Source organism: Lissotriton helveticus, chromosome 3_2 (genome assembly GCF_964261635.1).
Source record: "Lissotriton helveticus chromosome 3_2, aLisHel1.1, whole genome shotgun sequence".
Lineage (NCBI taxonomy): Eukaryota > Metazoa > Chordata > Amphibia > Caudata > Salamandridae > Lissotriton > Lissotriton helveticus.
In genome coordinates this window covers 357,588,214-357,660,302 of record NC_136062.1, presented here as the reverse complement: position 1 = coordinate 357,660,302, position 72,089 = coordinate 357,588,214, and the positions used below count along the sequence as shown (strand labels likewise).

General features: G+C 46.8%; 1 protein-coding gene across 1 annotated transcript; it reads right to left on the bottom strand.

Moving 5' to 3' along the window:
* Nucleotides 1–37,479: 37,479 nt before the first annotated feature.
* Nucleotides 37,480–46,797, bottom strand: DBX1 (developing brain homeobox 1). Its single transcript, XM_078684664.1, has 4 exons — nt 46,473–46,797; nt 44,256–44,357; nt 40,936–41,138; nt 37,480–38,971 (listed from the first exon to the last, which is right to left on the bottom strand). The coding sequence occupies exons 1-4, from the start codon at nt 46,795–46,797 to the stop codon at nt 38,603–38,605; spliced, it is 999 nt and encodes a 332-aa protein (XP_078540790.1). The 3' UTR covers nt 37,480–38,602.
* Between the last annotated feature and the right edge of the window lie 25,292 nt (nt 46,798–72,089).

Sequence of the window (72,089 nt, the reverse complement as noted above, 5' to 3'; positions counted from 1 at the left end):
GACGAGCATCTGATGAAGCAGATCTGAAGGACGCTGACTGCCTTTCGATCGAAGGGGGCGTTATAATGAAGTCTCAGCAACCTCGGAGAATAAACACACGGAGAGTACGCAAAGAGAGCGAAAGTGCTACAAAGATCCCACTCCAAGGCCTAGATAAACAGCTCACGCTGTGCGTCAATGCTGCAGGGAGGAGCCCTGGAAAATAATCAACTGGCTCCCGGGCACTTGGACTTTTTGCTGAATCAGCAAATCAATGATTTACAGCGATGGAGACCTGACCAAAGAGTGTTCTATTCACACCACAGAGGCTACTTTTCGTAAAGGCTGTTGCTGTAAAAAAAAGTTTGCCATTCAAGCACTAGAACACGATTCGCCTCTTTTTGCTTGGGCCACTTGTAGGCAGCAAGGGACAGTTGTCCTTCTGAGCACACGCCTCCTTTAAAATATCCCTGGGACTTTTATATGACGTATTAATTATACACAGGGCCATTTGAATTATGCGACAGGGAGGACTAAATTATGCGGCAAGAAGGACCAAATTATGAATCAAGAAAAAGCAAATTGTGCAGCGTAACGCGGCATATTTTTATGACAGTATTACATCATTATGTTGTAATTTTTTACATATGTCTGGAAAAATACTTCACATCATTAGTAACAGTTAAATAGACCATAAGCAAGGGAAAGAACTGTCATCATGTTTTCAGTAACTTTTAACCCGTTTGAGATAGAAACAGAATATTTTTGTTAAAGTCAGTAGATTATGCAGCAAATGATGATTAATTGGCAAATTCAGCAAATCCAAAATTATGCGGAAACACTACTGTCCAGAATGACATAATCCCAGTTGCCTTTGCTGTAGCTCAAAATGTTGCACTTTGCTCCCATTATATGATTAGTGGATATTATATTCACTTCTGAGTTTTCCACCGGCAATTACCTCCAAATCCTATCTAGTGTAGTAGAGACAACAATGTGTGCAAAAAATGGTTGGGTCACTCCCAGGAGGTAAACATCACTTACAACGAAACTTTTACAATGCACTACCATTACAACGCGGTCATTACAACGCAAACTATTACAACGCATTGCTCTGGGGGGCGCTCTAGGATAGGGAATAGGTTAATTTATTATCCAATAACCTTCCCTAGTGTCCACGGGGACTGGAGTTGGAATAGTAAATTAAACTATTCACTATCCAGCACCCAAAGCGCTATGCGTTGTAATGGTATGCGATGTAAAAACCGCGTTGTAAAGGCAGGCGTTGTAATAGCCTGCGTTGTAACGTCATACATCCCTCCCAGGAGTGTATCCTGGAGCCTAAAGAACAGTTGTGTAGACCTGACTGCGACCTATTGGAATAACAACTTTTCAGTTTCATTAGGAATTCAAGTCCTGAGCTGGCGGCTCTGGTGTGCATTGGGGGGACGTTCCAGGCTTTGGGAGCCAGATACAAGAAAGCACACCTGCTGGCTGTGGTTCTTCGGAAGTGGGGGATGTGGGAGAGTAGGAAAGCCGATGGAGTGAAGTTTTCTTTTTGGAGTGAGGAGTTTGATGCAGCTGTTCGTGTAAGTGGGGCCTAGATTGTGTAGGGTTAAGTATGTGTGCATACTGAGGTAACGGGTTTTTAGGAACCCATTTGGTGCCAGGGGATAACACCCGAAGACCTCTGAGTTCTCCCTTGTTCCGGACCACAGAAACACTGAGTCTTCTAGTCGAGTCAGAGATCAAGTTTTATTGGCAGCTACCAAGTAACAGGTGTCCTAGAAGCACGACAAACACGGGTCATGTGTTCTCAGGAGACTGTTCGTTTTTACAGAACCAGCCTTCTCCTTATATACACAAATAATAGCTGCAAGCAAGAATTCTTGAGTTTACGATATGGCTATACACATATTTCTACGACAATACAAAAGAGCAAAGTCATGTAGGCAAGCCCGTATTTTAGATGTCCAATTCGTGATAGATTACCCAGCCAAGCCCGGAACTCCCATCAGATATCGGTGAAGCCCCAATAAAAGAAGGCACCTCCTAGTCATAAATCTGGCCATAAACAGGGAACGCGGACAGGCGTGTGTGTAGAAAACATGATCTGGATGTAGTGAATGGTTTGGGGCATGTTATGCATTGATGCTATCGTATTAGGCCACTGGGGGAGAAGCTGCCCAAACAGGTTTGGCTGGAGGCAAGGGAGTCAGTTGGGACAGGTCAGGGGGGAGTCAGGGAAGGTGGACGTGTCCTTTTAGATCAATCTCGACCTTTAATTGACTTATCATGAGGGCAAGACACAAGATGGATACCGTTTACAAAATGGAGTCTGAGGGGTCGGGACGGAAACTACGATTCAGGGGTGTTAGCATGCCTCGATCATGACGCAAATGCATGGGAATGATGTCCTAGTCATTATCGGTTCGTCGACACCAAATTCGTCATGGTACGTTGATGTTTCGGGACACGGGTATCGGACCTCGATACCGGGACAACAGTAGGGTCCAGAATTTCAGAACCACAGACCCTCCTTTTGCCCTCATATAAGGCAATAATTCATGTTAATCCGAGTCTAAATCTGTATGAAGGAATTCGTGGAGATGCTGCTGTAGCATCATTCTGTTGCTCAGTTCGCCCCTTGACACAGGCTTCCGTACACATGAGGTAGCACAAAGGCCACATAGTGCAGGAGCGCACTGTACACACAGGCAGAACATAAACAGAAGTGCTAAGATCATCCCAATGAAGATCAGTGTTTTCCATCCCCAGGTAGCGATCAGTTCCCAGAACCACCCTAGTAAGGACCAGTCCCCTTTTTCTACGTGAAGGGAACCAGATATCTCGTGTAGCTTAGAGATGGCCTGGTACACTGTCGGTGCGCTATCAGGGATGAAAATGCAACAACTGGATTGGATCACTCTACACACACCACCACGATCGGCGAGTATGATATCTAGGGCAACTCGGTTCTGAAGGGTCATAAGTCGATCCGACTGAAGTTCGGTCGTCAAATTGCCAAGGGCTCCGGCCGTTGTAATCACGGCGGATTCAACTATCCTCGATAACTGGCGAATATTCCTGCTGTTCACCATAGGCCCCCAAAATGGCAGAAACCCCTTTGCGAAGTCAGCGAATTCCTGACCCGCACCTCTAGCTGTCCTTGTCCGATGGTAATCTGCTCTGGCCGTGTAGGTGGGAGGCAGCAGGAATGAGATAAAATGTGTACCTGAGAAGTCAGGGGGCAACCAGGTGTAGGCTTGGTCATGGCAGACGAAATACGTGCCTTTGGCTGCTAATAGTATAGGGGAAGTTCGGGAAGCGAACACATATGTTTCCGTGCATATACTCTTTCCTAATTGTGCTTTGGGATCCCTACCGATACCTTGTAAACATAAGTGACCTCGGTTGGGTACTATCCAAACTGGGCGGGATTTCTTTGCTGTCTGGCTCTTACTCAGGTAAACCCCATATTTAGTTACGTTCCAACGAGTGTACGGAGTGAGTTCATCTTTGGGAATCGTTAGATAGGTGTCGAACTCTCTACTCATATTTCTTATCCCTGCTACTAGTGCCTTGTTACTGGAATCACTCTCAGTAGAACGGGTCGGGTATGGTTCTAGGGCGAATAGGAACATGGTCTGGAAAGCCCACAGAGAACCATAATAACTGAAAGGCAGGATGAAGTATGGGATACCCTTATCAGTCGTGTGCGGCATGAGTCCGCATACCCAACAGTTCGATGTGTTCATTATGGACTGGTGTTGGTGTAGAAGTTGAATGAATGAGTTATTTACAAATTCGAGTCTTCTGGCAGACTCGTGTTCAGGTAGAGGGTGAAAGGAGTGTGTGGAGAGAGTGAGAGGAGGAGTTGGCCGAGTGTCATTTGAGAACAAGGAAACTTGAAAGACGAATAGAGTATAACCAGTCTAGAACATTGCTATGCTACACAACATAAAAATACATATTATCAAAAAACTTCTTTTGGCCAGTATCGGGCATAATTGTCTTTCAAAGTCCGTGAGTCTGGCAGGTCTCTTTACCCTAGGAAACTCCATCCTCTAGTTGCTGCCCGCGGTGGTAGGTTGGTTCTGCCAGGGAGTGCGCTCTGTTCAGTCCGGGGTAACTCCCTTGGACCAACCAGAACCGTTGACCTAAACGTCCCCAGTTGCACTCCCCAGACTTCAACCGCGACCCTAGCAGCAGAACCGGATGGCGGTTCGAAAATCAAAAATGAGCAAGTTTCCTGAGAGTGAGAGAGCTGAAAAAATCAAAAATAGTTCTTAGGGGAAAAGAAAATCACATTAGTTTGCTTTTATTAGTCTCTTTGTTTAGACCTTAAATTGTACCGTAGTTTTCCTGGTACGGTGTGGTCTTCAAACAATGTCTTAGGTTCTGAAGTGTCCAACTGCATTGACGGTGGCACAAGTCCTTGTAAAATATGATCACTCTCCTTTTCGGTACCAGTTTCTTTTAAACGTGCATCGCTGAAAGGGATGAAGCGAGGTATGGATTCTGTCTCGGAGTCGGCAATTCCTATGTTGACCCACCGGTCGTATGGAAGGGGCAGAGGGACCCGTTTACAATGGGTCCCGTGCACCCAGTTCTTTTTGCCTTCCACCCGAACAGCTGATCTCGTGGAAAGAAGTACCAGGTACGGTCCGGTCTACCTCGGCTGTCCGTTGTTTGTGCGCTGGAAATTCCGCACCAAGACCCACGTGCCGGGTTCGATGGAGTGACCTGGATCGTCAGAGGCTGGCGGAGAGGAGCTGTGAACCTGTTGGTGTAAAACACGCAATTTAGTTGTTAATTCGCACAAATAGTCAAGCAGTACGGGGCGCTCTATTTCGCTGAGTTTCTTTGGCCTTGGCACGCCCCAGACGTTGGCTGGGCGGCCAAACACTATCTCATGAGGGCTAAGTCCTAACCTGGAATGGACTGTCATTCTGGTTGACAAGAGTGCTAGGGGCAAGGCGTCAGGCCATTTAATACCTGTACTGGCTTGGATCTTGGCTAGTTTGAGCTTTAAAGTGCCATTGTAGCACTCTACTAATCCAGCTGATTGGGGGTGATTCGCAGAGTGAAACTTTTGTTGTATGCCTAAACACTCACACACTCTCTTCATCACGCGTCCTACGAATTCACTTCCATTATCACTCCAGACGATTCTAGGCATACCGAATCTCGGGAAGAACTCTTTGACAAGGGCTTTGGCAGTTGACAAGGCAGTATTGTCCTTAAGGGGGTACGCTTCCACCCACCTGGAGAAAGCGCAAACAACAACGAGCACATACTTCAGATTGTTGCATCTCTCCATGTGAATGAAATCGAGCTGCAAAACCTCGAACGGATACGTTGGAGGCGCAAAATGACCAGCTGGAGTTGGGGTTCCCCTACCGGGATTGTACTTCAAACACACCATACAGTTTCTGACCACATTCTCTGCATATTTCGGGATATTACCATTTTGCCATACTGGGGCCAATACTTTACAGATTCCTCTCGAACTAATGTGCGCAACTCCATGAGCCATGGTTACTACTGCAAGTACATATGCGTTAGGTAATAGCCATCGCTGGTGTTCTGACAGTTCGACCCAACAACCATTCGCGTCTAATCTACCTTTACTTTCTCTCCATTCATTCACCTCTTTCTCAGTTGCCTCGGCTTGTATAGATTTCACGCTTTCAATGGTGTCCTCACACATTCCTACATCCGTAATCCATCTTGCGGGACCTACAACATACATCCGACTCATCGTGTTCCTTGCAGTCTCTTTCGCAACCTCGTCTGCAAATGCATTCCCGCGGCCAACATCATCCTGAATCTTTTTGTGTGCACTGCATTTCACAATGGCAACTTGTAGTGGCAAGGTCAGTGACTCGAGGAGCTCATTAACTAACTGACCATGTTGTATCTTTGCACCATGTGACGTAAGAAACCCACGTTCACGCCACAATCTCCCAAAACTGTGAGCCACACCAAAGGCGTATTGGCTGTCAGTGTACACATTCACTCGCTTTCCTTTCGCTAACACACATGCTCTGGTAAGCGCAATTAGCTCTGCAGCTTGTGCAGAATTATGGGAAATGCGCGCGTTCTCTATAATGGTGTGTAATGTCGTTACGGCATATGCTGCAGTCGTATCACCATTCGGCAGCTTGAAACATGAACCATCAACCCATAAAGTATCGTTGCATTCAGGAAGGGGAGTGTCCTGTAAGTCTACTCTCCCTTTTGTCTCTTCTTCTGTCCTAAAACAGCAGTCATGGTTATCAATCTTGTCTGTTTCTGTCGGAATGGGTAATAACGTTGCGGGGTTCAGTGTATCACACCTCTTTATGTGGATGTGACTTGCTAGCAGTGTAAGTTTGTAACTGGATAGTCGAGCGCTAGTAAGATGTTGTGTCTTCGTCCTGTTTAGTAAAATGTCTACTGCATGCGGGACCATAACGATCAGGGTATTATTCATGACTAATCCAGCGGATTGTCGAATGCAGACAGCTGCTGCGGCGGTAGCCCTCAGACAACTTGGTAGGGCTTTAGCCACAGGGTCTAGAGTTGCCGAAAAATACGCGCATGGGCACTGTCTGTCCCCAAAATGTTGTGTTAAAACTGATAATGCACAACCTTCCTTCTCATGGACATATAATGTAAAAGGCTTACTGTAGTTGGGGTTTCCCAACACAGGAGCCGAACATAATGCATCACGCAACTCGTGGAAACTCGTCTGACAATCTTCAGACCAGGGCATAGGATTTGGCGTGTCTTTACAGAGTAGTGCCAGCAAGGGTTTAGCTAGTAGTGAGAAATTCGGTATCCATTGTCTACAGTACGATGTAATGCCCAAGAAGGCCCGAACATCTCTCTGTGTCCTTGGGGCACTCAGTTCTGCAATTGCCTGTATTCTTTCTGGTGTCAGTCTCCTTCCCTCCTTCGACAAGATGTGACCTAGGTAGGTAACTTCTTGTCGACAAAATTGTAGTTTGGAGAGAGAGACTTTGTGCTTCATGTTACATAAGTGATGCAATAATGACAGCGTAGCTCGTTTGCAAATTTGTTCAGTGTCTGCAGCGATCAGCAGATCGTCTACGTACTGAATCAGAGTTGAACCATTCGGTAGAATAATCGTGTCTAGTTGTGTTTTCAGGGCCTGACTGAATATTGATGGGCTTTCGCAGTAGCCTTGAGCAGCGCACTTGAAGCGGAAGCTTCGTCCTCCTAAATTGAATCCAAAAATATCTCTACTCTCCTCAGCAATCGGGATGCTGAAGAAAGCGTTCTTCAGGTCAATCACCGAGAACCAAGCTGCTGAAGCTGGAACCATCGTCAATAAAGCAGTAATGTCGGGGACAACTGGAAACTGTGGGATAACTATCTTGTTCACTTCTCTGAGGTCGATGACGAACCTATACACAGGCGGTTGTAAAGGATCAGTACGCTTTAAGACGGGCAGAACTGGACTGTTACAAACATTTCCTGTTGTTTCTTCGATGACGTCTTTATCAATCAGGTCATAAACAATCGTCAATAACGCCTTTTCACATTCGCTAGATATTTTGTATTGGGGAATACGTGGCAACCTAACGTTGGCTTTCAATGTTATGACATACGGTGCTATCTCCAAACGACCTACATCATTGGAGCCTTTAGCCCAAAGTATATCAGGAAGTGATGACAATTCAGTCGGAATATTGTCCTTTGACAAATACATTGGAGAAATGACTTTCTTACCTAAAGTAAGTTGTACTCCCAAGGGGGAACAGTACAAAGTCGCATATAACCTTTTTAGCAAATCCAAACCTAACAAATTTTCACCGCAACCTGTTGTAAGAATGAGGGATGCTTCTAATTCGCATGGGCCAATAGAAAGAGATATAGGACTATAGATCGGGTTTCTAACAGGGGCGCCAGAGAAACCTACTGAGACATTCATTTCGCCAGACAAAGGTGCGCCAGGAAGTTTTGAGTGCATGATAGAACTTTTTGTAGCACCAGTATCCAGCAGAAATGGCTCTGACACTCCTGAGGTAATTACCTTGACATAAGGTCCATTCTGATCTACTGGAACTGAAACAACTCCCTCTCTTTGTCCATGGCTGTCCTAGCAATCGTTACCCTCATTTTCGTGTTCGGTGTAATAGTCGTCAGCATAGTACTGAGCTGACCTAGACGATTCATTATTCTGTTGGTCAAAGCTGTTCATCGAATTCTGAGGCGGAAAAGAAGTTGTATTCTGGGTGAAATTTCCACGGCCCCTACCTCTAGGGGCATGTTGAACACCTCTTCCCCTTACACCTGAAGCACCGCTCAAACGTCGCGCAAGAGCCGGACAATTACCTTTAAAGTGACCCTCTTCTTTGCAATACGCACATTGATTCGGGCCATAAGCAATACGCTGATGGGAAAACTCGTTTCCTTGCGCGTTTCTCGAATACTGCTGTTGTGGTTGATAATTGGGCTGACTAGCCGTATGAGGCGAATAGGCTTGCTGGAGAAGAACTTTAGTTTTTAAATCTTTTGTCTTTTTGTCGACTTTATCTAGCTCGTCTTTGCGCCTATTTTCATAGTACTGGGCTGTAGCTAAAATTTGCGCTGACGTAGAGACAGCCCAAGCAATCTCTGAATCTTTCAGTTTATTACACAGTTCAGGGATTAAATTATGTACGAATTTGTCTACAAACAATCTTTGACCACCCTCGGTAGCCATATCCTGACCACTATGATCGGTGAAAGTCTCCTCAAATCTTGTGAAAAAGTCAGACACATTCTCATCTTTCTTCTGCTTGCATGCAGATAGCTTGTCCCAGTTTACGCGTACTTCAGGCATTATGGTTTTCATGTACGCGATAATTCTACCGGAAAGTTCAGCTATTAACGGCTCAGGTTTAGAACCACCTATTTGTCTAGCATCTATAGCGGCAATGTTCGCCCATGAGTCACCTAGTTCTTGGTCATGGTTCGTATGACGTATTTTGCTCCATAAAGGATGTGTAACAACGTTCCCAAACAACATGTCTATATCCGCTAAATCCATTATACATGAGCTTGCAGTTTGCGATAACTCCTTATAATACCCAGTCGGGTTTTTACGAGGATCAGGCAGTGTCTGCTTGAGTGCTAAGACTTCGGATCTTTTCCAGGGGACATGTACCCATACACGCTGGAAATGAGGCAGAATTGGTGGATTCGCATTCGCATCACCTACCCTCCAAACCGGAGGAACCTCTCTCATGGGGTACTGTCTCGCTCTTTTCCCACCTGGTGCATCGTCTTCGTGACATGATCTAGGGACGTTTCCCTTACTCCTATAAGAGAACAATAACTCTATCGCTTTCTCAACATCTGCGCCTGTAATCATACCTTCATGGAACTTAAAGCGTGTACGCCATAGTTCGTTCATTGTGTATTTGGGATCATTCGTCTCCAAATCTTCGCCCAGATATACACACATCTCTTCGAATACGTATCTCTGAGTGGGTGCATTCCATTGACGGAAAACTTCCATAACAGACTGAACATCATATCTAACAGTATCCATAATCCATTGGCGTGCTAGTTCATTCAGCACTTTTCTTTCCTCGTAATCAGGCAGTTGACTACGGGACTGTCTATGTTCTGTTTTAGGCGTTGTTTTAGGCGACCCAGAGAAAGGTGAAAATAGACTAGTGACGGTACCTGTCACTCTTTGTCTAATAGAAGGAGAACCTTGCGGAGGAGTAAGTGCCTCGGAAAAAACAGGCTGAGGCAAAGAAGAAGTAGAGGCAATAGCAGAGGAAGTCGAAGTAGTAGCAGACGTAGTATCATAGACAATAGCTGGAGCTGTAGGCAAAGTTGTAGAAGTAGATGGAGTATGTAGCAAAGATGGCGGCCCTTGAGAAGGCTGCGCCGGAGAAGTAGAAACCAGCTGAAGAGGAGCTGGCGTTCGTGCAAGAGCTGGGTTACGTGCGCCGGGGCGCGGTATAGTAAAATGCTTTGGCGTTGTAGTAGCGTCTAACGCATACGGTGGAGGTGAGCTTAATAAGTGGGACATAAATGGATCTTTCTCGGATCTCTCCTCTTGACCTTGTCCCTTATTTGGTAACATCGGGTAGCATTTATCTACTGCTAGTTTCTTGCTCCTAAGTATTTGTTCGTTTTCCTGCTCTTCCTCGTTATCCCTGTATGCAACGGCAGCTTGCACCATTGACATACCTCTTTTATTCCTTTTTGCTAATTTTATTTCTTTCTGTTTGGCTTCTTTGCGCCATAAGCGGAAAGAGTCAAACATCGCCGGCCGGGCTTTTCTCTTGAATAATTTGACCTCTAGGTTATCTAATATTTCTGAGTCGAAACTACCATATTGGGGCCATTTGAAAACACCATCCTTGCGGGTGTATTTTATCCACACTTCATTATATGTGATAGGACCTACGCCGTGTTTTACATAGAGCTCATATGTTGGAGTTCCAATCGGAGGAACCGGACAGGAATCCTCTAATCGGGAGTCCTTACTATAACCAAGACAAAACAAGTTTCCAAGTCTGCTAAAACCAGGCATCTTTGCTCACTAGTCTAGCTTCAAACTTCAAAGGATTATCTGTTACGATATTTCTCGTGAATACACAAGTCCTTCGGCTTTGGGGCTTGCAAGTACCAAATCAAAGCGTATCTCAAGGATACCAAAAACTAAGGACAAACTAAGGACTGGGAGACGCTCCACTTATACTTAACTGAAGTATTTGAAGATCGGTGACGTCGCTAGAAGACTCGTCTATCGTTTCGCTCTACCAAGGATCACTGGGTCCAAAACAAGGCGATAGTCAGGGCAGCAGTCCTTCGTAGCCGTCGGGACGCGGGGAACCTTGAGCAAAGACCTTCGGAACCACGTCGACATACAGGGGTCGCTGAAGTGGCTGGCCGTCCTCTAGAATTTTCACACGAAGCTCCTCATGAACATCTGGCTTGGACCGTCGCCGCTTGATACCGCCCCATGTTGGGCGCCAACTGAGGTAACGGGTTTTTAGGAACCCGTTTGGTGCCAGGGGATAACACCCGAAGACCTCTGAGTTCTCCCTTGTTCCGGACCACAGAAACACTGAGTCTTCTAGTTGAGTCAGAGATCAAGTTTTATTGGCAGCTACCAAGTAACAGGTGTCCTAGAAGCACGACAAACACGGGTCATGTGTTCTCAGGAGACTGTTCGTTTTTACAGAACCAGCCTTCTCCTTATATACACAAATAATAGCTGCAAGCAAGAATTCTTGAGTTTACGATATGGCTATACACATATTTCTACGACAATACAAAAGAGCGAAGTCATGTAGGCAAGCCCGTATTTTAGATGTCCAATTTGTGATAGATTACCCAACCAAGCCCGGAACTCCCATCAGATATCGGTGAAGCCCCAATAAAAGAAGGCACCTCCTAGTCATAAAACTGGCCATAAACAGGGAACGCGGACAGGCGTGTGTGTAGAAAACATGATCTGGATGTAGTGAATGGTTTGGGGCATGTTATGCATTGATGCTATCGTATTAGGCCACTGGGCGAGGAGCTGCCCAAACAGGTTTGGCTGGAGGCAAGGGAGTCAGTTGGGACAGGTCAGGGGGGAGTCAGGGAAGGTGGACGTGTCCTTTTAGATCAAGCTCGACCTTTAATTGACTTATCATGAGGGCAAGACACAAGATGGATACCGTTTACAAAATGGAGTCTGAGGGGTCGGGACGGAAACTACGATTCAGGGGTGTTAGCATGCCTCGATCATGACGCAAATGCATAGGAATGATGTCCTAGTCATTATCGGTTCGTCGACACCAAATTCGTCATGGTACGTTGATGTTTCGGGACACGGGTATCGGACCTCGATACCGGGACAACAGTAGGGTCCAGAATTTCAGAACCACAATACAGAGCTTGAAGTGTGTGGTTTGTGAACTGAGAACCAGTGGAAATCTTTTAGGTATGAAGTGATATGAGTGCTGGATGGTAGTTTGAGCGCGAGTCTGCCTGCAACGTTCTGAATGACTTGAAATCTCTTGGTGAGGTGAGTGTTGATGCCAACATTAAGTGAGTTTCCGTAGTCCGGCTTGATGGTGACCAGAACCTGTGTTGCTGTTTTGTGGGTGTTGAGCAGGAACTATGCTAAGATTTTTCTCAGGAGCTACAGAGTGAAGAAGCTGGAGGAGGCCACAGGAGAGTTGGTTGTACACTATTATCCTGAGATTCCTGGCTTGGTCAGAGGGGTTGGGTGTTGGTCCTAGTTTAGCAGGTCACCAGGCAAGGGTCCAAAGTGAGATGTCCTTTCCGAAGATTACCCGGAGGGTCTTGTCGGAGTTGAGTTTTAGGCTGTTGGTGTTCATCCAGTTGGCGACTTCTGACATGAAGGTGGTGAATGTCATCTGGGTGTTAGAGTGGGGAGGGAGAGGATGAGCTGGGTTTTCTTGGTGTATGAAATGATGCTCATTTTGTTTGGACAATATTGACGAGCTGTGCGCTATAGACGTTGAACAGTGTGAGGCTCAGTAAAGATCCTTAGGTACTCCCCACAATAAGGTTGGTCAGGGCTTTAAGTGGGATGAAAAAACTTGGGGGTCTCTCAAGGGGGCGTGGCCAAAGTAATTAAGGGCGTGGCTGCAAAACATGCAAGTTAAAAATCTGTATTTAGCATAGTGTGCCGCCGGACTGATATTTTGCTGTTTCTGTTATTGCATCCAGATATATGATACAACAAGTAACATCATACCGACAACAAGTCAGGACTATTGGCTTTGTCAATGGTCGTTAGTTGCATAAGATAAATAGGCAGCTACTATGGCTTGTATATAATATTGAAAAACCTTCCACATAAAGCCCTGGTGACACCACGACAATATTGCTGCTCCTTAGTTCCGAAAAGAGAAGAGAAATACAGAGAGAAAATGACTCTCTTTAAAGGATTTCCCTTCCCCTATAGTGTTCCAAACAAAACGGACCGCCTGTGCCAGGGCTCAAAACAGAACCCGATAAAGACCCGTTTCAAGGCCTCCTTAAAAAAACTGCCAGTGCTCAGACCCGTAGAGACCCGGCCCACTTAAAGCCCTGAGGTTGGTGGCAGTGGAGGTTCCTGTTGTCAGGCTGAAAGACTAGGGGGCACATGCATCAAGGTCGGCTTTTGCGATTCCTTGATTGCGATTATTAAGGAATCGCACTTATGGAATCACAAAAGCCTATGCATGTAGGAATCGCTAAAAAAATAGCGAGTCCTACACATACCTTAATGACGACTCGCAAATTGCGAGTCACAATTAAAGAATGGCTTCCCATTCATTCCTATGGGCCTAAAGGCCCATAGGAATGAATGGGAATCACATGCACAATTTGCGAGTACCCAATAGGTACTCGCAAACTGCGCATGCAATTTCAAGGGTGCAAGGGTAACAAAAGGACACCCTGTTGCACCCCTGAAATATGCATGTGTACAGATGTTGTGCACACACATGCCCCAAGGGCATGTGTGTGTGCCACATGGAACTCTGAAAAATGCACTTTAGTGCATTTTTCAAAGTTTTTTCAAATTACCATCAAGTTCAAATTGATGATAATTTGCAACCCCTAATAGCGAAATCGTTATTTGCGATTGCATCATGCATTGCATTTAGGGAATCGCAATTTGCGATTCCCTAAATGCATTTGCAATTCGGTAATTGCAACATTTTAGATTACCTAAATTGCGAAATTTCATTTGGGTTGATGCATCCCAAATGCAAAAATACCGGTCGCAAAGGGGCAATGATGCAGTAACTCGAATCCTGGAGTGGAATCCAGATGGAACAACACAGGCATTCCACGCCACGCTCTGCTCACGCATCATAACATATTAAGGCAATACGATACACATGCAATACATATTACATAAGATACACAACACATATATATCTTCAAGGTAGGCAGAGGTGGATTTAAGTGTGGGACATTAACGTTCAAAAACATAAAGTCTGACATTTATTTTCAAGACATATATCTTCCAGGTATACAGATGCGGAAATAGGTGTAGTACATCTATCTTCGGGATAAATGTACCTTCAACTGTACGAAGATGTGAAGTATAGTACATTTATCTTCAAAACATATATATCTTCAAGATGTGCAGATGGATCTATCTTCAAGAAATAAATCTTCCAGGTGTGCAAATGTGGAGTTAAGTATAGTACATCTATCTTCAGGATGTATGTATCTTCAAGGTACGAAGATGTGCAGTTAAGTATAGTACAACTATCTTCAAGACATATATATCTTCAAGGTATGCAGATTTGGATTAAAGTGTAGAACATTTATGTACAATTCATATATATTCAAAGTATGCAGATGTAGAGCTTAGTATAGTAAATCTATTTTTAAGACCTGTTTCTTCAATGCACGTAGATGTTAACTTAAGTATGGTAAATCTATCTTCAAGAGATATATCTTCAAGGTACATAGACTTAGATTAAAGTAGAGTAAATCTATCCTATCTTCAAGATTTTTATATCTTCAAGGTATGTAAATGTGGTTGAGTATTTTAAATATATACTTACTTTCATTACCTTCATAATATTTTAGTCATTATTCTGATCACTGTATTATTGCAGTGGGATATTTAAAATGTATTGCTGTGCTTTAATACTTAAAAACTCTCAAAATAGCTAAGCTGGATACCTTATGTACAAAAGAAAGCACAGAGGTTAAGGTTGTCAGTCAAAGGCAGTTCATATTTCTGCCAGTGTGTGTAATCCAACTGCTGGACTGCAAATATGTTATTGGCTTTCAGTAACCTTTCGCACTATTGGACCTTCCACTCCCTACCTCTGCTAAGTCGATAACCCTGAAAAGAGATCAGAGTAAGAATTAATCTTTCCATGCATTACATTAGAATTTTTGGAAAACCTCAATTTGGGCTCATGACTTGCATGGGAACAGGCTCTCCGGGCAGTTCTCTGGTCGCCAGATGTAATATCTTGTGCTAGACTTACCAGTCGCTTAAAGCCTACACTGTTGCTTGGTATTCGCGGTTAAGCCGACAGCTCTTGAACCTCTTATCCTTTCATGGCAAGAAATTGAAGCCATTGGGCATGACTTAAGCAGCAGAGAAACATTGTGATTAGTTTTCTGTTTCATTTTGGGAAGCGTGTTTGAATGGGGGTGCTGAACGTAGGTGAGAGTGGGTAGTTGACGGCATGTGCAGAACTGAGAGGAGGGATTTCGATGGAAACCTTTCATCCTTTGGAGAATGATGTCTTTCCTGTGATGTTTGCTCCTTCTGTTTTTTATGAGCTGGGATTAGCAGCTGCATTATGGCGGATCTTTGATCGCCTGTGATTGCCTGCACTTCAGACACAACAGCTCGACATGGGAATGATGTGTAACCCCATGCTCGCCTGTGATTTGAAAAGTCAGACAAAGAAAGTATTAAACCTGAAGTTTTTACCACACCGTATTTCTCAGAATGTGTTCATCTCTTAATAATTTGTTTCATTTGGCCTGAAGGTGGCCTGATAAGGCTCGAAAATGAGATTTGTAACTTCATGCCAAAGAACCTTAATTCAGTTTTACTATAAAATTCAAAGCCTGGGGATTAAAAGCAAAAAAGATCTCCCTTTGCTCGCTTTGAGTAATTTTAGATACTTGGGATTATTGTGCTAGTTAAAACCAGAATATCTATGGGACCGAGAGAATCCTAGCCAGCCAGGTTAACTAAGGCTTCAGACATCTATTTAAATAAAGTTTGGCGCCTCCGCAGTCAGGGTGTGGGCACATTTCTATGGTGTCCGTGAACTGTTACAGTAAATTGTAGCCTAATAGCAGCGCCTAGAGCAAAGTGCCTTGACGCAAATCTTGGTGCTGCCTGTTCTTGCTCCACCCCCTGCAGCTGAAGAACGTGGGTGGAACCAGCACACCTATCAGCCCCCGCCTCAAATTACTTTCAGATCTACTTTGTAGCTAGAGGATCAGGGCCCTCACGACAGTAGTGACATCTTCTGTCAAAATCATAGGCGTAGTAAGTGACATCACAGTAGTTGTGACCTCCGGGTTGCGTCACATGATCACATGATCTTTTACCCAATGCCTTGTCATTGTACTTCACTCAATGTGTGCTGAAAGCTCCAGGCAGCAGCAAAGGATCCGGATTGACAATAGGCAACAACACATTTATTAAAATGTATAGTCACATGAACTGCACAGTTGTTCACAAGTGGAGGTGAATTGGGGTAGCCAGGTGTAGCAGTTGCTAGACGTTGCTTGCCCTTTCCATCCCCAGCATGGCCCTGACAACTCTTGGTTCCAGTGACCTTGAAGTCAGGGACGGGAAGGGAAAGGAAACTGCTTTAAATGCTCTGTTTGCTTTTGTAAGTCTCTTTTCTGGCCCTCCCCTTACCCCTGAGGGGCAAATAAGAGGATTGTGAGGGCCCATGCCTCAGATTGTGTGAGCGCCTGTGTGTCGCAAAGTGACATGGACAATACTGTCAATCAACTTTTTTGTACTGTAAGTTTCTACAAGTGTGGTGATAAATGGTATTGTGTTGCATTGCAGGGTGAAAACTGTCGAAACACCGATTGGCATCAATGCAAACCCGCACCTACCACAGTCAAAATGCATAATGGGTCTTATTTACAAGAAAGTGCCGCAGCACGGTACTAAAAGCCCTTTGGCTGCGCTGTGCTGCGGCACTTTGAAAGCAAAGGGATGCATCATATTTATAACAATATGACACATCCCTGTGCATTCCCCTGCACTGGCGCACAATCAGCTGCCATGCGTCAGGGCAGGCACCGTTGTACAATCGTGTAAGGGTGACTGCGTTGCAAGGAGATTGTTTTTGTTCATGAAGGGACACCTTCCTGCACAAAGACGATCACAAGAGGTGTTTACCTCTTCTTATGTGAGCTGCAGAATGCAGCACGCATAGAAAGAGGAAAAAACAAGGAGAAATGTACGCATTTGTCCTCGTTGCGCCTCGCTACGCCTCCCCAGGGGTGGCGTAGTAGTCGGACGCTTTTCCAGGTTTATGATTTCTCATAAATCTGGAAAAGCAGCAGAATACATGGGCGCTGCGAGGGAACACCCACAGCAACATCCATGTCACACCCCTTTCATGCAAAGTTTTTAGTGAGAAGGGGCCATATTGACAAGGACAGAAAAGCCACGCAGGGTGGCTTTACCTGTCCTTGCAAATATGGGGCAGCAGGGTGCGCCACCGTGAGTCACAAAAATTGACGCACCAGAGGCACAAGGGGCTTGTAAATATGCCTGAATGTGCATAAAAATTGCAAAACGTGCACTTCATAAAGGGGATTGCTCTTGAGCAGTGGTTCACCTGAAGACAAAGTATGGATCAAATTTACTCAGGACCATTCTAAAGCATTTTCATCTTGGAACAATGCTACATAACGTTTAGTGTCATTTGAGGAAGGTGTTATTTCCATTTGCATGACCAATGACAACATTAAAACGTGGTGTATTGTAAATACGTGGCTGCATAATGTGTCTCTGTTTATGCAATGCAACACAGCTTCTTTTTGTGAAGTGTTGTACGTGAATCTTAGTAAATCTGTAGTATGATAGAGACACTAACCATCTGCACTGAATGCTAGGGATTAACCTGTAACACTGCAGTGCATGATAGGATCATTAACCCCTTCGATGCGGATGACAAAGCCAGCTCGTCATGGGCGTTACCTGCGCTACGCGGATGACGAGCTGGCTTTGTCACAAACAGCGCGTTTTTCAAATTTCAGCGCACAGCGGGAAAACCCGCTAGCGCGGTAGCGGTTAACCTACTGCACTGCATCCCAGAAACACTAACCCACTGCAAAGAATTGCATCATAGGCACACCCACCAACCACAAGGCAATCCCTCCAGGGATACTTACCCACATGCAGAGTGCTTCCTAGTGATGCTAATCTATAACACCCTATGCATACTAAGGACACTAACCTGGCGCATAGCATGCCATCCTACAGGCACTAACATCCCACACCATACTGCAATACACTTTATGCACTCTAATTTATAGTCAAAACATCAACTCCATCAGTCGGGCGTGGGAGCACATGGGTGCTAGACAGCGCTGTGGTGTTGGAACACTTTTGACTTTAAGACAGAGCCAGAGTGGAACTCTTGAGACTCAGGCTACTAGTGGTCTTACCCTAGCTGCTGCCTATAGTGAATGGGGAATAACCACTATCACTAGAACGAGGAGGGAGTAGGACACAGGGAACTAGCTAATAAAGAGCCCTTCTCAACATCCAACTGATACTAAGACATGCTGCACTGTGTAATATGTACACAAATCGACCACACTGCACTTTAAAAAACCCATTACATTCCAATGCATTCTATGTACACTAGGTCACTAAATGCACTGCACTGTACAGACAAAAAAAACCCTCTATTGTGCATTCTAGGAGCCACGCTGGCTTCCTGTCAATATTACTCACTATCATTGCAGTACATTCTATGGGCGATAACCCACCCGCATGCACTGCATCCTAGAGTCACTAACCAACCCATTGCGCTGCATAGTCTACCGCCTGTATCACAGGATCATTACTGAGCTTGATCCCAAGGGTGCTAAGCCACCACACTTTGGTGCATCCCAAGAACATGAATCCATCATAAAACACTAGCATGTCACTCTGCACTGCAGTACAAAGACTGACCCACATACAGCAAGTATTCATAACCATGTACATGGCATCCTAGGGCCAACTTATGAAAAACGCGCTGCAGCATGGGGACAGTACAGCACCACACTGCCATGTTCTAGCCCCTTATCTCCAGTACACTTCACTGCATCTTTGTGAACAAGAACCCACCGAAATGACTGCATACATCCGCTCCCCCACTGTCCTGCATCTCATAGACAATAAGCGTACTGAAGCCCATAAAACACTAGAAAGCACTATATCCTAGTGAAAGTAATCTGCCAAAATATACTGCATCTTTGGGGCACTAACGTCTTACCCTACAATGAGTGAGTGATTAAGTGAGTGAATGAGTGAGTGAGTGATAATATTAGCTAGCACATTCACGCCCATAGATAACACAGTCCAGATTGAATCTAATTCTGTCCTTGATCGGCAACCAGGAAGGTAGTTTACGGGCTTGAGACAAATGCTGGCTGCAACCCTTGTGCTCTCTGCAAATGCACTACTTGATGTGGAAGTAGATTGCATATAAGCTATTAGCCGAGGCTTGGGTTTATCAGTCCTCAAACTACTTTAACCTTATGGAAGTGAAACAGTAGTAGAAGGTTGGGCTAAGTTTATGTAGCTTCTGGAAGCATCTGGCATTGACGAAGACTTACTGGGTACTGGGAGTCATTTTGGCATCAAACTGAATGCCTAGATTTTTATTTTTTACTTCAATGAGAAAAGACTGCTAAAGAAATGTTGGCTTAAGGAAAGAAAGCAGTTTGGGGGACAACCTATCTTCAAACACTATGAGCTCTGTTTTGGAGTAAATTAAATGCAGGGAGCCAGAATTCCACAGCTGTAAGCCATTTTGGGAGATCTAGCATAAAACAATCCTCTGATCAATTAATGTAAATGCTGTAGTGGGAGGGCAGTGTCTTCACACAAGAGTCAGTAGCCACTCAAGTAGGTTGAACTTTGTTTATATCATGTTAGGTTGCATTCACAGCATGTAGCTTCTGCTAGGGCTCCCCTTTCTAACCACGTAAGATTCCACACCCTGTGTTGCCAGTAGGATTTTTTAGCTTCATTAATGGCCAGTAATTGGCCATGTTTGCTAGTGTCACGAAGCAAGGTTAGTAGCTCGTGTCCTCTTGGGTATATGGTTTTTCCTTTATCGGGCTGTATTCCCCATCGTGCTTGTTTCTGTTTTTTGATGGAAGTTAAACTACCTGACTCCTGTGTTTGTACACCTGATCTACGGTGGATCAGAGATAAAGTCATGATTAAGCTTACTGACCTAATAAATATTTCAAGAGCGGCCTCTCTTGACCCTTTACATTAGATAGCTCCTCATGAGGTAATTTCTTCTTCAGAAACCAAACTGGAGCAATCTGAAGACCCAGGGGCAGATTTACAAGGAAGTGCCGCAGCGCGGCAACGCAAGCTCTTTGGCTGTGCCATGCTGCGGCACTTCCAAAGCACATGAATGTGACATATTTACAATATTATGTTGCATTCCTGTAATCTCCCCTGCGCTGGTGCACAAACTGCTGTCATGCGCCGGCGCAGGCACCATTGCACCATAGTGCAAGGATGCCTGCGTCGTGGAGCTATTGTTTTTGTGCAGGAAGGGACACCTTCCTGCACAAAAACAATCACTACAGGCAGTTTTCTCTTTCAATGCATGCTGTAGAATGCAGCACGCATTGAAAGAGGAAAAACTAGGAGAAATTAAAATATTTCTCCTCGTTGCGCCTCGCTACGGCACCCCTAGGGTGGCGCAGCATTCAGATGCATTTCCAGATTTATGATTCCTCCCGTGTCTTGTTCCATGGGTTTTGCATGGGAACACCCACAGCAACTCCCATGGAATGCCCCTTTCACGCAAAGTGCTGCGTGTAAAGGGGCCGTATTTACAAAAACAGGAAAAGTCACGCAAGGTGGCTTTTCCTGTCCTTTTAAATATGGAGCACTAACATGTGCCACCAGTACGGCACAAAAAATGACGTACTGGTGGCGCAGTGGCCTTGTAAATCTGCCCCCCAGTTTTTGGAGATGTTAAGAAATATTGCGGAGATGTAGGGGCAGATTTACAAGATTGTCACGTAGTACAACAGAGCAAATCACCTTGCTGCACTGCACTGCGTGACAGGGAAAGGGCAGGAATGTTCCATACACAATGGTGCAACGGTGCCTGTTTGTGAGTGTTTGATTGGTTCTGATGCTCCGTCCATCACCACCCCCTTTTGTACCGCTTTTGCCGCCATAAGTGTTGCAGGGTATGCTCAGACGTGAGTCCCTTGCTCACTTTGCCACTGGATTCAAGCAAGCCGGGCTGAAGACGGCTGGAATGCCAGAAACCGGTCCTCGGAAGCTTGTTTCCGGTCCAGGGAAGGCATGGCTTGGCAGTTCGGGCTGGACTGTTCCCATGAGGCACAGGGTCAGACTGATTTGCATATGGCCATGTCTGAACTGGGGTGGCAGAGTGGGCTAAAGAACGGTGATGGATCAAACCCAGATCTTTTAACTGGGTGTGAGTGTTTGATTGGTTCTGATGCTCCGTCCATCACCACTCCCTTTTGTACTGCGTTGCAGAAAGGAGCACACATAGAAGTGGAAGTAAGGAGGAGTACAAATATATTTCTACTCGTTACCCCTCTCCTGGGAAGGCGTATATTTTTGGTGCAGCCCCAGGTTTATCAGTTCTGGTAAATCTGGAAATACGTCTGAAACCATGGGAGTTGTGTGGGAACACATATGCCTCACCCGTGGAAAGATTCCCTAGCGCGGAGTAAGGCAGCACAGCTATTTTTGCTGTGCTGCTTTACTCCAGATTTATGGAGCCACTCAAGGCCACGCAAAGTGGCCTTGCATGGCTTCATAACTCACATGTAAGGTTTGTGTCGTGCATGTACCAATCTCCATGATCAAATTATACTCGTTGTGCCTTTGAAGTGGGGGAGAAGCTTCTGGAGGTTTCCCTTTGGGGTCCTCAGACATACTGTCTTCCCTCTCCAAGCTCCAGACTAACTATGGGGGGTATGCAAATCTTTGTGTAGCTGCATGACACAGCCTATTCAGGAGTAAGTGGGCTGTCCCTAACTCCACCCCTCCCCTATCCTACCAGTGATGGCCAATCCAGGCACACCTAAGCTCTCTATTGTGTCTGGCTGCCTAGGAGGAATACTCAGTGCCCAACTGTTAGCTACACCCAGTTATATAATCTGGAACAGGCTACAGCCACTAAATGTCTAAGGCAGGAAAATACCAACTTTCTAAAAGTGGCTTTTTCAAAATTGTAACTTACAATTGTTACATTTTCAAAACTGTAAGTTCATAAAAAGTTAGAATTTTCCATTACAATTCAAAAGACACCAGATATGAAAGGGTTGCCGGTTCCCACTTGGAAATTACAGTTTATTAAAGGTAATAAGGTAACTCCAATGTAATTCTATAGGTGAGTTAAGGCTTGCAGCGGTGAAAAACAAATTTAAGAGTTTTTCACTAACAAGACATGCAACCTTAAAAGTACACGTCCAGGGACTTTTTTACAAGCCCCTTGCGTACATCACTTTTTCCTATATTACAAGTGACGCACCAGCGACTCAAGGGGCTTGTAAATAAGACCCCCATTTTTGTGCAATACAATGCACCCTTTCCTCTTTACTGTCCAGGGCCAGCCATAGGGGTGACTTATATGTATGTATATTTAAAAGGAAGATTTGGGCCTGGCAAGAGGTTTGTCTTTCCAGACAGAAATGGCAGTAGAAACTGCACATACGGACTGCAATGGCAGGTCTGAGTCATGTATAAAGGGCTACTTAAATGGGTGGCACAATCAGTGCTGCAGGCCCACTAGTAGCATTTAATTTACAGGTCCTGGGTACATGTAGTACCACTTTACTAGGGACCTATGAGTAAATTAAGTATGCCAGTTTGGCATAAGCCAATGTTAACATGTTATAAGGAGCGAGCACAAGGACTTTAGCACTGGTTAGTAATAGCAAAATGCATAGATCTTAATGCCAGCAACAAAAAACTTGTTTTCCGGAGGTGGGGTGCGATGGTTGTGCTGGCTTTGTTGAAGACGTGGTGAGGGCAGGGGTCGGATGGGGATCCGGAGTGGATGGAGTTCATGGTTTTGATGGTGTCTTCATCGCTGACGTTGGTCCAGGCGGTCAGGCGAAAGGTGCGGGTGGTGGTCGTGGGGGTGGTGGAATCGGTGGTGGGTGTGGGGGTGTCGGAGTTGAAGCTGTCGTGGATGTCGGCAATCTTGCGATGGAAGAAGGTGGCCAGGGAGTCGCACAGGTCCTGCGATGGTGGGATGTCGTTGGTGTTGCAGCTGGGGTTGGAGAGTTCTTTCACGATGCTGAAGAGCTCTTTGGTGTTGTGTGCGTTGTTGTCTAACCGGTCCTTGAAGGCGGTCCTCTTGGCGGTCCTGATGAGTTGGTGGTGTCTGCGGGTGGCGCTTTTGTGGGCTGTGTGGCTGTCTGGTGTACGGTCATGGAGCCATTTCTTCTCCAGCTTCCGACAGGTGCGCTTGGAGGTCCAGAGGTCTTCGGTGAACCAGGCGGCTTTCATGTTGGTGTGGTTAGTAGTGGAGGTCTTGAGAGGGGCGAGGGTGTTGGTGCAGTCGTTGATCCATTGTTTGAGGTTGGTCGCGGCAGTGTCTGGGTCGGTGGGGTCGGCGGGTGGTCTCAGGGCGAGGGTGATAGTCAGTTGGTCCTTGGTGACCTTGTCCCAGCAGCAGCGTGGTAGCTGTTGGGTGCGGTGGTGTGTGGTGGGTTTTCTGAAGGTGAAGTGGACGCATCTGTGGTCAGTCCAGTGAGGTTCGGTGGTGTGGTTGAAGGAGATGTGGGGGCTTGTGGAGAAGATGGGATCCAGTGTGTGTCCAGCGGCGTGGGTGGGTGTCGTTACGAGTTGTTTAAGTCCGAGGTTGGCGAGGTTGTCGAGCAGGGCGGTAGAGTTGGCGTTGTTGTTGTTCTCGAGGTGGAAGTTCAGGTCCCCGAGGAGGATGTAGTCTGAGGAGGCGAGTGCGTAGCTGCTGGCGAGATCGGCGTTGGAGTCGCTGAACTGTGCCCGTGGTCCGGGGGGGTCTGTAGATGAGTGTTCCTCTGAGGGTGGTGTTGGGATCGGTGTGGATCCGGAAGTGCAGGTGTACGGTGGTGTTGAGGGTGTCGTCTGTGTGGGTGGCGATCTTGAGGGTGTCCTTGTGCATGATGGCGATCCACCCTCCGACTCCGTTGGTGCGGTCCCTGCGGGAGATCTTGTAGCCCTGTGGGATGGCTATGGCGATGTCTGGTGCTGAGGTGGCGTTCAGCCAGGTTTCCATCAGGAAGGCGATGTCGGGAGCAGTGGAGTCTAGGAGGTCCCAGGGTTCGATGGCGTGTTTGCGAACGGAGCAGGTGTTGAGGAGGATGTAGCGGAGGTGGTTGGGTTCGCTGGCTGGTGGTCTGTAGGGCTGGATGCTGGTGTATCTGCAGTTCCAGCAGGCGAAGGGCCCTTGGGTGCGCTTCGGGGTGGCCTGGTAGCAGGGGTGGTCTCGTCCGGTGTTGAGTGCGTGGAGGGTGCTGGAGTCGTAGTGCAGTCTGGTGTTGCGGGGGCGCGGGGTCCAGGGGTTCTGGCGCTGGGCATGGTCCAGGCGCGGACGGGCGTAGACGGGCTTGCCTTTGGCGCGCCCGCTGCTCGCTTCCGTGCGGCGCTCTCCATAAGAGGCGAAGTGGGATGGAGGAGCAGCTGGGAGGCGGGAGCGGGGCGGCCAATGGACGAGGGCACGGGGCACAGAAGGAAAAAGGGGGCGGGCCGCAGGGGAGCAGCGGCGGGAAGCGGGGAGCAGGAGGGGGCACAGAGGGCAAGGGCGCAGAGGAATGGCAGTCAGGGGAACAATAAACAAAATAACAGTCAGGTATGGGGGAAAACAGAGCAACAAAACAATGACAATGAAATAGGTACCAGGGGCACACCAGCGGCGAGCCAGCGGCAGACCTTGGCAGCAGCAGTGGGGCAGTCACGGGCAACCAGGAGGAGCCGTGCGGCGTGGGGAGTGGGGAGTGACCAGATGTCAGGTCAGGTCAGGTGTTGACAATTAAGTGCCGGTGCTGAGCACAAGAAACCACCTGCTCCTCAAATTAAGCACTGCAGTGCACCAAAGGAACACTCAGCAATCTAGTCCAGTGATAATCAGGGTGAATACTGCTGGATCAAGCCATCAATACTTGCTGTTGCTAGATTACATCTCACATGATGACTTTAGACCATGCCTCCATTAAGAGAAACACATAACTAGGTGGCAAATGAACTAAAGAGTCTCTCCTTTTCCTTATCAGTTGTGACACAAAGGTCCGTATCTTTCCCTTCCCTTACTGAGTTTTAGGGTACTTTTTGGGTCTTTTCTCAACCTACCACTCTTGCAGAAGGTAGCTACCAGTTGATTAACCAGAATCCTTGGTGTGTAATAAAACCTTCGAGATAGCATAATTAGAAATGTGAATGCTTTTCTCCAATTATGTTTATAATCTTGGTTAAAAGATGCGCTCTTAGAGGGATTTATGTTCATATATTAAAAAAACATCAATTTTTGAATCACTGAACGAATCGACTTACATTTAACTGCATGTTGGGATAATCATATTTGTGGGACTTTGGGTTTGCCAAAGGGTAAATCCAGGGTACCGCTGAGATGATGTATTATAAACCAGTGTTTGCCGCAGACTGCCTGCCAGCTGCACCTCTGTAGGACCCCATACTTTGCACAGCAGGTCGCACTGCACTGTACTAGCAGAGAAATTCAGAAAATTAAACATTTGCTAAATGTATAGCAATCCAACCGAATATACTTTAAAGATCCTTTAATAAGCAGCTTAGCACTTACACCGGGGATACTAAACTCAATCTCAACTGTTAATAGAGGATTTCACATTCTAAACAGCAGAATCCACGTGACCATATAATGTTCAAGAGTATACAACCTGACTTAAAGAAATATATACATATAAAAGAATAAAGCATTTGATTTGATTGATTACACCTTTTTTTTTCTTTTGTATGCCCTGCTTCCAATGATTTTGGTGCTTTCACTTTGCCAGTAACTTTGCATCTGTTAGTGATTATGCAATTTCATTCCTGCACAAAGGTAGTACCAAGCATTCACCTAACTTTTGGAGGGAAGAACTGCCTTATGTGACTAAATAAAAGGGAATCTTTGTGTCTATTACATAAGAGCCTGGTTGACTCCTGTTGGAAATGGCCTTTTCTAGGGTGCTTTCCCTCAACTTTTTGTTATTTTCCCTCCTGGTTTTCCGTTGATCTCGGTGATAGCCTTGAGACTTTGAGCATGTTTGACACTGCCATTTAGTGCCAAAGCACTGTTCGTGTCATATACATACTGATGGTTGGTGTATACATAATTGGCTGATTCCAGTTAGCTATAAGTCCTTTGTCAAGGGGTAAGACATATACCCAGGGCATGTAACTCAAATGCTCCTCCGTGGGCCTGCAGCACTGGTTGTGCCATCCACTGAGTTAGACCAGTCAACAAGTCAACCAAAGGATCATCCAGCATCGATCACGCATAAAGAAAAAAACAATGACCGCTCCGCTGGTTGAGCACTTCTGTGATAAAGGCCATAATGAACATGAATTTAAATGGTCGGTGTTATTCACTGCGAATTCAATGAAAATATGCCACGATATTGAGCGTGCCTTACTGCAGAAAGAGGCTTATCTCATTTTGAAATACAACAGCACTCAAACAGGCCTCAACAGCTTGTCCGAGATAGCCCATATATAATTGGCAGAGACACATAGTATAGCGGACTGGCATCTGTTAGACATCCCTGGCCTTAATCTGTAGCCTTACGTCCTCTCTTCATAAATACATCTTGTGTATAAAAAACAAGCGTGGCCACTGCCTGGCAGGTAGATATATGGAATCTTAATAATGGGTGTAGCGTCACCTACAGACTCCCCACATGCTCTGTTACTAAAGTTTTTTAAGAGTGCATTCAACACACGATGACAATAATGACCCTTATTGTGCTCGCCGTACTTGTAACATAAATCCTATCTAAATCAGCGTTTAAATGAAATGGCCCGTTTTAACATTAGTGTTCAGATACGAGTTGCCAATAAAGTTTTGAGGTTTCATTACCTCAAACCCAGCGTGTAACTAAAATAGTTACAAAATAGGTTTTTTGCATTTATTCAATGAAAATGACACTACGCAACAGGCGTGTTGTGATTTTATATGCGCTTCCCATAATAAACATAATTTCTTGTAGTGCAAGTTTGAGGACACTACAAGTTCCATCATGCCCTTTTTTGAAGGTGGGCTTTAAATACAGGAAGTGCTTGCGCGGCCATTTCTTGTGAGAAAACTTTGATCACACCAGCGGCGTGCTGTTATTCTCGAGCAGTGAAAGGCCAGGATATGTTTTTGGTCTGTTTGAATGGTCATATTTTTAGCTACAAGCGCTTACACTCGTTTTTTCGCACGGCAAATTGAGAGCACATTTCTAAAAATTAAAAAGGAAATAGAAGCACCTCATTAAGGTAGGCGAAATTACTCCTGCCTTCTCTGGTATATTTTAATAATGCATGCACTATGCGAACATTGTAATCAACAGCCCCACCACTAAAACATTCTTCACTATTGTTTTAGGAGTCTATCTGCATGGTGGTTGACTACATATAAGCACGCCGGTTGGTGGCAGTCGACAATAGTAAGGTATGCTTCATGTAGTACCGGGTTACGCTTTAGTAATGAAACCACGAGCTAGTTAGATTCACCAATGTACAAAAACTTCTTAAATTCTCTTGTAGGTTGTCCTGCCTGGCCACGTTTAGAAATATTTGGTTTGAAACCCTTTATGCCTTAATGCCCTGCTTTACTCACAACCGAGTTTGGTATGTAGCAATTTTCTTTCTCAGCCCATTGCCTTAAAAGAAGTTTGGTTTTGAGAAGTGATGAGCAAAATATTTTCTTTGCATCTTGCAGATACAAAGAATAAAACAGCCCTGATGAGAGATCAGCGACATTGTGCCTGATCTCAAAACGCGTCGGCACTTTCATAGGGTGGAATAAAATGTCATCTCTACGATACTAGGACCGGCTGGTCCAGTATTGATTTGTTTAAGAGCCATTCATTTGCTTATAATTCCCCCTAGGACTAGTTTTTTCTACATTTTTCTCATTTTGTGATTGTAATGTTTGCTTTAATGTTGTTTGTGATGTATTCTTAGTTTTTTGTAATGTTTGATGCAAGAAATTTCTTTTTTGTACTGTGTAAAGAATTTGTTTTTTATGTATGTACAAAGTATATATAGGTGTGTAAATATTTAATGTATTGTTGTTTTCTGTCATATAGCTTGTCATAACTTGAAAAAGATAAAAAAATATTGACACTAAGTAAGATGTTGAGGGTGATCACAGGTTTGCCCTGGTGGGGCTTGCATGCACGGGTTACTGTTACTCGGCTTCATATTTAAAAAGCTACATGCCAATGTTCCGCATATCTCTTGCTATATCAGAGTTCTCCCCGGAGACAAGGTGTGGTGTCGGGAAAAGTTAGGGTATGTGTCTTACATGCAAGGGTCATGAATAGCCCCAGATATTGTGTTTGGTACAATGGGATTTGCTTCTCTCATTACATTAGCTTGGGGGGCCATAGGTAAAGGCTATTGAGCAGTATTTCCTACATGCAGAATAGTAGCAATTTACTGTTTGATATCAATGAGTACGTAATGAAGAATTCTCTCCATAGTGTGAGTGGATTCAACATTACGTGGAAATGCCACTTTGGGAAAGTGGGCAATTCGATGCTTGCGGCTCTGTGGGCCTATCAGCCTTTTTCTAATTCACGTCTGGGTGCAGGGGGAACAGCTACATCTGTGCATTCCTGATAGAAGGCCATAAACTAGGGGCTTAAGTGAAACTGCAGACCTCTGACACTTAGATGGTTACGTGGGGGTGGAACTGGCATCTGCCTTCCAAGATAGAAGGCCATAAACAAGGGGCTCAAGTGAAACTGCAGACCTCTGACTCTTAGACGGTTACGTGGGGGTGGAACTGGCATCTGCCTTCCAAGAGGCAGGGTCTTGGCCCCACTAAAGATAGTGAACAAACCTCCCGGGGTAGGATGGCAGACAGATCCGAAGTTATTGGGGCTTTTGTCCTTTTCAAAGGTGGCGTTTGGAACTGATCTCATCTTCAAAGGTCATTTTGGGGATATCTACTAGGACTCTGGCCTCAGGGGTTAGAGACACTTTTGGATTTGCAATCATACTATGCTGCTTCGATGCTTCGATATCGACCAGTGGATCCATTAGGGCAGGAGGGATTGCAACTGGATTATCCGCAGACTTGTAGTGGCCTTGAGCTTGCTATGTTCCAGGAAGGGGCAATCACTTGGTTAATTTTGCCTGGATGTTGCTGGCCTGCAGCTAGTGTCAACTGTTGTGGCTCAGGTTCCTAATTACTCTCTAAGGGCTGGTTGGCTGGCCTCCAGTCCACGAGATCCCAGGGACAGAAAAAATCCCCCTATTTCCACAAAATCATATGAACCGCGCAGGGTGCAGCGGAAATGTGTGGAAGTGATCGTCGGTTGGGACACAGACCACCCTGACATACACTGTCATTACACTGTGCAGAGGAGTGAGCTCGTAAAGATGAGCAGCCTAACTGAGGTGACGGGATGGGAGGAATTAGAGGAGCATGGGCAAAGCTTGCAGAGTCACAGGGACCCATGCTTGCAACCGGAAACCTGTGCTAGCTTGCCCTCCGGAACGTGTTGTGTCCGACAGGTGTTGGGGGACCTGAGCAGGGAACTAAGGCTGTCTTCAACCTCCAGATCGGGAGGACGACCATGCCTGACATCTCCGCCTGTGTCTGAGGGCGCTGGCTGAAAATACGGAAATAGCTTTTAGTTGCGACACCTTCCAAAGCTATTTTTTAGAGAAAGTAGAGACCATTCTACAGGACATCGGGAATGGTCAGACGACTGAAGTCATCAAGTCGCAGGTCGCTCAGACGCCGGTAGAAACTGGTATTTCAAACTTTCCTCTGATGGATGCAATGACCCTTGAGTCACTTATGAGTAAAGTTAAATCCGGCTCCCCGGCGGACCCTTGCCCACCTAATGTATTTCGTTTAGCACGACATACTTTAGAAGACCCTATCCTTTCTTTCCTGAATAATTCATTAGTTACTGGTCGGATACCAGCGAGCTTCAAAGAAGCTCGAGTGAAGCCGCTAATGAAGAAACCGGGAGCAAACCCTAAGATTCTGAAAAACTATAGGCCAATTTCTCAACTCCCGTTTCTGTCAAAAATCCTTGAGCAACATGTATTGAAGGCCCTAGCCTCGTTTCTGGAGTTACACCACTCTCTCCATGATTTACAGGCGGGTTTTCGTGCACATCACAGCACCGAGTTAGTAATGCTCTCGGTGCTGGACGAACTTAGAGGGATGGCTGACAGTAAGAAACCGAGCGCCCTGATACTTTTAGATCTATCGGCGGCGTTCGATACTGTCAGCCATACCCTGCTCCTGGATAGACTGGTGAACTGCGGGATTCGAGACACGGCCTATAGATGGTTGGAATCCTTTCTAGTAGGGAGAACGCAGAGGATTCAGTTGGGGGATAAGGTATCGGAGGTGGGGAACTTGAAGTGCGGGGTCCCTCAAGGTTCCGCTTTGTCCCCACTTCTCTTTAACCTATACCTGCAGCCATTGATAAGCTCCCTGGCAAAGATGGGATGTCGCGTATTTAACTACGCTGACGACACCCAACTCTTATTGAGCATAGAGAACACAGTGCCAGCACAGAACTATGCGCAAGATGTTCTAAGATTTACTGTGAGTTGGATGACCAGGAACCTTTTGAAGATCAATCCTGAAAAAACAGAGGTTCTAGTTATATCATCCACTTGCTCTCCATGGAGTGACCTGTATTGGCCCCAGGAATTAGGCCCAACCCCAACACCAGCGGATAAGGTGAAAAGTCTGGGTATAAAGATTGATAGCGAACTTTCAATGTGCAGTCAGATTTCTACTGTAGTGGGTACTTGCAATGGTCTAATTAGACAATTGCGTAAGTTAGTCCCCCTTTTATCCCAGTCTATGCTCCGTACCGTAGTCTCTGCCACAATAATTTCAAGGCTGGACTACGGCAATGCCCTTTATCTGGGCCTTCCAAAAATCCTGATCAGTAGATTGCAGGTGGTTTTAAACGATGCTGCACGCCTTATTTTTAAACTCCCAAGACGATCCCATGCCTCTCCACTGCTGCAGAGCCTCCATTGGCTGCCCATTGGACAAAGGTCTGTCTTTAAGAGCCTGTGTATTGCCCATAAAGCAATTTATGGGCAAGCACCTGTGTACATAAAGGAACGGTTGGAGCTATATAATCCGGAACGGAGATTAAGGTCCTCAGATGCCCAGCTGCTGGTATGCCCCCGGTTTAAGCTGGCCACAAAAGGCGGGAGATCTTTCTCTGCTCTGATTCCAAAAATCTGGAATAAACTACCTGAATCCCTCCGTAAAGAGGGTAATCTCCTCCGTTTCAGAAAAACTTTAAAAACCTTTTTGTTCAGGGATATGTTGTGCTCGGTCTAAACAGGATGTTGCTCTTTTTGTCTTTGACAATCATGTAACTGTTACCTTTTTCGGTCATAAGCGCCTTGAGACCTGCCGGTGAGCTGGCGCTATAGAAGCCGGAATTAACAATAACAATAACAATAACAATAACAAGGTACTTTGTTATGGAGACCACTGAGACCGGACCGGAGGGGTTTCGTTGTGCCTTATGGGCACCTACAGCTGGTTACAGAGACCTACAGCAGTTCACACCTCCTCTTGAGAGGAAAACTTTCTTTAGACTTGGAAATATGTCAGCTTCCTGGGTCACAACCTATTGTCTACAACGGATAGAGCAATTCCACACTATTGCAGGTGCCACCGGGCACCTGGAGGTCTGATCCGGATGTAACTATTCCTTTCTGCTTTAGAGAGTTCCGACAATCTAATCAGCGTGTCGCCAGCAGGGGCAGCGTGTATTGTTGGCTGGTGTAGTTGAGCGACCAAGGGGCTTGGTCATGAGGAGTAGTCAAAGGCTTGTGGTTTCTTGACCGTTTCAACTGTTGGGGTATGTGATATTGAAGAATATTGTGATTGATAAATACCTCTGAATAGTGCTTACACAGTTATGCCATTCTGCTGCTAATGGGAAAGTACGAGAATTGCATATGACCGTAAAGTGTACATTCAATGTGTATATTGTTTTCGTTTCAATCTGTATATCATTTTGATTTCAATGTGTGTGTAATACAAAGACTAGTGTTTTATACATACGGTGTGGAGTCTTTTTTGTAACATATTCGGTGTGTTGAGAGGGTGGTGGGTGCCATCACTTTACACTTAGACCCTAGGAATCCAGTTGTCTGAGGAAATGGCCTGGTGGAAACACCTAGTGAAGGCATCCCTGAAATTTTCCCAGTTAAGTGGAGCTTTGTGATGGGAGCATTTCCTCTCGTACACCAAGCCTATAGCCCCCGCACTCAAGTTGTGTAGTTGCAAGGTAGTGAGTAGTGTGCTATACAGGGCAGAACTGTGGTGGTTTATTAATATTAATACCCTTTCAGCAGTGGAAAACAAGTTCCTCAGGGGCTTGGCATCACTCCCCCAAAGCACTCCCCTTCTTCCCTTGAAACATGACTTGGGTAACAAGTCTATAAACAACCAAATGAGCCTACTGCCATTGCTCTTTTGGCATAGATTGGTTACAACCCCAGATCGGGCCCCCTATGCCACCGCTTGTACAGAAGTTTCTTCTTTGGGTAAATACCATACAATTGGATGGATTAAATATATAGATACCATCCGGGCAGGCATAGGTGTGCCTAAGGAGCAAGAAGGTCTCCTGTCTACATTTTTCAGTGATCAACTCAAATCTCAGTATTGAGCTAGGGTAGAACAGAAGAACTTTTTAAAAATTCGTCATGGCCATTTAACTGATGTTTTTACTGACATATCCAGTTCAGACATGGCTGTTTACCCATTAATGCTTTTATGAATTCTTAGCTGACAAACTCATCTCAGCCCAAGGGTTGTCCCTCTTGTCCATGCCGTTACGAATCTATAGGCCATATCTTTTTTGCTTGTGCCGCCTATGCTAGACCCAGAAGGAAATGGCTAACACCGGTATGTAGACAACTTGGTACATAAAGCCACAAAGATGCCCTATGCATTTTAAAGACAGATGCGAGACCATTCTATGCTTGTGCAACTGCAAAATTCCTGAGTCCGTTTTGGGCCATTAGAAGGAGGGTTGTATCTACCTCCCCGACTGGCACCAAGAAATCAAATTGATATCATATAGATCAATCCAATTGTGTGTGTTGGCTTGTAAAAATTGTTTTTCATGTTACTATTTTAAGCTTCTTATCCTCTTTTTTATTCGTCGCTTGGGCCACAGGTTTTAAAATGTTTGTTGTAAGGCTGATGTTGGGAGGGTAGAGTGCCGTACTGCCCGGTCAGAAAATACAAGACAGGAATCGAAAGGATTGCAATGTTAGAACAGCTTAATTGTAATGGGCTCTATCTCAGGTCTCTAAGTTATGGTTATCTGTTTATTGTTGGTCATCTACAAAAGTGTCATAAACTGTAAGACGTATTATAATGCATTACGCCGCCGGACCTAGCGTTGTCTGCTGAAGGGCTGTGTAAATCCTGCATTGGTCAATTCTATACCTCGCAGCCGGCCCCAGGGTTGTAGGCTCCTGGCCGTGTATGTTTATCAAAGGACAATAAAGGTCTTACAAAAAAATTAAAAATAAATAAATAAAAATGTTTGTTGTAATGTAAACAGGTCGCACTCCCCAGCAAAATGAGACATTAATAATGCTTAGTAATGTACTTGCACGTTAGCCCTGTACTGATGGGAAAAATGTATCTAACATTGGAACTTTTGTACTTTTGTTCTCTTTTTCTGCATTTTCATTCGTGTTAAGAATGTGTTCATTTTTATTCTTCCTTTTTAGTCCCAAGTGTACGTACAGGGAGCATTTATAGTTTTCTCTTTTTTATTCTGAACATCGTCATTCGAGATTCATGTGCTTGTCTCTTTTATGGTTTTGCAAAACCGAAATAAAGATTTTAATGATGATGATGACTTAGGCCTTGATATAAAGCCTGACTGCTCTGTGCCAAGCTACCTAAGAGTTTGCACAGGTGATCGGACACGTCTATCGTACTCATCCTATAAAGGATGGTGGATTCTGATTGGCTTAGATGTGTCCCAGCCAGCCGATACCGCTGTGTCTAACAACTCCTTTTTGTGATGCCTTTCCATGCTATTGTTCTCCTGGTTAAAGGCAGGGCCAAGCATTTACAATACTTTCTGTACTGCAGAAATTCTCGTTTACAGCATGAATGGCAAGAGCTCACATTCTTTGGGGCCGATTTATGATAACTGGCGTTTCTCTACAAATCAGCAGGGATGCGCCAGGTAAGATGCGTCACGCAAGTTTACCCTTGCGCCACCACAGATGCGCCGCATTTACTATGCAGCGCATCGTGGCGCAAGGATAAACAGATGCGTGACGCATCTCCCGTCGGAAGGGTGGCGCATTGCTGGAGTCATGTCGCAAGGGCGACGCAACTCCAGCAATGCTCGTGGCCTGCCCATACATAATGTGGTGTCACGCCTTATGCCTGCTTCTAGCAGGTGCAAGATTTTGATGCAGCAGCGTCTGAAAAGTGACTGAGTGGAATCTTGTAGATTTCACTCAGGCACTTTACCGAGGCTTTACTGCGCCGGAACACCCCCCACTGCGCCGGAATGCCCACATGAAACCTAACACAGGTTTCATGTGGCGCAGGGCTTTAGAACGTGATGCATCTCCCTAGATGCGTCACGTTGTAAATAGGGTGCAACGTGGCAAATGGTTTACGCCACGCTGCGTCACAGAAGTGACCCAACGGTGGCGCAAAAGTGGTTCAAGGGGCTTGTAAATCTGCCCCTCTGTTCCTAGTGAAAGATTGTGGTGTCCAGACTCCCATACCATGCCATGCTCACTGAGCGCTAGAACGCCTTGTAAATGTTGTAAGCTGCACTGATTGTAAAATGTTTAAATAACTATGTTATTGAATGAGATGTAGACTTTGTGGCCTAGTTATGAGTTGGTTTGCATTGCTCTGCACCATGTGATTATGAAGTCACTCGTTGCCCTGCAGCACACATAGAAAGCAGAATAGGCCTCTCAGAATTGTTTTTTGTGCAGGAAGGTAAGACAATGCTGCATGCAACGGAGGCACCCTTGCACCGTGTTGCAAAGGTGTCTGCGTAAGCGCCAGGCTGCCAAAAGGACGCCAGTACAGGGGAAAAGGCAGGAATGTGCCGTATTGACCTAAATACAGCACATTCCTGCCCTTTCCTTGTCACTCAGTGCAACACAGCAAGGTGACCTGCCCCGCTGTGCTGCGCGATAAGTTCATAAATGAGCCCCTGTGTGTATATTCCCAAGGGTCCGCTGTGACACAGTGAACACACAATGCTGGGACCTGGGCTCAAATCACTGTGGGCCTCATTTATGAAAAGTGACGCATCGCTGCGTCAAAACAGTGATGCGTCACTTTTCAGTGCGCCCTCCTTGCGACACCAATGATGTGTCATATTTACAATATGACGCATCATTGCGCAAGGAGTTATAGATACGTCAGTATTTCTGACGTATCTGCATGGCGCAAAAGTGACGCATTGCTGGAGTGTGTCACAAAAGTGACGCAACTCTAGCAATGTGTCCTTTCACATGGGGCAGGGCCCATGTGAAAGGGCCTGCGCCAGTCTTACGCCTGCTGTGAGGCAGGCTTAAGAAATTGACGCATTTACGCCCTAGAAGTGGCGCAGTGAAATCTTATAGATTTCACTGCGTCACTTCTATGACCTTTTCTTGCGTCAGAACGCCCTCCTGCATACATTAAACCAGGCGCAGGTATAATGTAGCGCAGGGGTTTACAAAGTGACGCATCTACCTAGATGCGTCACTTTGTAAATTTGATGCAACAAGGCACATTTTTTACGCTGCTGGTGCGTCACACAAGTGACACACCAGCGGCGTAAAAGTGACGCACGGCCTCATAAATGAGGCCCTAAATATTAGTTTCCTTGAATGGCTTCTTTCAAACCTCTGATCACACGCATCTCCTTCCAGCACCATGAACCCCTGGTGAACAAGCGCTTTGTAAATACTGCTAACTTATAAGGGGGTGGGGGGGCACATTCTCAATTCTTTCTTTTTTCTGATTAGTCCGAAGTCTTCGTTTGCCTCGCTTATAGTATAAAATCACTGTACAAGGTCAATAGCTGTAGGTGTCAAATGTATTTCAACGCCTCACTCACAGTTAATCATGACAGACCGTGCGCAATACCCCTTGACGTCATAAACTACATTGAAGACGGCAAAAGTTATAGTTGTAAGAGATCTTTGCATGCAGCTTTAATTTCAATGCTACAAGGTGCAAAGTGTGTATGAAAACTCTCCAAATGCCGCTACGCTTTGAAGGGAATTAGGGGGAAGGATCTTTTAACAGAGAAAAAACATTTTCAACGTGGACAATAAAAGAAGAAAGAAGCCACACGGACGTAGGAATGTGCCTGTAAACCTTCGTCTGATTTCCCAGAAGTCCTGGTGAATTATGCAAATCACCATAAATAGAGAAGTATGCACCAATGATAGGTGGAAAGTCACAATGCTCACATGGATGCATGCTGCCCTCATTCTTTCTGATAAAATTATCCATATCCGTGAGACCTTTTTATTTAAACAGACACACAAATAGTTGTAGTTTACTCACACATATACATCTCTGTGACAAAGGCTATTGCCTGATTCATAAAGGAAGGCAGAACACTGCACACAGTTGTACTGACTCACATGGGTAGAGATTTACAACTTTGTGGTGTTTTCAAATCTTCTAACGGTTGCGTCTCGGAAGCTGCACCAGAAGTCGTTTTTCAGGTGTACTTAAGGAAATTTCCATTTCCACCCTAGTATGGAATTTACTCCTGCCCTTGACAGGAGTAAATACCTGGTCATTTTCAGGCTGGAAATGGGTTGAGGTGAAATTTTTGAATACACCCAACTCCGGTGACTGCGGGAATGCACAAACTTTCAAGGCAAACCACCTCTTGGAACAGCTACTCACCACTCCTCGTGTGGAATTTACTCCAGCATATTAGTACAAGAGCTTGTGGGAATATTATGTGGGAGTAGAAACATTTTAAATAGCAGGGTCTCCATTTGTGGATTCCTGGCAGTTGTAAGTCCAGCCATTAGCACTTGCAAGCCACTCTTAAGAGCACAAATGATTTTGTGATTCGGTCAAGTATGTCCAGTGCAACTCCTTCCCAATGCTTTGTAAACCCTCTTCTTCGTGTCTACTAAAATTGGGATATGACAACTACCTCATAAAGTGATCTATTGTAATGTAATTGTATTGTAATTGCATTTATATAGGGCTTACTACCCCTCATAAGGCGCCAAAGCACTTTTTCAACCAGTAGGATGCTACTCCAGAACCCATAAAGGATTAGTGGTGAATTAGTATAGTGAAATACGAAAGTAATTTGAGCGGTGGATATGTTAGTCAGTCATTTCGATTGAGAAGGATAGCGGAGGGATAGCAGAGGGAAAAAGTTTGTATTTATATAGCTGCACAATGGTTGGTTAATGGCATAAATTCTGAGCTAACCAGTTAGTTCTTAGAAGGGCAGATATTTCTTCCCGCTGATCATCTGCTGCAAAGGACAGAAGTTCACAAGTTTTTTTCAAAGATAATCTTTCATATTTTCTTTATTTGGCATGTTTCCAATTTATTTTATATCCATATTTAAAATTTGTACATTGTAAAAAACAAAATAAAATTGTTTCTTCATAACTTACGCGTCAAAGAGCTACATTTAGTTAAAAACAATTTCAAAATATTGTATTGTAAATCTACATTTCTCATCCTTTAAAAGCATTCACGCAATGTCCTTGGCATTAAACATCCATACAATGTAAGTGTACAAAATAGTGTACAGTTCATAAAGCTGTGCAAAGACAGCAAAGTTAAGTACAAATATCGAAGAGGTTAGCCCTTTGGATGGCCCACGGGGTAAACTGATGCTCAAGGGGTGAGTTGAGGGGAATAATTGTATCTTCATTTGAGTGTGTACATTTATACAGTGCACTTATTCAAAAGCAGGGACTGCTTTGTACTGTCGGGGGTGGCATTCCATTGACTCCTGCAAATAAGCATGAAAGACCAAAGAAACAACGAAATGGTAAAGTCACGCAGGTCATGAAACTTCACTGCATTCAATGCCTGCAAAGATGGGCGCAGGTCAGAGAGGAAAGAAACAAAGAAAGGACAGAGGCGGTAGGAAACACAAAGGCAAGACAGCGGCAGTAATGTAGACAAAAGCAAGAAAGAAAAGTAAACAGAGAAAGCAAGCAAGAATAAAGGTGAAACGATTAAAAAACTATACGACAAATAAAACAACTGTAGAAGGATTGATTAAACGAGATAAATCAAATAATGAAATGTTGAGGTGACAAAATTAAGGAGGAAAACATGAAGGAAGAAATAAAATGTTTAAAAGGATTAAAAAAAAATAAAAAAGATATGAGGGATGAAGCGAATGAGGTTGGCAAAACATTAATCATTGAAGGTGAAGTGCTGAAAGGACAACCAAATGACAGTGACATGAAAGCATGGAGCAGAAAAATAAGGAAAGCAAAAAAGAAAGAAAGTGAAGACGGACTAAGAGGAGCTCAATATATGGCCTATATCGGGTGCAGTGTAACAACGTGACATTGGATGGACAATTGTAACCCAGAAAACGTCTTCAGGGTGGGCTTCTCTTCAATAGAATATCCCTTTATATAGTTATATAAATAAGTCTGTCTGTACATGTGTGCGGAGTCCAGCCCCCCCTCGGGGCCCTAGGATACCGTGATCTCCTCGTCATCACTGTCTGAGTCCGTGAAGTCTGAGGGCTTGCTGGGGCTGCTGGAGTGGCAGCATGGCGAGGGGGTCCTGGTGGGGCTGTCCGTCCGGTGCCGGTTGTGGGGCTCTGGGAAGGCCGGCCTGTGCTGGGGCTCGGGGAAGCCCAGGCCGCGGTGGGGGCTGGGGCAGCCAGCCTCCTCGTCGGCCTCGTCCTCCTCGGAGCACTTCTTGCCCACGTCACTCAGGTCCGGGTGGGGGTTGAACTTGGTGGGGAGGGTCTGTTCCCTGGAACCTCCCGAGGACAGGAGCTCCCTTTCCTTGGAGTTCCTCCATTTCATCCTGCGGTTCTGGAACCAGATCTTCACCTGAGGAAAGCAAAAGTTGGAGTCAGCCCGGGGAAGGACATGTTCCTCATGCGTCACATCCTGCCAAGTTTATTATAAAGCGGACTCATGTCCCAGCATGCAATGTATCTGTTGTTTACAACGCCTCGATAAACAATATACTCAGCAGCAGAACGTGTAATAGGACAGGTATTAAGCAAATCACGATTTCCCTCCAACCAGGTTACCTATAGCTTAGTCAGCAATGACTCAACAGGCATTCTCAGAACACTTATGCACGTATAAATATGTTTATAAACGTGCCTGTGTAAATATGAATGAATCCATAAACAAAATTAGATCTGCATGTGCAAACCATATCATGTAGAAATTATTGTTCTTCCGCTGTACACAGCTGGGGGATATGTCCAATGAATTGGTGGAGCATGTCGTTAGCCCCTTGGCTTAACGACATGCTCCGCCACTTCGGAAACGCATGGCTGCACAATATTTTCAAGAATGTGGTGCAGCCTTGTGTTTCCCCCTGCGATGGCGCTAAGTTTAGCAAATTAGCGCCAAAGCAGGCACCCTTGCACCAGAGTGCAAGGATGTCTGCATGCGGATGTATGATGTTACAACGCAGGCTATTACAACGCCTGCCTTTACAACGCGGTTTTTACATCGCATACCATTACAACGCATAGCGCTTTTGGGTGCTGGATAGTGAATAGTTTAATTTACTATTCCAACTCCAGTCCCCGTGGACACTAGGGAAGGTTATTGGATAGTAAATTAACCTATTCCCTATCCTAGAGCGCCCCCCAGCGCAATGCGTTGTAATGGTTTGCGTTGTAATGACCGCGTTGTAATGGTAGTGCGTTGTAAAGTTTCGTTGTAAGTGATGTTTACCCTGCATGCAGAGGAGGATTGGCTATGTGTAGGAAGGTGACCTTTCCTGCACATAAACAGCCCTAAAATGCCATTCTGTCACTTTGATGTGTGCTGCTACATGCAAGTTACAAAATGGCATTTTTTAAAAGGTTTGTTTATGTGTAAAAAGGGACACCTTCCTGTACATAAACAAACCATGGCATTTTGCTTTAGCCATGTGTGCTGCACAAGGCAGTAAACATGGAAAAAGCAAAAACTAGGATAAAGAATAGATTTTTCCTCGTTTTGCCAACTTAAGACCAGGATTTTCCTGGTCTTAATTATGGCGCTACCTCCTATGTACGCCACCCTTGTACATAGGGGCAGTGTCAAATACAATGGGTGTTGCGGTGGAACGCCCACCACAACACCCAATGCATGCCCCTTTCATGCTAACCATAGCGTGAAAGGGTGCCTTATGTAAAAGCAGCATTAAGCCACGTTAAGTGGCTTAAAGCTGCCTTGTACATAAGGCGCAGTCCCTATCGCCACCACAACGTCCGTAAAAGTGATGTTGTGGTGGCGATAGGGGCTTGTACATATATCCCAGCTGTGTCAGTCTGTTCCTCTCTGTGTTCACCTTATTTCATTCTTCATGTGATGCCATCACTACTCATGGCACTAAGAAATACACAAATTCATTTGGGTTTTGTAAGATGCTACAAACCTCTACCTTGCAGCACCAGAGTTGTTGTTAATTTAAAGTTTGCTCTAAAGTGCAATGATTGTATATTTTAACAGTAACATTCCCTTCAACCAAACGTTGGTCCTTTGGGTGTATCTCATCCACATATACATTTTCAATTTGAAGTTGAAAAGTCCAACAGTCCCTTTAAGTAAAACCTTACTGTTTCTGAAAGACTTTCTGACTAGCTCCTGCTTTGGGTTTTGTGGAAATCAGGTTGCCTGTGCACTGGGGTTTGGGGGTCTCCCATCCATGTATCAGAATGTACAACACGAGTCCCCTGCCCTGATACATGCCCAGGTGTCCCTCCCCTCCCAGAGAAGCTCCCCCTCCCCAGGACCCTCAGGGCCCCTGCCAGGGCCACAAAGGCGAGGCCAGGTGTGATCTGTACCTGGGAGTCTTTGAGCCCCAGCTTGGCCGCCAGCTTCTTCCGGTCGGGTTTGCTGATGTACTTCTGTTTCTGGAACATCTTCTCCAGGGCTTTGCGCTGCACATCGGAGAAGACTGCCCGGCGCAGCATGCCCCGGCGAGGCTTGCCTCTGGCTGCCAGGGGCCAGGAGAAGGTGCCAGGGATGGGCACCACGGAGGAGGAAGCTGCAAGGAACACAAGAAACCATCAATGCTGCAGAATTTGGAAGCAGGGCGCAATTTCATGTTATTTATCAAATGCTGTAACATATTCTGGAATTGGAGACCATTTTTAAGATGAGATTGTGGTTGACGGAGGCTCCTGATCAATGTTCTCAGTAAAAAGTACACAGTTTGGGTATGTTTTGTTGTAACCTTGAGGCGTTCTTCTGCACGCCTATTTAAGAATGTTTACTGACCACCAATGGTGCAGGGGAAACATACCGTTTTTTTTCAATAAATGAAATTCACCAAATGTGGGACGCGTATGTTTCTGAATCTTGGGGAGACCTACGTTTGTTTCTTGGTTGCCTCATATGGAAGTTCTTGGGTGCTCTGAAGGATAATCTTTGAGGGCAGCTATTTGAGGACATTTGAGGCCATAGTTCTAGGGGGCTTTATTTAAGAATGGTTTGGGGTTCTGAGAGATAGCTCTAGGGGCCCTCATTTGAAAGACATTGGTGAATACAGGAGATGAATGCTAGGCCTGTAGTTTGTGAATAGCGCACAGTGTTCCCAAAATACATCCAAGAGGCCTAATGTGGCCAAGATTGTGGAGCCAGAGCAAGGCCGCTCTCTCCTCCATCTTGAACATTTCCTAGGTGTACACAGATAGCCCTAAAAGCCTAGTGTGGGTATGGCTGATATTTGTATTAATATCTTGAGTAACTAATCTGAGGATATTTCGGGAATATACTAAAGGAGGTCAATTTGAGATTATTTGGGAATTCCCAAGGCTATCTATTCTCTAATTAGGGCTGTGGCGGTGTGGTTGGAGATTCTTGGAAGTTCCAAGGCGCTAGTTTGAGAGTAGCTGGGATGGCCAGAGGTCACTCCAATTCTTTGCACTCACCAACCATGAGTAGGTAGGCAATAGCCTGCATTATTGGAACCATGGCTCTCAACTGTCCCTGTTATGGGATTTATCTCGAGTCGAGTGCGGTGGTCTCCACCAATGCCCTTCCGCACACGCTTCCCCTTTGCTGACAGCAGGTGCAAATTGTGCATGGAAAAGGGCACAGAATCTGGAAAGTGCAATCAGAAAAGGCTCCAAAGTTCCAGAACCCGGCTTTATTCTGTATTCTGGGCCTTATGACTCATGATTGCAAGATAATCCCGACCCAGAATTCCCATGTCCCCTGCAACTAAGAATCGGCCCTATAACTTTTATTTTAGCAACTGAACCCAAATACTTTCAAACTCTACAAGTTTGAAATAAAAAAGAATCGAGCTGCAGAGTTTCTTTTCCAAATCACGCGAGCGAACAGTTATCTGAATTTTATTTTGTGTGCTGCAGACCATTAAAGGCTTTTTTTCACAGCCTTTCTCGTTCTTTTTGTGGAGTCGGTTCCTAGCCTGCCCCTTGGAGGGAAAAAAAGGCAGAGTGCCCAATGGGGACAAATGAAAAGTAACTGCTAATTAGCACATTGACTGGCTCCCAATGGAGCTGGTGGGATGAAAGGGGGAGTCCCTCCTTTCGAGGCGCTGCAAAGGGGGACAGGGATTCTAATGAAGCGTGAATGGTAATTGTGTAGTAATGAAGTAGCAGAAAAAGGCGCAGGACAGGCAGAGAAAGCCATATATTACTGGGACAAAGGCGACCGACACTTTTAAACTAAACAGCACTGCATGCCCGGCTCATCCGGGAATACTGATGCGAGCCGCTGTCTCCGCGCACATCGTTTTCATTAAATGGACATGAAAAGCCATTTTTAATGCTGGAGTTGTTTTGTGAGGGCATTCAGAGGGGGGAGAAAGGAAGCGGAGTCCATTATCCGCACTTTGAATGGGGCCTGAGAACAAAAAGGGATAAAAAGGAGCGAAATGCCTGTTTCAATAACACCATTTCTTTTCGCGCTACCAAAACATAGCGCTTTAAAACCCTGGGGGTGGCGCATGCGCTCTAGGCGCGCGCGTTTCACGCCATGAAGGCCACGAGACTACTCTAGTTGTAGTTTTAAGGGAATATATTTGATGACCTTAATTAAATGCCATGACGTGTCTTGCTTGAGTCATACTCACGGCTTTGGAGATGTGCTCAAGGTAAACGGTTAGTCTGTTTTAAACACACAGGCGTCTGACTGACTGGTGAGGAAAGCATATTTACCCAGTTACCTCCATAAAGACGTCTTGTGTGCCTCCCTCTCTGTGTTATACGCTGCTCTGTTCGTGTGATCTGTGTCCCTCAGGTATCACTTTTATGCATTGATTTGTCCAGATCTGATTTTACTCCGTTTAACTTTGTTTATTCCCTATTTTTTGCTCTACCTTAATATTGATTTCACACGTTCTTTCTTAGATATAAGCTGTGTGTACAGTCATTTCTATGCTATGGATTCTACGGAGTCAGTCAGCCTGTCTATCTGTCTGCCTGTCTATCCAGATTTAAATGTAAAGGTTATGGGTGTTACCAGAGTCAGTCAGGCTCTCTGTCTATCCACATTTAAAGTTACATTTTATTGAGGATGCCTGTCTGTCTTTCTCTCTATCTACCTGCAAGACTACCTACCTAATTCATCTACCCACCCACCCACCTATTCATCCATCCCTTGCTCCCATCCTTCCATCTATCTCTCTGTCCACCCCGCGGCCCCTAGGCCACATTGGTGGGCAGACAATGGCCTCCCCATGTGGTCTTGTGAGCCCTCTCACTCGCCGTGTGACCCCTGACGTGGAATTAGCCGCTGGCTGGTAGGTGTCTGTCAGCCGCAGTGCGGCCGGCCCGGTCTGTGGGTGGCGGCCGGCCCGCCGGGAGCTGGCCCATTGGTCACGGTGCTGAAGTCTTTGTGGGGCATCGCTGGTGGAGCGCACGGACTGTGGGAAAGCCCGGGCTGCCGGCAGCTCCTCTGTGAGGGGGGACCCGCCTCAAATTACACCGTGACATTGCGGCTAATTTTCCGAGCAGGCAAGTGGGGTGCACAGTGTCAGCAGTCAGAGCCCCTGCTAAATAGGGCATCAAATTGGCGCGACTGATTCGTGAATTGTGTACTGCGTCCAACCTCTGAACTAGTATCACCCCCGGGGTGGATGGGGGCCTGGGGGAGGCGTGGGGGCGGGGGACCATGCGACGGGACCAGGACCTACCTGGGAAGTAGGAAGCTCGGATGAAGGGCCGGAACGATCCCTCAAAGTACGGGAAGGCGAAGCTCTTCTGGGCCGCAGAGTGCAGCAGCGCCGCGGAGGACTCTATGGAGAAAGCAGACAGTTGGGTTAAACAGAGCACACGGTGCGTCACAGCGAGCGCGGGGAATGCAAAGCAGGCAGAACGGCGGAACTGCGCAAGGAAAATAGAAACAGAGAGAAGTGAAAATACATAGGCACCAGGAAAGAACAAACATTATACTCTACAGCTCAAACATGAGAGATGCAAAGTCCTGAAATGTAACAGCCAGGCATGAGGAATACAAAATTGGAAGGCAAAGTGTACGTATCAAATATTTAAAAAGAGAAGCAACGAAAGTACAGCAAAAATATGCAGAGGAAATAAAATACAAGCAAGCAAAGCTCTAATATGAGAGATAGAGAAACAGGGAGAATGCAAACTTTCTGCTTGCGAATTGAAACCTCAAGCTGGCTGGTGGTAAAGGTGAAAAGTGAGGACAGGAAATGAAACATAGCTGGGAGTAAAAGAAAGCAATGCATGGCACATAAAAAACGGGAAAATCCACATAACAAGGTTGAGAAATGTAAAACCTAGCATGGTAAATATAATAAGCACAATTGAATATAACACGAAATTAGCGCATCATTAACGCAAAATATAAAAGGCAAAACTTAGAAGCTGGACATGTAGCACAGGAAAAAAACAAGAACCAGAATATAAAACAAGTATATAAAACTAATGCCTAGCATGTGAAATATCGGAACAGGGTCGCGACAAAGAATAACGCAAACACGTGAAATTAAGCACAAACAGCAGCCCCTGGAATGCAAAACTCCAGTGTTTTAAATAAAAACAAACATTGCTCTGACATGCGACTTGAAAACAATTCATGCGCCACAAAAAAAATCAGGGAATAAAAGAGGCCCAAGAACCGGAGAAAAGGCCGCAGCTAACGGGAACATTTCTCCCTCGGGAGGGACCAAATTAATCGGATTAGGACGTGACCCCCCCTCCTTCCTCGCTGCTTTAACGCTTGGGGTAACATCGGGGGACAAACGCCAGTCCTCGGCATTAGCGCCCGGGAGAAGTGTCCACGGAGCTCTCCCTGCAGTGCTTTATTCTGCAAAGAGAAACACGTGCATAGGCAGGGCGGAGCTTCCCATGGTGCAGCAGGTGCAGTGACACCGGGGCCCACTGAACCCTGATTGTTGCTGTATTTTGCATATCAGAGGTTGGTGTGTGTGTGGGGGGGGGGGGGGGGGCTTTCCTTCCTTGTACCAGGGCTCGCGAGTCACTGTGCATAGGCGTAAATATAATAATATATCAGAAGACAGGGGCGTGTGTTTGGGGCGGGTGCGCATCGCCCCTTGCTGTATGCAGCCTCTGCCATCCTTTGGACAAACAGAACAATATATAAAAATGTTAGTAGACATCCAGACAGGCCGGTGACTTCAATGCCACTTGACCTGGCACAGTATTGACCTGGAGTCTGACAGAAGCTTTTATGTTTAAGGAAGGGCGGGCTAGAAACTCGGCATTGCGCTTACAAATGAGTGGGTGGTTCCCAAATATAGAACAGGGAAGCTCGTTAAAACAGCACATAATCACCAACAGTATTTTTATTTTGGGTAGCCATAATTCGGGGGGTATAGGTCGTTGCGTCACCATGGAAACTCTAGCCCTCCTGTTCTCGATGACATGCAGCAGGTGCATTGACCCACCGAGCTACCTACCACGCTATCACTAATGTGTCATAGGGATATATCTACTTTAACACACTGCCATATCGCAGGTGCAAGGTATGGACGGGCAGTGGCCTGTGGTCATTTTAGTGGTGCGTTGAGCCCCTGCAGATTCCCCTATCGCCCAGTTACAGTTCTCCGCCGTAGGGGCGTTACCCCATCGGACTACGTATTGACTGTCCAGCGGGAACGTATGTTTCAAAATAATGCTATCGTTATTTCCTGAGATACATAGGGGCTTATTTACAAGCCTCTTGCGCCGACGATATGTTACTTTTCCCTATGTTAAAAGTGACCCACATGATGGCTTGTAAATACGCCCCATAATTGTCTGTCAATCATAAGGTATACTGCGTGAACGAGAAAGCGCCCTGAGACCATTTGGGCGATATTTTGGCGCTCCACAAATCCGCAATCAACCGATCTTACTTTTCCGCACACACGTCGGTCTCTTACCAGTGGTCCTGGGCGCCGAGGCCAGGATGGCGTTGACCCCAAACTTCAGGAAGGTGGGGTCGCTCTTTGCTGGGGCCCGCGGGCTGGCACTGCCCCCGTAGTCCCCCGGGCTCTTCTCCGGAGGGATGGCGGCGGCCGGGGGGGACATGCTGGGCGGCGGCATGTACCGGGCGGGCGGCTGGCTGATCCGGATCAGGTCCTCGACCAGGAAGCTGGTGCGGCCGGAGAAGGCGGAGCGCAGGGACTGGGGCAGGCTCAGCGTCGGGGTGGGCCGCAGCAAGCTCGGGTAGACGGCCGGGGGTGCCAGCAGGCTGGGGAACATCATCTCCGGGGCCGGGCGGGGCTACTGCACAGGGCGCGTCTCCAGTGGCACCCTTCTGCACAGTTCGGGAAACTGCTGCAAACTTCTGCAAACTCCGGCAAACTTCAGCAAACTCCGGCAAACTTCGGTGGCCAGGCACTAGTGACAAGTCCATGCCCTCCCCTCCCGCGGGCGCCTTTTATACCGCACCCCTTGCTCAAAGCGCTTTGAGCACTGACAGCTCCCACAAAGGGGGTCCACCGAACCCTCTTGCCCCCACCCTTCTAGAGCTTCCTCCGGGCGCCTTCTGATTGGCCAGTGGGGGAAATTTATGATTGGATTAGCCCCCATAAGCATGCGGTCGCACAATGGGGTCACCCACAAAGAACGTGCAGTCATCAATTCTGCATACTGACCGCCCCCCTTGGACGACAAGCCCCCAAAAGAGCCCAGCGGGCGTTTTTTTGTCCAGCGCCAACAGACACAGGCTCATTAAATGCATATTTAAATACCCCAGCGACATATCGGTTCCTAGAAAGGGGAATTATTTGTAGAGAGCACTAAATTTATTTGCTCCCCAGGAAATAAATCACCATAAATATTCATAGAAGCCTATCTGCAGGCTTACTTTCCAGAGCCAAGCATGTCGGCCTGCTCGTAAGCGCTGCGATGCCATACTAACGGCATGCTGTGCGCTATATGTCAATTCGTAATCACAATGCATTTGGGCATTCGGATTTCTGAAACATGAATAGTTCAGTGCAAAGATCTGCTCGAAGTGGCACCCTTCGCCTAGATCTCCACAATTTTTTCTGCTTAGGGGTCATTGCCCCACAGGGGTCCAGACCCTCGGTGCCAGCTCAGTGACATGCCCGGGGGCCCGGGCGCTGGCACACTTGAAACAAAGTCTTCTCCCGTGTTATTCCCCTCCCGTTCCTCTTCACAAGGAGGCGGACGTCAGAATATTTCATAAACACCTGAAAACCAGCACTCCCCTCCAAGTTGTAATACTTGGTTTCGTCGGTTGAAGCTTTAAAACACGCGCATTGGGCCCGTAGGGGTGTTGGAAGCGCTATATAAATACTAACAAAACACATTTCTCCCACCTGTTGTTTTGCCCGCACACCAAGCGCTCTCCAGCACCCGTTATTTATTTCTTCCCATATGCATATAAATCTTTTTTTCTAAATGCGCACTTTCGCGGAAAATTTGTCACCTGGTCCTTTGGTGGGGTGGGGGGGGGGCGTTGGGTCGGAGAGGGGGTTCGTGCATCCTCCAGCTCCTGGACAGACTCCTAATTGCTTTCGATGTATTCTTTTTTAATTGTTGATTTAAATTTAATATTAGTGCCGGTCGTTCAAGCGCCACCGAGCGCCCAGAGTGGTGTCTACACACAGTGGGGAGGGTGGGGGTTTGTTTTCGGGGGGAGGGAAGGGTTGGGGCAGCTTTTAATAAGTGTTAAATGTCTTTAAAGATCTCTATAACAAAGGGGGCGCGGATTAACGAAGCCGCAAGGGGTGCGACACTACGTGTTGTTACTTTCAGGACATTTAAATGTGTCATCGATGAATGTGTCCTCGATACGACACGTCCTGGCGTTAAATACCACCCTGAGAAGTGAGCTTTTGGGCTACCTCTTCACCCGTGTGCGCGGTGGCCTCTGCAGGGCTGCGTTCATCTGAAATAAAGGCCACATCCATCACTGGATCCTCCGGAGTGTAGAAAGCATGGTAAGACACAGTGGGGTGATAATACTCATCCTCAGAGCTCCATCGCTGGATCCTCCGGAGTGTAGAAAGCTTGGTAGGACACAGTGGGGTGATAATACTCATCCTCAGAGCTCCATCGCTGGATCCTCCGGAGTGTAGAAAGCTTGGTAGGACACAGTGGGGTGATAATCATCATCCTCGGAGCTCAATCACCGGATCCTCCGGAGTGTAGAAAGCTTGGTAAGACACAGTGCGGTGATAATCATCATCCTCGGAGCTCCATCGCTGGATCCTCCGGAGTGTGGAAACTTGATAAGACACAGTGGGGTGATAATCATCATCCTCAGAGCTCCATCACTGGATCCTCTGGAGTGTAGAAAGCTTGGTAAGACATAGTGGGGTGATAATCATCATCATCGGAGCTCCATCGCTGGATCCTCCGGAGTGTGGAAACTTGATAAGACACAGTGGGGTGATAATCATCATCCTCAGAGCTCCATCACTGGATCCTCCGGAGTGTAGAAAGCTTGGTAAGACACAGTGGGGTGATAATCATCATCCTCCGAGCTCCATTACTGGATCCTCCGGTGTGTAGAAAGCTTGGTAAGACACAGTGCAATGATAATCATCATCCTCGGAGCTCCATCACTGGATCCTCCGGAGTGTAGAAAGCTTGGTAAGACACAGTGCAATGATAATCATCATCCTCTGAGCTCCATCACTGGATCCTCCGGAGTGTGGAAAGCATAGTAAGACACAGTGGGAAGATAATCATCATTCTCGGTGCTCCATCACTGGATCCTCTGGAGTGTGGAAAGCTTGGTAAGATACAGTGGGGTGATAATCATCATCATCGGATCTCCATCACTGGATCCTCCGGAGTGTAGAAAGCATGGCAAGACACAGTGGGGTGATAATCATCATCCTTGGAACTCCATCATTGGATCTACCAGAGTGTAGAAAGCATGGTAAGACACAGTGGGATGATAATCATCATCCTCGGAGCTCCATCACTGGATCCTCCGGAGTGTAGAAAGCATGGTAAGACACAGTGGGAAGATAATCATCATCCTCGGAGCTCCATCACTGGATCCTCCGGAGTGTAGAAAGCTTGGTAAGACACAGTGGGGTGATAATCATCATCATCGGATCTCCATCACTGGATCCTCCGGAGTGTAGAAAGCATGGCAATACACAGTGGGGTGATAATCATCATCCTCGGAGCTCCATCACTGGATCCTCCAGAGTGTAGAAAGCTTGGTAAGACACAGTAGGGTGATAATCATCATCCTCGGAGCTCCATCACCGGATCCTCCGGAGTGTAGAAAGCTTGGTAAGACACAGTGCGGTGATAATCATCATCCTCGGAGCTCCATCACTAGATCCTCTGGAGTGTAGAAAGCATGGTAAGACACAGTGGGGTGATAATCATCATCCTCGGAGCTCCATCGCTGGATCCTCCGGAGTGTGGAAAGCATAGTAAGACACAGTGGGAAGATAATCATCATCCTCGGTGCTCCATCACTGGATCCTCTGGAGTGTGGAAAGCTTGGTAAGATACAGTGGGGTGATAATCATCATCATCGGATCTCCATCACTGGATCCTCCGGAGTGTAGAATGTAAATGTAAATGTAAATGTAAATGTAGTATACTTGTAAAGCGCACAGCTGCCCCAGCAACGGGGCGTCCCGGCGCTGTATAACTCTGGGGAACCCGTCCTGGCTTTCCCTGTGGGATGGTCCCTTGCTGGGAGTCCCCAAGGTGGAGCCAGGCATCCCCGGAATTGGTGGGGCCGTTGTGGAGATTAGGCAAGCTAATGCCCAGAGTTGCCGAGTGGAACCCCTGATTAGAGTAAGCACCGAAGCGAGAATTATCGAGTCCGCTGACCAAGGTCCACGACCCTGCCGCGTCGGGAATTGAACCCTGGTCCCAGGCTGACTTCTGCTCTCAGGCCTGCCGCCTCTAACCAGTGAGCCACTAGAAAGCATGGCAAGACACAGTGGGGTGATAATCATCATCCTTGTAACTCCATCATTGGATCTTCCAGAGTGTAGAAAGCATGGTAAGACACAGTGGGGTGATAATCATCATCCTCGGAGCTCCATCACTGGATCCTCCGGAGTGTAGAAAGCATGGTAAGACACAGTGGGAAGATAATCATCATCCTCGGAGCTCCATCACTGGATCCTCCGGAGTGTAGAAATCTTGGTAAGACACAGTGGGGTGATAATCATCATCATCGAGCGCCATTATTGGATCGTCCGGAGTGTAGAAAGCATGGCAATACACAGTGGGGTGATAATCATCATCCTCGGAGCTCCATCACTGGATCCTCCGGAGTGTAGAAAGCTTGGTAAGACACAGTGGGGTGATAATACTCATCCTCAGAGCTCCATCACTGGATCCTCCAGAGTGTAGAAAGCATGCTAAGACACAGTGGGGTGATAATCATCATCCTCGGAGCTCCATCTCTGGATCCTCCTGAGTGTGGAAACTTGATAAGACACAGTGGGGTGATAATCATCATCTTCGGAGCTCCATCATTGGATCCTCCAGAGTGTAGAAAGCATGCTAAGACACAGTGGAGTGATAATAATCATCCTCAGAGCTCCATCACTGGATCGTCCGGAGTGTAGAAAGCTTGGTAAGACACAGTGGGGTGATTATACTCATCCTCAGAGCTCCATCACTGGATCCTCGGGAGTGTAGAAAGCTTGGTAAGACACAGTGGGGTGATAATCATCATCCTCGGAGCTCCATCACTGGATCCTCCGGAGTGTAGAAATCATGGTAAGACACAGTGGGGTGATAATACTCATCCTCGGAGCTCCATCACTGGATCCTCCGGAGTGTAGAAAGCATGGTACGACACAGTGGGGTGATAATCATCATAATCGGAGCTCCATCACTGGATCCTCCGGAGTGTAGAAAGCTTGGTAAGACACAGTGGGGTGATAATCATCATCATTGGAGCTCCATCACTAGATCCTCTGGAGTGTGGAAAGCTTGGCAAGACACAGTGGGGTGATAATCATCATCATCGGAGCTCCATCACTGGATCCTCCGGAGTGTGGAAAGCTTGGTAAGACACAGTGGGGTGATAATCATCATCATCGGAGCTCCATCACTGGATCCTCCAGAGTGTGGAAAGCATGGTAAGATACAGTGGGGTGATAATCATCATCCTCAGAGCTCCATCGCTGGATCCTCCGGAGTGTAGAAATCATGGTAAGACACAGTGGGGTGATAATACTCATCCTCGGAGCTCCATCACTGGATCCTCTGGAGTGTAGAAAGCATGGTACGACACAGTGGGGTGATAATCATCATAATCGGAGCTCCATCACTGGATCCTCCGGAGTGTAGAAAGCTTGGTAAGACACAGTGGGGTGATAATCATCATCATCGGAGCTCCATCACTGGATCCTCCGGAGTGTAGAAAGCTTGGTAGGACACAGTGGCGTGATAATCATCATCCTCGGAGCTCCATCACTGGATCCTCCGGAGTGTAGAAAGCTTGGTAGGACACAGTGGGGTGATAATCATCATCCTCGGAGCTCCATCACTGGATCCTCCGGAGTGTAGAAAGCATGGTAAGACACAGTGGGGTGATAATCATCATCATCGAGCGCCATTATTGGATCGTCCGGAGTGTAGAAAGCATGGCAATACACAGTGGGGTGATAATCATCATCCTCGGAGCTCCATCACTGGATCCTCCGGAGTGTAGAAAGCTTGGTAAGACACAGTGGGGTGATAATACTCATCCTCAGAGCTCCATCACTGGATCCTCCAGAGTGTAGAAAGCATGCTAAGACACAGTGGGGTGATAATCATCATCCTCGGAGCTCCATCTCTGGATCCTCCTGAGTGTGGAAACTTGATAAGACACAGTGGGGTGATAATCATCATCTTCGGAGCTCCATCATTGGATCCTCCAGAGTGTAGAAAGCATGCTAAGACACAGTGGAGTGATAATAATCATCCTCAGAGCTCCATCACTGGATCGTCCGGAGTGTAGAAAGCTTGGTAAGACACAGTGGGGTGATTATACTCATCCTCAGAGCTCCATCACTGGATCCTCGGGAGTGTAGAAAGCTTGGTAAGACACAGTGGGGTGATAATCATCATCCTCGGAGCTCCATCACTGGATCCTCCGGAGTGTAGAAATCATGGTAAGACACAGTGGGGTGATAATACTCATCCTCGGAGCTCCATCACTGGATCCTCCGGAGTGTAGAAAGCATGGTACGACACAGTGGGGTGATAATCATCATAATCGGAGCTCCATCACTGGATCCTCCGGAGTGTAGAAAGCTTGGTAAGACACAGTGGGGTGATAATCATCATCATTGGAGCTCCATCACTAGATCCTCTGGAGTGTGGAAAGCTTGGCAAGACACAGTGGGGTGATAATCATCATCATCGGAGCTCCATCACTGGATCCTCCGGAGTGTGGAAAGCTTGGTAAGACACAGTGGGGTGATAATCATCATCATCGGAGCTCCATCACTGGATCCTCCAGAGTGTGGAAAGCATGGTAAGATACAGTGGGGTGATAATCATCATCCTCAGAGCTCCATCGCTGGATCCTCCGGAGTGTAGAAATCATGGTAAGACACAGTGGGGTGATAATACTCATCCTCGGAGCTCCATCACTGGATCCTCTGGAGTGTAGAAAGCATGGTACGACACAGTGGGGTGATAATCATCATAATCGGAGCTCCATCACTGGATCCTCCGGAGTGTAGAAAGCTTGGTAAGACACAGTGGGGTGATAATCATCATCATCGGAGCTCCATCACTGGATCCTCCGGAGTGTAGAAAGCTTGGTAGGACACAGTGGCGTGATAATCATCATCCTCGGAGCTCCATCACTGGATCCTCCGGAGTGTAGAAAGCTTGGTAGGACACAGTGGGGTGATAATCATCATCCTCGGAGCTCCATCACTGGATCCTCCGGAGTGTAGAAAGCATGGTAAGACACAGTGGGGTGATAATACTCATCCTCAGAGCTCCATCGCTGGATCCTCCGGAGTGTAGAAAGCATGGTAAGACACAGTGGGGTGATAATACTCATCCTCAGAGCTCCATCGCTGGATCCTCCGGAGTGTAGAAAGCTTGGTAGGACACAGTGGGGTGATAATCATCATCCTCGGAGCTCCATCACTGGATCCTCCGGAGTGTAGAAAGCATGGTAAGACACAGTGGGGTGATAATCATCATCCTCGGAGCTCCATCACTGGATCCTCCGGAGTGTAGAAAGCATGGTAAGACACAGTGGGGTGATAATACTCATCCTCAGAGCTCCATCGCTGGATCCTCCGGAGTGTAGAAAGCTTGGTAGGACACAGTGGGGTGATAATCATCATCCTCGGAGCTCCATCACTGGATCCTCCGGAGTGTAGAAAGCTTGGTAGGACACAGTGGGGTGATAATCATCATCCTCGGAGCTCCATCACTGGATCCTCTGGAGTGTAGAAAGCTTGGTAAGACACAGTGGGGTGATAATCATCATCATCGGAGCTCCATCGCTGGATCCTCCGGAGTGTGGAAACTTGATAAGACACAGTGGGGTGATAATCATCATCCTCAGAGCTCCATCACTGGATCCTCCGGAGTGTAGAAAGCTTGGTAAGACACAGTGGGGTGATAATCATCATCCTCGGAGCTCCATCACTGGATCCTCCGGTGTGTAGAAAGCTTGGTAAGACACAGTGCAATGATAATCATCATCCTCGGAGCTCCATCACTGGATCCTCCGGAGTGTAGAAAGCTTGGTAAGACACAGTGAGGTGATAATCATCATCATCGGAGCTCCATCGCTGGATCCTCCGGAGTGTGGAAACTTGATTAGACACAGTGGGGTGATAATCATCATCCTCGGAGCTCCATCGCTGGATCCTCCTGAGTGTGGAAAGCTTGGTAAGACACAGTGGGGTGATAATCATCATCTTCGGGACTCCATCACTGGCTCGTCCGGAATGTAGAAAGCTTGGTAAGACACAGTGGGGTGATAATCATCATCCTCGGGGCTCCATCACTGGATCCTTCGGAGTGTAGAAAGCATGGTAAGACACAGTGGGGTGATAATCATCATCCTCGGAGCTCCATCACTGGATCCTCCGGAATGTGGAAAGCATGGTAAGACACAGTGGGGTGATAATCATCATCCTCTGAGCTCCATCACTGGATCCTCCGGAGAGTGGATCCCGACACAGCAACTCTCATAAATGGTTTACTCCCCATCTAAAAGCCATACAGCTGGAACTCCGCCAATCAGAACGTAAGTGGAGAAGAGATTACTGTCCGTCAAGCAGAGATACTTATGTGGCAGTCCGCAATAAGTACAAATCTGCCATCTCTGCAGCCAAAAAAGCCTATGCCTCAGAGAGAATCTTACTAGCCCCTTGCAAGTCGAAGGAGATCTTCAGAGTCCTGGATGAATTCACCTCTGATTCCAGAACGCTCCCGACCCAGGCCCCGACACAGGAATCCTGTAATGCTCTTAGCACTTTTTTTATACAGAAGATTGTCTTGATTAAGGATACTATTCCGGTCACCTCACCGGGCGTTGATTCTGTTACTCCCCCCCATAATGCTCTTTCCATCACTCAGTTTCTCCCTTTAGACCCTACATCCCTAGCCTCTCTGGCCGCTCGCATTAAGTCTGGTTCCCCTGACGACCGCTGTCCGCCTTCTATACTACGGGACATCTGCCACTCTTTACCTGACTGCATCCTTCCCTTGCTTAATTCTTCTCTCCTCTCCGGGACGGTACCCAGCTCCTTCAAGGAGGCCGTCTTGGTGCCTCTGTTGAAGAAGCCTGGAGCCGACCCCGCCGTCCCGGCGAACTATCGCCCTATTTCTCTCCTACCTTTCTTCTCTAAAATCTTGGAAGCCCATGTCACTGCCTGTCTCTCTAGGTTCATCGAGAGCTCTAACTTTCTCGAAGTTAACCAGGCCGGTTTCCGACCTGGCCACTCTACGGAGACTGTGATCCTGGCCGTCCTGGACACTTTGAGAGACGGAGCTGACAAGGGTACCCCCCAGGCCTTGGTATTATTAGATCTGTCGGCCGCCTTCGACACGGTGGACCATAACATCCTTCTCCACCGTGTCGAACAGGCCGGCATCCAGGGCCTGGCGCTGGCATGGGTCAAATCCTTCCTCACAGGGAGATCTCAGACCCTCAGCCTAGGCACATTTAGGGCTCCTAGGGAGCACCTGCCTTGTGGGGTCCCCCAGGGCTCCTCTCTATCCCCCCTTCTCTTTAATCTTTATCTTCGCCCTCTTCTTTTCTCTCTGAGGCAGTGGGACGTCACCGTCTTTAATTACGCAGACGACCTGCAACTCATCTTTTCTTTAAACTCCCCCTCTGCTATTCCCAATTTCCAGGCAGTTATGTCCCATATCCTTCAGTGGATGTGTCTGAACCAGCTTAAATTGAACCCAGGAAAGACGGAGCTCCTCTTGCCTGGTAAGAGCGCCGCCCATTGGGGCCCACATTTCTGGCCGGCAGAGCTTGGCTCCCCTCCCATCCCGGTGGCCTCGGTGAAAAGCCTCGGGGTCACCATTGACGCTGGGCTATCTCTCGGGCCGCAGGTGGGGACGGTGGTCTCCTCCTGCATGTTCCAGCTGCGCAGGATCAGGAAGGTGGCCTACCTCCTCACCCCCGACGCTCTGCTGCAAGTTATCATGGCCCTCGTCCTCTCCCGCCTGGACTTTTCGAATTCCCTCTATCATGGTCTCCCTAAATGTTCCATCTATAGGTTGCAGATCATTCAAAACCAGGCGGCGAGATTGGCCCTCGGGATACCAAAATGGCAGTCTGCCAAACCCCTCCTCATTAAATTGCACTGGCTCCCTGTCAGCCTCAGGGCTGCCTTCAAGCTTGGCTGCCTTATTTTTAAGTCTCTCTCTGGCTCTTGCCCCGCTTTCCTGAAATCCCTCATCTGGCCCTATTGTCCCTCACGTAACCTCAGATCATCACACCTACACCTCCTGGTTGTCCCTTCCATTAAACTCTGCAGATCTGGTGGTCGGAGATTCGCTTACCTCGGCCCCAAATTCTGGAACTCCCTTCCTTTCCCAGTTAGGACTTCTAACACTCTCATCCAATTCCGCAAATCACTAAAAACCTGGCTCTTCCCACAATCTAGCTAAAGTCCCTCTGTTCCTCTCAGCACCCTATCAGCGCCATGAAACTCACGGTGACAGTGCGCTTTATAAGCACCCCCTTAACATAACATAACATAACATAACATAGTAAGACACAGTGGGAAGATAATCATCATCCTCGGTGCTCCATCACTGGATCCTCTGGAGTGTGGAAAGCTTGGTAAGATACAGTGGGGTGATAATCATCATCATCGGATCTCCATCACTGGATCCTCTGGAGTGTAGAAAGCATGGCAAGACACAGTGGGGTGATAATCATCATCCTTGGAACTCCATCATTGGATCTACCAGAGTGTAGAAAGCATGGTAAGACACAGTGGGGTGATAATCATCATCCTCGGAGCTCCATCACTGGATCCTCCGGAGTGTAGAAAGCATGGTAAGACACAGTGGGAAGATAATCATCATCCTCGGAGCTCCATCACTGGATCCTCCGGAGTGTAGAAAGCTTGGTAAGACACAGTGGGGTGATAATCATCATCATCGAGCGCCATTATTGGATCCTCCGGAGTGTAGAAAGCATGGCAATACACAGTGGGGTGATAATCATCATCCTTGGAGCTCCATCACTGGATCCTCCAGAGTGTAGAAAGCTTGGTAAGACACAGTGGGGTGATAATCATCATCCTCGGAGCTCCATCACCGGATCCTCCGGAGTGTAGAAAGCTTGGTAAGACACAGTGCGGTGATAATCATCATCCTCGGAGCTCCATCACTAGATCCTCTGGAGTGTAGAAAGCTTGGTAAGACACAGTGGGGTGATAATCATCATCATCGGAGCTCCATCACTGGATCCTCCGGAGTGTGGAAACTTGATAAGACACAGTGGGGTGATAATCATCATCCTCACAGCTCCATCACTGGATCCTCCGGAGTGTAGAAAGCTTGGTAAGACACAGTGCAGTGATAATCATCATCCTCGGAGCTCCATCACTGGATCCTCCTGAGTGTGGAAAGCTTGGAAAGACACAGTGGGGTGATAATCATCATCCTCGGAGCTCCATCGCTGGATCCTCCTGAGTGTGGAAAGCTTGGTAAGACACAGTGGGGGGATAATCATCATCCTCAGAGCTCCATCACTGGATCCTCCGGAGTGTAGAAAGCTTGGTAAGTCACAGTGAGGTGATAATCATCATCATCGGAGCTCAATCGCTGGATCCTCCTGAGTGTGGAAAGCTTGGAAAGACACAGTGGGGTGATAATCATCATCCTCGGAGCTCCATCGCTGGATCCTCCTGAGTGTGGAAAGCTTGGTAAGACACAGTGGGGTGATAATCATCATCTCCGGGACTCCATCACTGGATCGTCCGGAATGTAGAAAGCTTGGTAAGACACAGTGGGGTGATAATCATCATCCTCGGGACTCCATCACTGGATCCTTCGGAGTGTAGAAAGCATGGTAAGACACAGTGGGGTGATAATCATCATCCTCGGAGCACCATCACTGGATCCTCCGGAGTGTGGAAAGCATGGTAAGACACAGTGGGGTGATAATCATCATCCTCGGAGCTCCATCACTGGATCCTCCGGAGTGTGGAAAGCAAAGTAAGACACAGTGGGAAGATAATCATCATCCTCGGAGCTCCATCACTGGATCCTCCGGAGTGTAGAAAGCTTGGTAAGACACAGTGGGGTGATAATCATCATCATCGAGCGCCCTATGATTGGATCGTCCGGAGTGTAGAAAGCATGGCAATACACAGTGGGGTGATAATCATCATCCTCGGAGCTCCATCACTGGATCCTCCGGAGTGTAGAAAGCTTGGTAAGACACAGTGGGGTGATAATACTCATCCTCAGAGCTCCATCACTGGATCCTCCAGAGTGTAGAAAGCATGGTAAGACACAGTGGGGTGATAATCATCATCCTCGGAGCTCCATCACTGGATCCTCCGGAGTGTAGAAAGCATGGTAAGACACAGTGGGAAGATAATCATCATCCTCGGAGCTCCATCACTGGATCCTCCGGAGTGTAGAAATCTTGGTAAGACACAGTGGGGTGATAATCATCATCATCGAGCACCATTATTGGATCGTCCGGAGTGTAGAAAGCATGGCAATACACAGTGGGGTGATAATCATCATCCTCGGAGCTCCATCACTGGATCCTCCGGAGTGTAGAAAGCTTGGTAAGACACAGTGGGGTGATAATACTCATCCTCAGAGCTCCATCACTGGATCCTCCAGAGTGTAGAAAGCATGCTAAGACACAGTGGGGTGATAATCATCATCCTCGGAGCTCCATCTCTGGATCCTCCTGAGTGTGGAAACTTGATAAGACACAGTGGGGTGATAATCATCATCTTCGGAGCTCCATCATTGGATCCTCCAGAGTGTAGAAAGCATGCTAAGACACAGTGGGGTGATAATAATCATCCTCAGAGCTCCATCACTGGATCCTCCGGAGTGTAGAAAGCTTGGTAAGACACAGTGGGGTGATTATACTCATCCTCAGAGCTCCATCACTGGATCCTCGGGAGTGTAGAAAGCTTGGTAAGACACAGTGGGGTGATAATCATCATCCTCGGAGCTCCATCACTGGATCCTCCGGAGTGTAGAAATCATGGTAAGACACAGTGGGGTGATAATACTCATCCTCGGAGCTCCATCACTGGATCCTCCGGAGTGTAGAAAGCATGGTACGACACAGTGGGGTGATAATCATCATAATCGGAGCTCCATCACTGGGTCCTCCGGAGTGTAGAAAGCTTGGTAAGACACAGTGGGGTGATAATCATCATCATTGGAGCTCCATCACTAGATCCTCTGGAGTGTGGAAAGCTTGGCAAGACACAGTGGGGTGATACTCATCATCATCGGAGCTCCATCACTGGATCCTCCGGGGTGTGGAAAGCTTGGTAAGACACAGTGGGGTGATAATCATCATCATCGGAGCTCCATCACTGGATCCTCCAGAGTGTGGAAAGCATGGTAAGATACAGTGGGGTGATAATCATCATCCTCAGAGCTCCCTCACTGGATCCTCCGCAGTGATGAAAGCATGGTAAGACACAGTGGGGTGATAATCCTCATCCTCTGAGCTCCATCACTGGATCCTCCGGAGTGTAGAAAGCTTGGTAAGAAACAGTGGGATGATAATCATCATCCTCGGAGCTCCATCACTGGATCCTCCACAGTGTAGAAAGCATGTTGAACACACAGTGGGGCAATAATCATCATCCTCGGAGCTCCATCACTGGATCCTCTGGAGTGTAGAAAGCTTGGTAAGACACAGTGGGGTGATAATCATCATCCGTAGAGCTCCATCACTGGATCCCCCAGAGTGTAGAAAGCTTGGTAAGACACAGTGGGGTGATAATCATCATCCTTGGAGCTCCATTACTGGATCCTCCGGAGTGTATAAAGCTTGGTAAGACACAGTGAGGTGATAATCATCATCATCAGAGCTCCATTACTGGATCCTCCAGAGTGTAGAAAGCATGGTACGACACAGTAGGGTGATAATCATCATCTTTGGAGCTCCACCACTGGATCCTCCGGAGTGTGGAAAGCTTGGTAAGACACAGTGGGGTGATAATCATCATCATCGGAGCTCCATCATTTGATCTTCCGGAGTGTAGAAAGCATGGTACGACACAGTGGGGTGATAATCATCATCCTCTGAGCTTCATCATTGGATCCATCGGAGTGTGGAAAGCATGGTAAGACACAGTGGGGTGATAATCATCATCCTCGGAGCTCCATCACTGGTTCCTCCAGAGTGTGGAAAGCATGGTAAGATACAGTGGGGTGGTAATCATCATCATCGAGCGCCATCATTGGATCCTCCGGAGTGTAGAAAGCATGGCAAGACACAGTAGGGTGATAATCATCATCCTTGGAACTCCATCACTGGATCTTCCAGAGTGTAGAAAGCATGGTAAGACACAGTGGGGTGATAATCATCATCCTCGGAGCTCCATCACTGAATCCGCCAGAGTGTAGAAAGCATGGTAAGACACAGTGGGAAGATAAACATCATCCTCGAGACTCTATCACTGGATCCTCCGGAGTGCAGAAAGCTTGGTAAGACAAAGTGGGGTGATAATCATCATCCTTGGAGCTCCATCTTACCTGTCATCAGGAATATGACTGTTTTCAGTAGCATCCAGAGTAATAACACCATTATCATCATGAGATGAATATTTTGCAATTACAATCCTGTTTATTCTGCCTCTAATAAGAACTACAACAACAATAAAACAAATAATATTAGTAAATAATATTGTCACTATCATCATTATTATCACCATTGTCATTATTATTGTTATTATCCATAATATTGATCATTAGAATTAATAATAATATTGATAATCTTATTAATAATGATAATAATCACTTGATAATAGGAGCGACAGTGGCGTTGAGCATTATGAGGATGATGAGAGTGACCTGTTTTTTTGGCACTCAATTTTACGGTGCTTAGTTTATTGACCGTATAAGGAAACCTAAAGGATTCAAACATATTTAGTGCATACCTCGATCAGGATGATAAGTCATGGCGTGTTTATTATTGTATTTTGTTTCTCATTATGCTCAACAGATGACATTTTTCCTTGGGCCCTAGTGCAGTTCACAGGAGACTTTGTCCAGGGATGTTGTATACTAGGCTTGTGTGAGAAGTTGGCTTGGCATATGCTGTCCACTAGTTCTAGTGGGCACCTTGCACCAGTCAAACAACCCTTATTGATGATAGGTTTAAGACAACCTTTATTGAAAGCTATCCTAGTGGTAGCTATGGAGAGAGCCTTCAGGCTAAGTCTTGAAGGAGTGTAAAGCAGCTTAGTTTACCAGATTATAACCTCTTGAATGACCAAATGAAAGGAGAACCACACAAGGTATATATAAAATATATGTATTTATTTCTAAACACTCTCTACTAACCTCTTTATGAGTTCAGAGAACAAGATACACAATATCAACATGATAGAACTTCAGTAAATAGCACAACATACAATAGGCCCCAGGGGGAGACAAAACCATATATTAAGAAAGTGGTATAAGAACAACGACTTTACTAGACACAGGGCCTAGAGCCTGTAGTAGCGCCAGGACCCCATGGAACCACCCAAGGTAGTGACACAGGGGACCCACAGGGACCTGTGCAGTGTGAGAAGCCGTTAGCTTCTATGGGGAAAGTTGCGGTTTGAATTTTAAAGTTAAACGACACCTAGGAAAAGACTTTGAGCAAACCCCTTTAGACTAAGGGGGTTCTAGGGCCAACACCCACGGGAGCACCGGAATACTCGAGTTACCTCACCCAGGAAAGCCAGGTGCATAGGTGTCAAATGGTGTCGGGTCGTGTTGTCGTTTTCAATGGCGACCTGCTGCAAAGTGCTGCTGCCGTGAAGAAGGAAAGTGTCCGGAGGCATCCAAGCCTGGATTGAAGATGTGAAGATTCTGAAAGCAGAGGGGACAGAGTCTGGGTCACTTGCCAGTGACCAGGGGCATGATAGACGAATGCCCACCGATGTCGGGTCCTTCAGATGTGAAGGTTGACTCTGCAGCCACGAGGACCAGGAGGCATCAACGATAACCAGGTGCTGAATTCAAGCTGTCCTCCAAAGGATGTCGAGTGCTGCGGTGTCAGTGCTCGGATTGAACCCAACAAGGCTTGGCAACAGCAACCAATGCAGGAAGAGAAAAGATGCTTTGATGCAGACCAGCAAGGTACGGGGGACTCTCCAAGTGGTGGAGAGTCAGGGCACATCTGGAGCAACCAGGGGAGCCCAACTAAACTTAGAGTTGCCTTCACAGGGACCCACCAGTCGACGGACATGGGATCGCAAAGGGACCTCAAGAGGAACCACACAATACCAGCCCACAGGACAATCGGTGAGTGTAGGCTGGCAATCTTCATTGGAAACGCTGCTCAGGACTTGGATGACAAATCGACCAAAGCACAGCCTCAAAGATTGCCAAGAAGCATATGCACTTACAAATGCGCACGGTGTCCAGGGGTTCCGGTTCCACAGTCCCCACACGGGCTAGGGGTTTCAGCTCTGCTAGGAGCTCGGGTCAGCCTCTGGGAAGTACGGGAACCCACCTCATGTGTTGCAAATTCTTCGGAGTCCGGTGGGAGCTTTTACCCCAAGGGAGATTCTTCAGTTATCTAGCGCCTTGTAGATCGTTGAAGTTCCAGGATTATGTATCAGAGTTTCGTCCAGGTAAATCTAAAGTCCTGTAGTCAGGGGTTCCTACTTTATACCCAAGGAGGGGGTGGGACCAACTCTAGGGACCCACCTATGGGAGGGTCAGGAAAGAGGGGTGGATACACCCATTTCCTTTGTCCAGTTTTGTGCCAGAGCGGGGGCCGGTACCCCCTGCAATCGGTTTGAGCTGGACTATGCACATGGACAGCAAATGTGCCCCCAGTGCAGACTTCAAAGCACTCTTGGAGTGTACATACCCAGCCTCAATACACTAAAGCCTGTTTGGGAGGTGGTTACACTATTGTCCCGGCCTCCCCTGCTGCAGTTTTGTCCAGCAGCAGGAGGGCAGACTCGTTTCTGTGGCTGGCAGCATCCATTTGGTGATGCCAGGGTCTGTTAAGCTGGTACCAGGAATACCGGTGCTGTCATGCTTCTCCCTCTAGAAGGGTGAGATCATACTCCCACATCAGTTACTGGTGTGGGGGTATGATTCCAAGGTGTTTGACACCCAACACAACATGTTTCCATGCAGCATCCCAAAGTTAGCATTTACGCGAGGTTATAATGCACTTAAGAATATATGGTTTGGCTGCATCAAAAGCAACCCCAGAATAAAGGTTCCCAAAGCTGCAGAGGGGCTCTGCTCATGCATGGGCATCCTCTCATATGAAACCCAGCACCCTGCCTTAAGGATTGTTAAGGCCTGCCATAGGGGTGACTGATAGGCCTACATGTGCAGTGATATAGGGAGATATAGTGAAGCTATATCTCAGTAAGAGGTACATACACCACCTTACCCAGGCTGCAGTAGCAGACCTGTGGTGTCATTTTGGATTGCTTCCCAGGGGTAGCACAATACATGCTTCAGCCCCCGGTAGGCCTCTGGGGTACCTATGCCCTGGGTACATAGCATACCATAGACTAGGGACTTGAAAGGGTACCCCAGAATCCAATCTGGAGTGTACCGAAAACACTGGTAATCAATTTAGAGGGGAAGCAGCTAGGCTGGGGTCCTGGATAACAGGGCATTAGCCAGACTTTTAATTTTAGCTTTTTACTGTAATGGTTTTAAATAATCGAACGCTCAACAATAAAATCAATCAATCAATCAATCAAACATTATCATGCTCTTGCTGTTCACCAGTTCTGTAATGTTGGGTTCCTGCTTTTTAGCAACCCTTAAGTATTCGTTCCAGCTTCTTTATTAAGTCTAATTATTTTGTGTCTTCTGTTTACCAGGCCGCCATTAATCTGTTCCTGCTGTTTATCAGACATGCAATATTCTGTTCCTTCTGTTTACCAGCCCCGCATGTTTCAGTTTCTTCTATTTACCAGCCCTGCATGTTTCTGTTCCTTCTGTTTACCAGGCACGTATTATTCTGTACCTTCTGTTTACCAGCCCGGCATTATTTTGTTCCTTTTGTGTACCAGGCCATCATGAATATGTTCCTACTGTTTGCCAGCCCTGCATGTTTCTCTTCCTTCTGTTTACCAGCCCTGTATTAATCTGTTCCTGTTGTTTACCAGTCCTGCATTATTCTGTTCCTTCTGTTTACCAGGCCTGCATTATTCGGTTCTTGCTTTTTACCAGGCCTGCTTTCTACTGTTCCTTCTGTTTCCCAGGCCATCATAAATCTGTTCCTGCTGTTTACCATCCCTGCATTATTATTTTCCTTCAGTTTACAAGGGCCACATTATTCACTTCCTGCTTTTTGCACGCCTGCATTATTCTATTTCTGTTGTTTACCAGCTCTGCATTATTCTGTTCCTGCTGTTTACAAGCCCTGAATTATTCTGTTCCTTCTCTTTACCATCCCTGCATTACTCTGTTCCTGCTGTTTACCAGGCCTGCATTATTCTGTTCCTGCTGTTTACTAGCCCTACATTACTCTGTTCCTTCTGTTTACCAGGCCTGCATTATTCTGTTCCTACTGTTTACCAGGCCTGCATTATTCTGTTCATTCTGTTTACAAGGCCTTTACTATTCTGTTCTCGCTGTTTACCAGGCCTGCATCATACTGTTCCTTCTGTTTACCAGGCCGTCATTATTCTGTTCCTTCTGTTTACAAATCTGTAATTAATCTGTTTCTGCTGTTTACCAGCCTTGCTTTATTCTGTTCCTGTGTTTACCATCCCTGCATTATTAATGTCCTTCTGTTTACCAGTCCTACATTATACTGTTCCTTCTGTTTACCAGCCCTGCATTATTCTTGTCCTTCTGTTCACCAAGCTTGCATTATTCCATTCCTTCTGTTTACCAGCCCTGCCTATTATGTTCCTGATGTTTACTAGCCCTGCATTATTCCGTGCCTGCTGTTTACCAGCCCTGCATTATTCTGGTCCTTCTGTTTACCAGCCCTGCATTGTACTGTTCCTGCTGTTTACAAAGCCTGCATTATACTGTCCCTGTTGTTTACCAGACCCTGCATGTTTCTGTTGCTTCTGTTTACCAGGTCGGTATTATTCGGTTCCTTCTCTTTACCAGCCCTGCATGTTCTGTTCCTTCTGTTTACCAGTCCTGCATTATTCTGTTCCTTCTGTTTACCAGGCCATCATGGATACGTTCCTGCTGTTTGCCAGCCCTGCATGTTTCTCTTCCTTCTGTTTACCAGCCCTGTATTATTCTGTTCCTGCTGTTTACCAGACCTGCATTATTACGTTCCTGCTGTTTACCAGGCCGCCATGAATCTGTTTCTGCTGTATCCCAGCCCTGCATTATTCTGTTCCTTCTGTTTACCAGCCCTGCATTATTCCTTTCCTTCTGTTTACCGGGACCGTATTATTCTGTTCCTTCTGTTCCTTCTGTTTACCAGTCCTGCATTATTCTGTCCCGTCTGTTTACCAGGCCCGTATTATTCTGTTCTTTCTGTTTACCAGCCCTGCATTATTCTGTTCCTTCTGTTTACCAGCCCTGCATTATTCTGTTCCTCTTGTTTACCAGGCCCTCATGAATCTGTTCCTGCTGTTTACTAGCCCTGCATTACTCTGTTCTTTATGTTTACCAGCCCTGTATTCTTCTGTTTCAGCTGTTTACCAGCTCTGTATTCTTCTGTTCCTGCTGTTTACCAGCCCTACATTCTTCTGTTCCTTCTGTTTACCAGGACATCAATATTGTTCCTTGCTGATTATCAGGCCTCTATTATTGTCATAATGTACTTCATCAGATCTACAGCATATTTTTCTGCAATTAATTAGACCAGGGGTATTATTTTGCAACTTTGACCAGGTTTGCATTATTTTGTTCATGCTATTCACCAGTTTGGCATTTTACTTGCTACCGTTTTCAAGCCTACATTTTGCTCTTCCTACTATTTACCAGTGTCTCATTGTTCTGTACATGATCCATGAAAACCCTGTACTAGATTCTTCCTGCTGTTTGTTAGAGCTGCAGTTGTCATGTCCTGTTCTTTATATACTGCAACCCACTTCCATCTGTTTAAATGGCCTGCATTATTTTCTTGCTGCTGTTCTTGCAGCATTAGTTAGTCTCCTTCTACTCTCTAGCCCTGATACGAGATGTGCTTTATCCTTTTCCATGTTTTTTTTCTTCCAATATTTGTATTGAAAAGTTACATGACAGACTTCACATTCAATACTCAGATATTACACTTGCAAGTTACATTTAGCACCGTACTTAGGACCAAGGCTGGAATAGCATATATCTTAATCAATGTTCTCTTCGTCCCTTCGTCTCCATATTTCCAATCCCACCAAGGGTGATACACATATCTCTCCCCTATTTGAATTCCACCGGGACCATTTCCTATCCCACTTCTTCGGGCACCCCCTGGCTATAAACACTTCCTTCTCAGCAACCATACATCTTTCAAGCTCTTACTGCCATATTACCACTGCCGGCGATGCCACTCTGCCCAGCCCCTCCATATTTTTCTCTTACTTAGCGTGAAACCTAGCATCGCAAACTGCTTCTCCATCTCAGTAAGGTCTGTGTCTTCCCATATATTAAGTAAGCCCAATCAGGGCATCAAGGTGAGTGTTTTCCCTAGTGCAGATTGCATATGACCCATGGCTCTGTCCCACATTCTCTTCACCAGCGGGCAGTCCCATACCATATGATAAAAGGTGGCCTGCCGTTGGCAGCCCTTCAGACACAAGTCATCTGTTCGAGCCCCGATTTTTGCTAACATTATCCCCGTCATATATGAACGATGTAGGATACGAAGCTGGATTAGTCGAAATCTAAGTGTAATGGCAGCCTCTCTGGATGACATTTGAGCCTGCCTCCAATCCTCTTCATCAATTGGCCCAAGGTCCCCTTCCCAATGCTCTTTAAGCTTCCCAAATGAATCCGGCATGTTATCACTCAGTTTCCTATAGGTCAAGGAGATCGCCTTGGATTGCAACTGCCTGTTCAGAAGGCAATCTTCCAAAGGGGATGATTCGGGGTATCTCCTCACAGTTGGGGAATGCTGCCAGTAAAGCATGTCAAATTTGCAAATACCGAAAGACTTAACCCGGAGCCAATCGGTAGGTCTTTTTCAATTCCTCAAATCGAAGGATCTTCCCTTTTCTAACTAGGTCTCGGACCATTGAAACGCCAATCATATCCCATCTGTCGAACCCCGGGTGATGGCACAGCATGCCCAGTTGTTGTGAAAACCACAATGGTGTCGCTTTAGTAAGCACTCCTGCCCAGCCCATACGAGAATTAGCTAACTTCCAGATCTATAGCGTATGTTGAGTGGGTCCTACAAATTTCTGTTTCCTACTATTGGAATAGAGAACCCCAAGATATCCGGATCGATCCATCTGATACCTGTGCAGAGCACATGCCGTATCATCCGGCGGTGCATAGCTCCACCTATTGACCATCGCCAATTGCGAGGCCCAACAATACAGCCGTATATCAGGCAGCGCAATACCCCCATCATACCATTCTTTCATTAATTTCTGAAGCGCAATCCTCGGGGCCTTGCCATCCCATAGCAGCGTGCGTACTTCTCCTTCTATTGCAACAGAATAAGTATCCCAGATTCTGTGCGGGCAATTCTGGAGAATGTACAAAAATCGTGGAAGGGCCAGCATCTTAAAAAGGGCTGCGCGGCCTACCAGCGACAAAGGCAGCGACCTCCAGTGCTTAACATCAGCCCGCAGCCTTGCCAGCGGGGGTGCTAAGTTGTGACTATAAAAGAGAGCTGAGTCTGGCGTGACAAAGATTCCCAAGTATTTAAAACTGTCCTCCGAAACCACTTGTGCACAGTCTTTCGGGAGGCGGGGGTTTGCCCATGAAGCACACACAGCACAGATTTGTCCCAGTTAATTGCATATCCGGAGTATTTCCCGAAGTTTGTAAAAATGTTGAGGACCATGTGGATGGAGCTGTTCGGATATGCGAGATATAGCAATATATCGTCCGCATAGAGAGATATTTTGTCTTCACACTCTTGCGACCATCGCATACCCCTCACCATCACATCACGCCAAATCCAGGCTGCCAAGGGCTCCAGCATGAGGGAGAACAGCAACGGCGACAGAGGGCACCCCTGTCTGGTACCTCTCCTGAGGGTAAACGGCCGGGACGTATAGTTGGTTACTCTAACCTGCCCCATGATATCGGTATAGAGCAGCCGTAACCACCGTATACATTTAGGGCCTAGCCCTGCTTTTGCCAGAACTTCAAAAAGATATGACCATTCGATCGAATCGAACCGAACGCCATGGAAGCATCAAGTGGCAGTATGACAGCATCCTCCAACAAATACTGCTGACGCGCCAATACAGTATGGAGTCGGCGGATATTGAGGGCCGTGTTTCTCCGAGGCATGAAACCGGATTGATCCGGTGTACAAGGGAAGAGATCACTGATCCTAGCTGAGTGGCAAGGACCTACAATAAAACCTTTACCTCGACATTAATCAAAGAGATCGGCCGATATGAACGACAGTCATCTACCGGCTTACCAGCCTTGTGACTGACCACGATACTGGCTAACCTCTGGTCAGGCGGTAGAACCACCTTCTCTCAACTTTCCTGATACATTGCCCGCAGGTGCGGGACCACTTGGGAGGCCACAGCCTTGAGAAGTTCTACTGGGGTGCCGTTGGGCCCCATGGCCTTTCCAGATTTAATTTGGCCGATGGCCATTTGAATCTCCTCATTGGAGAGATCTGCATCTAATAGCTCCCTGTCTACATCTGAGAGAGTCGGTACATCACTTCTGCCAGTAATTGACGCGATTCCTCTGCTGTATATGTCGTTGAGGGTGAATACACCGACTCAAAGTGTTCTGCCAATGCCTCTGCTATTTCGTCAGGGCGGCAAAGAACCGCACCACTTGGCATTGTCAATCGGGGCACCCATCACGCACCCTCTTCCTTTTTCTCCAGCCACGCAAGCGTTCTTCCCGCCCTATCTCCAATCTCATATAGCCTATGTTGGGTAGCTGCCTGTTTAGCTAACATGTGTTCCCGTGCCTTAAGCTTATATTCCTCCTTTTTTAACGTCAAGCAATGCAATGTTTCCTCAGAAGGACTCATTTCATGTGCTGCCTCAAGCTCTTGAAGGACTTCTAATTGCGCCAGAAGCTCACGCCGTTTCGCTATATATTTCACTTTCAATGACAGGACATATCCTTTAAGGACCACTTTATAGGCCTCCCATATTGTTTGCGCTGATGTCACCGACCCTACGTTTTCCTCCAGGAAGTACCCAGTCTGTACTCCAAGCTCTTCCCTCATATCTGGAATTTTAAGCAACCATGGGTTAATGACAATGGTGCTTCGCTGCCACTGATCCCCGTAAGTGAAGTCTATTGCCACTGGGGAGTGATCTGAGAGACCTCGGGATACGTCCGGGGCCACCTGAAATTACCCACTGAGGCTGTGTATGTTAAAAAATAGTCTATCTGGGAGAGACTGCCATGCACACTAGAAAAATAAGTAAAGCCAGACCCTACACTTTGCAACTCCCACCCCACATCCGATAGACCCAATGCCAACGTAAATTCCGCCATAAGCTCATTTGGCCGTGCCCCCAGCCTCTGTGGGTAACTGTCGATCGTGTCAACCATCGTCATATTAAAGTCCCCTCCCAGTAACAGAGTACCGTCAGGAAGATTAGTCAGTATTCGGCCCAGTTCCACCAAGGCCTCTCTACCCAGCGCTGGAGGCAAATAGACCAAAACTATATTCAAAGCCCTCCCCTCCCACTGGGCCTCAGCCACTGCAAACCGCCCCACCGAATCCGCCCACACATTATAGACAATCAGTGGTGTGTTCTTTCGAACCAGGATACCTGTGCCTCTAGATCCGGTGGTATAGTCAGCATGCACCAGAAGCTTGTAACCCCATCTATTGAGGGCCCTACTCTTATTGCCAACCAAGTGGGTCTCCTGTAGGAGAACCAGGTCTTGGGACTATCTCTTCAAGTAGCGCTGGACAATGCCCCTTTTTATTATATCACTTAAACCATTAACATTCCAAGAAAGGACAGAGAGCGATGAATCCCACTCAGCCCCCATCTCCTAGCATGGCTACCTGCAGAATCCAACAGGTCAATAGCATAGCTAACATTTCCGTACGCAACTTGCAAAGAAAGGCGTCAGAATCAACATTTAGTCTGTCACATAAAATGGGACATTGAAAATAAAACAATTCAATACAATACATTCCCTATGAGGCTCTTCCCCAAAACGCACATTAAGCAAGCAGTCCAGTCTACAATATAGGAGTGCATCACTTCCGTGAAAACCATACTTAACCACAAAACACCCCCCTCCAACTCCAACAACCACCCCCCTCCCTGCCTACCTGCCTGTGAATTTAGAACTACCCACCCCCAAACATGGCAGAGTGCCTCTCACCCCCCCTGAAATGCTAGAAATGCAGAGGGAACCGGTCCCCCCTTCCGCAGATAAATTTTACAGTATTCGTAATTTACAGCCATCCCATATTTGCAGAAAAAACAGAGCGACATCATATCACATCAGTAAAGTCTACCAATAATGTCATGTCATAAATCCCAGAGTGCAAAAAAGGTCTTGCATCACTGAGCTGAACCTCCCCCCTCCCCCCAAGCCCCCCCCACTTTTCAGTACTGCCAAATCAAACCTTCCGCTGACCAACACCAAAGTTTTCACTCTTGCTCCTCCAATCCACTGGTCTCTGCCGCTTGGTCAGTTCTTGCCACCTCGAGCCGGGTGCCTCTTTGTGGGTCGGTTCTGTCCTGACGACCTCTCCGATGAGTACCCACCATGCTCCAGCCCTCCGTCCAGTCCCAGACCGCCTCCGGCGATTCAAAGAACCACGATTATCCGTCCGATTCCACTCGTAGTCACGCCGGGAAGAACATCGCATATTTCACCTCTCGATCTCTCAGCTCCCTCTTCACCGCCTGAAAACTTATTCTCTGTGCCTGAACCTTGGCCGTGAAATCCGAAAAGAACGTCGCCTCATAGTTATCTATCTTCAAGGACGGGCCGGACCGTGACGTCTACAGTATTCTGTCCTTGTCTTGATAGTTAAACACTGGCTATCAGGGGCCTCGGGGTGCTCCTGGTTTCGGTCTACCACCCGGCACCCTATGTGCTCTTTCTATGGAAACGAAGCTGGACAACGTCTTAGGCTTTTGATGCTTCGTGTTAAACTCCTCCACATACAGGGCCGCAGCTGGCCCCTCCGTCCGTTCCAGGACCCCCAAAATTCGAATGTTGTTACTGCGGGCCCGGCCTTCATAATCGTCCAACTGTTGCGACATTCTTGCCTGCTTTTGCTGCATTTCGAGCATCTAACTTTGGAATTCCGACGTGTCCGTCTGCAGAGCGCTTGTTACGATTTTCATTTCCTTGACCTTCTCATCCATTTTCCTAAAGTCTGCTCTCAGTAGCGAGACATCAGCAGTAACCGAATCCACAGAGGTACGTACTCCACCTATTGCTGCCATAACATCATGTAAAGTTGGCTCCGGACCCAGTGCATGGGCCACCCCCGATCCCTCCTTCTCCAGCCTCGGTGAGTCTCCTTTTTCTCCCACTTTGTTCCATGTGAATTTCGCTAGCTGTTTCTGGGCGTTCGCCCTAGATCCTTTTCCTCCTGCCGCCATAACTGCAGAATCCAGGGCCTGCAGACAAATATGGAAGATACCCAGCAGACTCAGCCACAGCCAATCAATTAAGACAATCCAAAGATAGGTGCAATATTGAGAAGCACTAAGGTTCCAGGTTTAACCCACCGAGTCGTCCACCACCAACAATGGCTGACCGCAGGAGTCAAGGGCCCCTACCTCCAGCACCAGGCAGCTATCCACACGCCCACT

Coding starts and splice junctions, on each gene's coding strand:
- DBX1 (XM_078684664.1), bottom strand. CDS start 46,797: ATGATGTTCCCCAGCCTGCTGGCACCCCCGGCCGTCTACCCGAGCTTG. Junction 44,358..46,472: donor CTCGGCGCCCAGGACCACTG/GTAAGAGACCGA, acceptor CTTTCTCCATAG/AGTCCTCCGCGGCGCTGCTG. Junction 41,139..44,255: donor CCGAGCTTCCTACTTCCCAG/GTAGGTCCTGGT, acceptor TGTTCCTTGCAG/CTTCCTCCTCCGTGGTGCCC.